Below are 72,089 nucleotides of genomic sequence, written 5' to 3'. Positions count from 1 at the left end.
ACACTGCTCTGGAGTCTGACTGGTGACGAATTTGTGGGGATGGATCCTGATAACTGACTGGTGACCAGCTCATCATTACCACTGAGGACATCACGAGCTACCTTTCCTTCAGTCCTTTTCCACCATCCCCTCCTGTGGTCCCAATGAAAATGAAGCCAACAGATGGCTCTGGCCGCCTCCTGATCTGTGAGCATCACCTGCTGCTGTGTCCAGGTCACCCAACCCTGGAAACAATGGCCGCTGTCTTCTACTAACACCTCGTCTCTGCAGCACAGGCATCCAAGGGCAAGTGTGCCTAGAATAGCATGAAATGGTCTCCTGAGGCCCCCACCATTGGCAGATCCAGTACATCAGTTAGCAGGATGAGCTGAGGGCAGGATGGGCACAGGTAGATGGACAGCTCCAGCTAGGACCCAGGCTGGGCGCAAGCCCGCCCACCTCCCCAGCAGTGACAGGGGTAATGCAGAGCAGAACCTGAAAATGTCCCCTTTAATAGTCACTTGAGTATCTTGCTTATTCCAGTATGGTTGGTCTATGGCAGACCACAGGCATCTAATATTTCTTGAGACCTTTCATGGCAACAGAAAGAGCAAAGTAGTTCCCTGCTCCCTGGTGAAATAACGTCAGTGTTTGGGTGATGCAGACATTTTTTCCTTCATGTGCCTAGCAGTATGAGAGAGAGCGGGGCCAGAGAAGCTACAAGTGACCTGGCCAGTGAGAATAAAATGCCAAGGAAGAGAGACAAACCCAGGGCAGACAACCAGATCTGAGGAGAGAGTGCTTCCATTTAATGAGGTGCATCTCTGATTTGTATATCAGCAGCCATGGACTAAGCAAAGGAATTCACCTGCCAAGAGGTTCAGAGAGCAGTGTCTCCTCCTCAAGAACCTAAGATGAAAGGCAGGTCTTGCATGTAGAAGTGTTCCATCAGGCTGACTTGATTTCTGACGAGTCTGGAGAGGCAGCTTTTTGTTCTCTCTGATTTGTCCTCTGCGTTAACATTTGCTTTAGATCCTTGTCAAAACAAGAACAGCCTCTTGAAGTGCAGAACACACTCTGTCCTGTTTAGTTCTGTAATGTTTTGTTTGGCTGCTGGCAACTTGTTCATCAGAAGAAACAATATATCCTTGGTCCATGCCCTAAGAAATTCCCTCCTGTAACAGCAGAAACTTAACAAAGCCCACCCTGTCCATCAGACTTCAACAGAAATAAAATAGCCAACCACATCAGCCTTCTGACAAAATGTTATCAGAAATCCACTTGGGTTAAGCTGCACAGAAAGTTCCTGGGATCAGCTTATTGGGGAACAGAAAGTGACAGAAAGGGACTGCTGTATTAGGAAAAACTGTCCAATGCCAAAAATTACTGCTAACAGTAGTGGATGCTTGAAGGACAAGTGCAAAACCCTTCCTCATTCACCTAAATTCCATGCTAGTAGGGATATCTTACTCTGCCCCTTCCAGGGCTGATTATCTCACACCCCGATCCTGGGCACTGACAGTGCTTGTGATTTCATGCTGGTCAGCCTGGGCTTTGAAGGCACATGTATGGCTGGTGTACTGTAAGTGCAGATGCCATTATTCATGCTTTATTAGGACACGGTCCATCCCCTTTACCTAACAGCAAAGGTAAATTTAGTCCCACGTCTATTACATGTTCAATCTAAACTCTCTGTCTCAATAGCACCCTGCAGCATAGAGCCCTCTGGAAGTACTACATGCATTGCCAGAAAAAAGTATTTCCTTTTATCCTTTCAAGTCTATCTTCTTAAAGTAAAAGGAGATTCCTGGTCTTGTGTTATTGGAAAGTGAAGTAGCAGTGGTGGTTGGACTCATCTGCATTACTACGTACTCCTGCTTCCCCTCCTCGTGATCTCACCTGAGTTTAATTGCCCTGACAATATTTTCTCCTTATATCAAATCTCTTCTTCCCTTCACAGCTCCTGCATTTTTGTAGCTCTCTGGGTAGACATATTTTGTTACCACTGCTTAGTTCTCTCAGGAGCAAGGTGATTTGTGGCCCACACATACTCAAGCCTTTCACACTGGCAGTCATCCAGAGTCCCTGCACTGACTTATTTGCTGCCTCATATCCCATCATGAACTGCCTGTTTGTCTTTCCATCACCTGGTGCCTCTGGTTCTAACTTCGCTTGGGAGCTCTTTGAGGACAGAGCCTACACTTTAACAGGCATGTCTCCCACACTCAGCACCACAGAGCCCATCATGAATCCCACACCACAGGCTGAGTGGATTCCCTTGCCAATATAACATGGGCAAAGACAGCTCTTTAATAGGCAGCACATCCTCTTCACATAAGCAAGACCACTGGCAAATACAATAGGATCAGGAAGAAGCTTGCTGAATGAAGTTGTGTTTCAGTTAATATCAATGAGGTTGACACCAATGCAAATAACATTTTCTTCGGTAGCTTCTAAGCACTTCCAGTTGTGTCTCATCCTATTTTTCTGATCAGTTTTTTACAACCAACAGTAGCTCTGTTTCAAAAGAGGATTTGAAAATATTCCTTCACAGATATATGGAACTAATTCTGCAAGTGTCTGTTCACTAACAGACCTGAACAATTATTAGTTTTGCAGAGAATAATACATACTCTGTGAATGTGGTTTTAGTTGTCCTGAAACTGTTCACATATTATTACTACTGTGTTTCATGAATGATGCTAGCTGGGAAGGAAAAGAGAAAAAAATGGAATTAACTTCGCAAATAGGAAAGAGGAGGTAGTGCTCTTCGAACTGTACCTCTATGTCTAGTCTCAAGAGTGTGGAATAACCAAATTAAACTCCCACACAGCAAGGGAAGACGCAACCCTGCCTCTCAGCGTAGCTGTGGGCAGCAGGACACAGAGTGTCCTGTCCAGACCCCCCTAGGATGTGAGAGTAGCTCTCAGCCTCCAGTCTCCTGTTGGCGTTTCCTGACATAAAGCTCATAGTCCCTCCCAAAAGAAAGAGAATCTGTGCATCTCATCTTGTGGGACAGTACTCCTGTCTGGCAGGATGAAGAGGGCTGTCTTCTGGCCCAATCAGTATTTAAACAGGAATGTCTTCAACAGGAAAGGTGGAGAGGTAAAGATCAGCCAGCCCAGAATCCTTTAGAGACTGGGACTCTTGGGCAAGGAGGTGTCAGAGCCCCATGCTCAGGGCAGCTGCTTTACTCCAAGCAGGGACTTCAGCCTGAACTAGCCTTGCACCAGGCACCAGGGCCTTTGGAGATAGAGAATCTCTTACAGCCCCCTCTATAACAGATAAAAGGCTGCAATTGCAATAACTGCTCCTTCCTTATGCAGTTGCATAACCCACCCCCTCTTTGCCTTTGTTCGCATGTGTCCATTGCAAAGCATTTCATTTTGGATTACATGGAACATTTTGTGTCAACTGAAAACAATAAGACTGATCCCCTTCCTCTGCCTGTGAGTTAAACCCCCAAAAATTTACATTTGTTTTTTTTCTCTGAATCTAAATTATTTTCCAGTGAGGCTGCCAAGCTCAAAATCACTTCATCATGCAGCTCCAGAGATGAAATAAATGCATCCTCTCCCATACCTACCTGATTCCCAATGAGAAACAGGAAAAGAGACCCCAAAACAACACAGCCTGGCTTAGCAGGGAAAGTTGTTGCTGGTGTCCACACAATAGGCATGAAGAAGAATTTCAGGTATGTTGGAGCAAACAATGTGTGGTCTTTTGGAGCAAACAATGTGTGGTCTTTTGGAGCAAGATTTTGCTGCAGATCCGAGGATCCTGACTGAATTCGTAGTCAATACAGCTGGGAGGATGGAAATTATTTGGAACTAGATAGAAAAATGAGGATTTACACAAAGGGCAGCATCTCCTTCCCCTTGCTCCTCTCAGCTGAAATAGAAGATCCCAATGCCACCTCCACTTTCTTCTTCTGTCACAGCAAAATAAGACCCCCAAAGAGCCACTGTTGAGCGTAATTCCTCAAGCTCACTCCCCAGCTCTTTTGATCAGGAATGCAACAGAGGTTGCATGCCTCCACAAAGCTGCTGGACTGTGCTATCATGAGGTTTTTATTATAACTTTTGACAAGCAGATGCAATCTTTGCCATTTTTACTTTTCAGAGCACAGCTGTACTTAACAGAGGAGAAGGACTATGCAATCAACCCACTGAAGTGGCTGAAGAGACAAATAACACTAAACCAAAGGACAGATACAGTTACTTTCTGTGTTCTAATCAACGCCCCCGACATGGGACATCAAAGCAGGGCAAAGCAAGCCCAGAATTCAATATGTCCCTGAACTCAAGGCTGTGACAGGGACAGCATAGAAATGTCCGGATTATGTTTCACTAGCTCGCAAGTCTTAGACCCGCCCTCAGAGGAAGACTGGCCCTGAACGCAGGAAGATGCAGTGGGACAGGCTGTTCTGTGTGACTCCAAAGAGAATCTGTGATATCCCTGCTTTCATATGGCACACTCTCCTGTGAAATCTCCAGTGAAGATGATAAAAGCCTTTAGAGTGGGACACTCTCTTTTGGTGGGCTTTCCATGGGTGAGCCGAAAGCTGATGGCAGAAGGCACTGGAAAGTGAGGATGAGTGGGAATACTCTTCCTCGACAGCGTTGGTCGAGACCTGACCCCACCACTGAATGGGAGAGCTTGGAAATAAGCCTGTTCCATTGACATGGCTCAGAGGGATTATCTCCTCCTTGACCTTACAACCCTATGGCTGATGAGCTTACCAGGTGCTTTTATCTAGCCCCAGCTGACACTGCCAAGGGGTTTTGTCAGATCTGCTGCTGTTGAGCAGAATACCGTCGGATGGATTCTCCATGCCCATTCTGTTTTATAAATGACTTGGACAATGAGGCTTTCACACCAAGCAATGGGGCTTTCAGGCTGAGAGTCGGGGCAGGAGGACTGAATGAACCCACACTCACGGTCCAATCTGGTGTCCAACAGGAGCATGGATCTCAGCAGCTGAAAGGAGAGCTGAACCTCTGAACAAATGCCTGTAGTAGGCATGTATGCCTACTATATAACTCCATATGAGGGGTTTAAACACAAGCAAATGAACCAGCCGTTCAGGGTCAAATGCAGTGCTCACGAACAGAGATGTGGCTCTAGTCAATCTACCTCTCACCTACCCATCACCAGTGCTTCCAAAGTAAAGGATGGACTGTCAGAGTGGCTGAAAAACGAGCACTGGCCACTGAAGTTTCTCAGTGCACAGCACTGAAAGTGCATTTTCCTGCATCCATGTGGTCAGCAGACGCTATGTCTAGGCCAAAGAAAAGGTTGATGTGAAGACACATAAGCTAGTTTCTTGGACTCCTGTGTAGTTCAGGCAAACCATTGTCTTAACCTCACATACACATGAATAATAACAATAAATAAGTACGATATAACCATCCTTGCCAAACCCCAGGCAATCTGCTGCTTTATAATTCATCACAGCAGCAGGTCCATTCTCTTTCCTATGTAACACTCACAGTGGAGCCGAGAAACATATTCCCTGGTTGGAGTGGGTTTAGATCATAATTCAAGATACATGTAGAGCCTGTCTGGAAGTGACACATGCCTGTATGTATTGCATATGCATTGCTAGTGTTTCCCTTTGAATGCCACAGGCACAATTTAATCCTAATGAGCTAGTTCAGTCTTTTAAGGAACACTTCAGCCATAGAGACAACTCCTAAAATCAAGTCAATCCTCATGAAAGTGGATTTTTAACACAGACAGGGTTACAATGATTATTGCTTTCATTAGAGTAACTTTAGTGCTGGCAGCCCGTTGTGCTGAACAGGCAGCCCTGGAGCCTTAAGTCCTCTTCATCTCCCAGAGCACTACAACACGAGCATTTGCTTCCACTACAGCGACCTGTCAAGTTGCCTCAGCCTCGGCTCAGCAGGGTCACTTCCAGGAACAAGGAGATAATTCAGCCATTATGACCCTGTCCGGCTCTCCCGTTCTTTGATAAGCCTCCTAACAAAGGTACCAATTAGTGACAAGTGTGATGGGGAATTTTGCAAGGCAGGCACCTGGGAGCTGAGCTGAGACAAAGTGCTGGTGGCCATCGGCGCTGCACTGGGAGATGCTTCCCCTTGGCTCTCACAGGCACAGGGTTTAAGGGTGATTTCTGGGGAAAGCCCCACTGCTGCAGGAGATGCAGGGTGTGCTCCAGCTGCAGGCATTTGTACTCCAGGCTGGAACTGAGTCCCTGCTCTCTTGCTGTGTCTGAGACAGTTTGTTTCAGATAAAAATCAGGCTCAGAGCACTTTTCTGTCACAAAGGGTCCCATAGAATATTTACAGCCTATTTCAGGAAAGAATAAGATGGTAGCTCTTACATCCTCACCACATGTCCCTCTCATCTTTCTAAATCTCCTCTGCACTGTTTTATTTGGATAATGCAGCATTCACAACATGCTCTCCATTATTATATGCTGCTGTCCAGCTGTTCAGTGTCAGGCTTTGCTTCAGGCTTCTTTTCTCTCCAGTCGTGTGTCTTTCTTTGCACGTTTGATTCACTGATGTGCAGCGTATGCTCCAGGGCAGTTCTCTTTCATGGGCAAGCACCGGACTAATAGATGATCTCAGGAATGATCAGATCAATTCATTAACCTCCTGAATAAAGTTCTCTATTGATACAGCCCCTCTTATCAGGGAAGCCTTGGGTATTATTTATTCCACAAAATGGAAACGCTGCTCTCCCCCTCTCCCACCCTGCCAAGGTTACGGCCTTACGTCAGCCTGTGCTGCGGTGACCTTGAGGGTACTAACCCTTTGGAAGTGCTGGGCTTTTTCCCCGTCGGTGCGTGCATGGGCACGGCTCCCACACTGCGTGGTGATCTGCACGTCTCACTGCACTTTGCATACACAGGGCTCTTAGCATATATTTGCATGAGGGTTATTGGCCTTCTCTTGCTGTAGCACCTGCAAGATGTGTGGCGTCAGAGCAGCCTTGTTGCAGTGATTATTAGTACATGGCTTGCAAGCTAGGGGCTGAAAAGGCTTGGATTTGTCAATAAGGGAGAGCTGGAAACTGGCTGACCAAAGAGGTTATGGAGTTTCCATCCATCATGGTAGCTGTTTAAGAAACAACTGGGCATGGCCCTGAACAACCTGCTCCAGCTGACCCTGCTGTCAGCAGGTGGGTTGGACTAGGTTTCTCCAGGGGTGCCTGCCCAAGTCAACCACACTGTAGATGTGTGATTCAGTGACCTTGCTGAGTGTGTTTTCAAGTGAGGAGAATTAGAGGCAGCAGGACTAAGGAGATTTAGGGGGTTCGAAAATGCAAAGCAGCCTCAGTCCAGAAGTGAATCCACACTGTTCCCTCCTGAAAACAAATCCCTGGGAGAGAGGAGACTGCAGCACGAAGCCAAAAAGCTCAGGGCAATGTTCTTGTGAGGCCTAGAGACACGTACATTTGCAAGCCAGCCCTGTCTGACTACCTCTCCTCTTAAATCCATCAGTTTAATAGCTCACAAAAGGCTACAGATTTCTTGTTGCTCTTATTCTAGTTACTTGGATTAGCACTGAATCATCTTTTTCAGCTGTAACATGTGAGAGACACATGAGGTTTTGTTCTCTGCCTATTTGTTCTTCTATTTATTCAATACCTGCAGCCCATTAGCTAGATCATTGTTCACTATGCTCTTTCTTCTTATCCCAACACTCATAATCTCCAAACGTAATTTTTAACATTTTGGTTACAGTTACCAGTTGTCAGGCTCCTGGAAAGTTCTTGGCACTTCTCGACTAACAAAAGTAAGCACGTCCCAGCTTCCCCTGTATCCTTTTGAATAAATTAAAAAGTTTGTATCACAACAACTCAACTCTCTCTTCCTGGCACGTTTGCCTCCCCAGTCAGTGTGGTTGTTGGGGGAAGGGGAAAGGAAGCCTGTTCTCATTGCTGCCATTCTGGGGTATGAATGAGGAGGTTTTTTTCCTTTCCCATAATTTTAGCATGAAAGAGAAAGGCATTTTTATGGTGCAAAAGGTAACATTTCTGGTAACATTAGCCAGCTTTTACCTGCTACATTTTCGTGGAAATTTCCTCAGGAAATTAAATATCTTGTTTGCTTTGCTGTGGAAAGCTACTGGTAGCAGCTGTCAAAGAAAATTGCAAGTACCCACAAATATTGTCATTTTCAAAGGCAAATATTTGCAGAGCATGAAGTCAAGTCATGGAGTTAAGCCATCCCTTTGGAAGGGTTCCTCTTGGCTAAGGCACTTCTGCTAGTGCCACTACTCACACCTTTTCTCTCTATGACATACATATTTTTCCCTCCTTCACATTATGGTTACTGTAGTGACTGTAGTCCCAAAACAAGTGCAGGGCCCTACCTGTCCATTGTACAAGTATGGATAAACTCACCTTTTTTCAACTCTTATTCTTCTATTCACTCCCCTTTGGATTTTCACCTGGAGTATGTTTGGGGACATGTTTTATTTCCTCTTTGAGTGTTTTTTTTTCTTTGTAATAACAAGTTATAACCCACTCACCCTCAAACCAGAAGTAGTGTTTGCCTTCAGCTTTCAGCATTCATCAGTTGCAATTTGAGCTAGAGCAGCCTTCTCTGCTGCACACACCCCCACCCCACACACACCTTTAAATAAAACAAGCCATCCTTGAGCAAGAACCTGATTTCAGCACCTACAAATGGGAAATGCTGTGGAACGTTGACAGTATGCCCTTGCTAGCCAATGACCCAAACCCCAGGTGTAGGGTTTGCCAGTGTACTTCAGGTCAGCACACTGACGTACCAGAACTCATCTGAATCCCTGGTACCTCAGCCCCCCCCACATGAACACACCTCGGTAGTCCCATGTGAACACAGTCTCCAAGGCAAATCAGCAAAATTAGCAGGAATTTTCTCAGTTGCTTTAAGAGCTCTGCAGTCTATGCAGTGATGGATTCCAGCAGCTGATGGATATAGGCTCATCAAAGGTCCACCATAAGTTCACAAGTGTCCCTAACCTGTAATTTATGTTCATGGTGTGAGAAAACAAAGATCCATCACATATTGAGGCTTGTGTGAATGCTGGAGAGAGAGGGATTTGGGAAGGTGGGAGGAGAGAGCTTTCTGTGTCAGAGCCCTGTAGGATAGCTGTATAATGCCCCCTCTGAGAAGCTGCAAAAGTCCTTAATGAGCTTCTCTGCTTTCTCCTGGGCAGCCATCATCTCCTGGGCTGCCAAGACAGCAGAACACAGGCTGTGTGCCTTGGGTCTGAGGGGTGTTTTTTTTAAATCCAGCCACTCTAGTCGCACATGTTTTTACTGTGGTACTGTATAAGTACACAGTCTCCGGGCAGGAATGGGTCCAGGAACAAACAGGTGGAAAACCTCAGTGTTTCTAAGAAGATAGGGGTTATCATTATATGAGGGACATTCCCTTCGATGTTGTCATGGTAAGGATAACATGTGACTGTAAACACCATAGGCTAAACATCTCTGCATGAAATCAAAGGGCTGTGCATTATCTGGTGAAGAACAGCTGAGAAATTCAGCTGGGTTGGCAAAGAATGGCATTCAAATTATGAGCTCTAGCCTTAATCCTCCCTTTTGGATGGGCAGCTGAAGTCTTTCAGGATGGTACTGGAATCCAAAACCATAAGAAAGATAAAACTGTGCCTGAGGAGAGAGCAATTTCTGGCTGCCGCAGTGCTTGTGAGCTCCCATCCACAACACAGGTGGGGAGCACAAAACTGATGGAGCACCTGGAGGCGATGGAGTCAATGGCTTCAAGGACATCATTACCACACAAAGATGAAGATGCTTTTTGTAGGGGAAGGGTTGCCAGAAGCGGAGTTGGAGAAAGGTAGACTCCTGACAGCCTGAAGTGTATTTCAAATACAGTGTCACCAGCTGGCCTGAAATAACTATATCCCATGGCAGTCTCCATGGGAGGAGCACCAAGGGGCTACAAGGGTGGTCTCTGTTTATTACATAGCACTGATGGGAGGCCACACCATTGGGACAGTCCTGCAGAGGTCTGAGCTGAAGCTGGAACCTGTGGTGACTGCTAAACATTCCAGCTTACTACCCATACAGACACCAAAGGAGATGTTACCACCTTTAACCCTTTCACCAGCATCATGAGGAGCAATCCCGTCTTTCTGGAGCAGGAATGCTGGCAACTCTGGGAAAAACTGTTCAACTTCTCCATTAGAAATACATTTGCCTTTCCTCCTGCTAGTGTGGCAAAGGGACACTTTTGTTCTAGGACTTATGGGTAAAACCTAGTAAACAACAACATTTTAATAAGAGTAAGAGAAAACACTTTTGGCAGTCCTGGGGCATTTGCTGTAGGAGGATTTACTATTAGCTTACTAAGATTAAAAGGGATCAGACATGTTGTATGAGAAAAAAAGCAATATAAACTTTAAAGTTCTTTAATGCTTTAGCCCTCCTGCCTCAGGTATAAGCCTGCTGGAGTCTTCAAAGATGCCTTTCCATTACTCCTGTCACCCATCCTACAAATTGCAGTGGCATCCCAGTATGGGCAGGGAGGAACAGCACTAGTGATGCATCTGGGCTGGCAGCTGCCAGGCACATAGATGCCAGCCAACGGCTGTGTAGACTATGGGCTCCCTCCTGGCTAGTTACTCCTGTGATTTCCAAGAGGACCAGAGTTTCAGAGGATCCCAAGTGAGCCCATGCAGGGAGACATCATTTCTCCTCCCCCCCACGAGCTGGCTGCAGGCACGTCCGTCCTGCTGCGATATGCACATTTCAGATTATCTGACCTTCTGCAGTCTGGTTGTTTTGGCTGTGCAGCCTTGGTTTATATTTGGTCTGGGCTGGCTTTTGCTTTGCAGATCAGGTGGGAGGGTTTAACATTGTGTTTCTGGGGATTTGGGTATTTCTTCTTGCTCCCTCTCCCTCTCTCTTATTTCTCAATGATTTCTCTGGCTGGGTCAGGTTGATCTGTGTGGGATCCTGGCAGAGCACCAGAGTGTAGCATAAGCAGTGCTTGTAACATTGATTGCATTGTATACTCAGTCACTGGGCTGCTTGGGAGCCGGAAAACCTTTTACAAAACAGCAGATTTGTCCCCATTGAGCACACTTACAGCAAGTGAAATGAATAAAAAGCCAACCACAGGCAAACCTCCAGGTATCTCTTGGGCAGAAAATGTACCAGGATATATCCTGTCACACTGCAGCCTTCTCACACTCATGGGAGATCAATGCCAATTGTATTAGGCAGTACTGCTTCTTTCAACAAGTTATTTTGCTTTAGCTGAATTTTGTAGACATCAATTCATCCTGTCATACACAGAGATCAAAGTGATCTTTGCAAAGTCTGCTCAGTCCTGATTCCCCTTCCACTTTCTAACAACTCTGTTTTGCTACATTATGGCCTCTTCTAGACCTCTAGACCACTGCTCCTACCAGCAGTGCCGGGTGATCTAGCAGAGCAGTGGTGGCAGCTGGGCAATCCCACGAAGGATGATCCAGCAGAGCAGTGGGGGCAGCTGGCAAATCCCATGATGACTGCTTGCTTCCTCTTGAACACATCCCAAAGTTCTCCCCAGGAGCAGGCCTCATGGGGAAGCCTTTGAGCTGAGAAATTATTTTCCTTATGATGCTTCTGTGAATTGCTGTGTGCCATTGCCTGCTCCCTTCCTCACTGGGAAGGCCAGCGTGAGCACTCTGCACTTGCAGGTCCTCTGGGAGCTTCTCCAAAGCATCCATGAGGTATCCAAGGCAGCACTATAGTGTCTGCAGAGAGGTGGAGGCCAAGGTCAGAGGAAAAGTGGGTCTGTGCCTAGCAGAAAAAAGTTACCCAGGTTAACCTGGTGCTGGTGCCCAAAGAGAGTCAGAGAGCAATGGGGGGGGGGGGGGGGGTAGCATGCCGAGGCTGCCTTTCCCAAAGGTTAGACAAATGCAGGACAGAGCTTGCCAGGCACTGCACACACCCAAAAGTCAGTTTCTAATTTGAGAAATTTTCTAATGCTCACTGTACTCTGGGGAACGCAGCCTGGCAGAAGTCCTGAGCTGAATGTGGAGTCCTCCTGCCACGCAGCTCCATACCTCTGTCCCCAGCAGAGAAAAGGGACATTGTGATGGCCGGGAGCACCATGCCAGGGAGGAAGCAGCCTGGCCAGTGCACAGCAGGCAGCCTGCAGCCAATGCCATGAACTGTCTGGGACACCTATGGATGTGGTCAGAAGGGAATAGCACAGTAGGGAGCTCCTCGCACACCTCTGTGACAGCTTCCACATTGCATCTCAGCCTTTCTCCCTACCTCCTGAAAGTGACAGAAGATGGTGTGCAGGGAATGGGGTCCCAGCAGCCCCTGGGGGCAGGTGGTCTGACATCAGGCTGGATGCAGCTTCGCTGTTGGACAGGCAGCAGCCTCATGAGGATTTTGCGGTCCCGTGGGCTTAGAGCTTTTCCGGTTTTGAAGCAAATGCTCTAAGCTGGGCTACACTTCCTTGCTGCTCTGACACCCGAAACCCAGCACTAGATTTATGAAGCTCGCAAGGCAGCCTCGTGAGATGTTTGCCAGGACATGAGGCTCATAATTTAATCAGGTGAATTCAGATGGGGTCCCGCGGCGGCTCAGGTTGCGTTATATAACAGCATCCACAGGAGACTTTGCTGGGTGATAAACTGGATGCTGCACAGCCTGCTCCAGGATGGCCATTAAAGAGAAAGTCTGCCTCTGTTTTGTACCCTGTCCAATGACATGAATTTTCACGAGGAGAGAAATGCATCTTCCTTTCCATAAAACTGCAGCAGGGCTTTGAAAATTAAAATGGTTTGGTTTTATAAGAGCAAATATTGTGTTGTGGCTGCCCGCTTCCAAAGCAAGAGCCAGAAATGGTGCAATTCAGTCTAAGAGACTGCACACAGGTTTCCATCTGGCTTTTGAGCGGGTTTAGCATCCAGCCAGCTGGCCCTACTGAGGCGCTTCACCCCACAGATCTGCAAAGTCTATCGGCACATGCTATCAGGGGCCTGGGGCAGGTGGCTGGGTGAGAACTGCTGTTCTCATCAGGTACGTGAGGTCTCCTGGTGCTGTGTCACATGCTCACTGTCCTGTCCTTCCTTGGTGGGTTTGATTAGTACCTGGCCAACACTCAGCGTGTTCCCACCCTGCCACTGCATGGCACTGACTGTGTGACTGAGGGCACTGCTGCTGTGTGTGACAACACAACACACAGGACATGAGAGCAGGAAAGATTTAAGAACTGCAGGGAAGATTGTGCCTGCAGAGGCAACACAGAGATTTGCTTTGCAATAGACGGAGCATCAGGTGGGAAGGGACCATGGGAATCTCAGCTTTTTGGACCATTTGGACCCCACTCATCCTTTCCTTCCTTTCAGGTGCCCCACTAATTCCCCACTGGTCATATTGAAGTGCAGACCCAGCAGCCCTCGGAGAGGAGTCAATCTCTAGGTGGGAATCCAGGGCTTACACTTAGGTTCATGATGTTATTTTAGTTTGTGGTGTTTGCTTCTCATTACGGTAAGCTCCTAGGAATGTCAGTACCAAAATAGCACAGAATCACAAGGTTACCTGACAAAGAATGAAGTAAACAAGAGGGATATTCTTTCTCTCTGCTTCTCTTTTATTATTTTTCATTTTCTTTTTATTTTCTTTCCTAAAAAGATACATCTTGAGTACTGACACTGAACTCCAGGGTGGAGATTTCAGGTTTGGAGATTAGGTGTATCCAGACACAGGAGGTGTTTTGGACAGGCTTGGCCTAGCCCCCTCTGGGGAGATGTGCAGCCAAGCTGCCATGGGTCTGCAGCAGCTGCAGAGATGCCATTACTGCTTGCCCACCCTTGCCACACACAAAGGTGGGGCTCTGGCAGTTCTGGCGAGCACCAGTGCCCTGGTTGGTATCTGCCTACCTATCTCTGGTAACTGCAGCTGACATGCAGGATGGTCCAACAAAGTAAAAGAGCCCTTTGGAAGAAGCTGAACATTAGGGATGTTTGAGTGGCAGCACTGCCTCTGATCCCCATTTCCCAGGGCTTATCCCAGAGGAATTATGAGCCCATGTAGTTCTGCGTTCAGGAGCTTCACCTGCAGCAGACAGCCCCTGGCCCTCTCTCAGAGGCACAAACAAGCACACAGCCTCTTTCCAGAACCACATTGAGGTCTCCCAGGATACCAGTGCACAGTCCAGAAGGGACTCAGAGCTGAGCTTCTCTGTTTAGACTCCATGAGAAATGAGAGCAGGCAAAAAACAATATCAGCATCTGGCAGACAGAGAAGGAGTGACTTCCCTGTTTCTTGGAAGGCAGTGCAGATGGTGGGAAATACTCCAGCCATGCAGTGGCAGCAGTGGTAACCTGGCACTAGGGCAGCCAGGGTCCAGTTCCCTCCTCTCCTGGGCTCTTTGTGTGACCTTGAACACTGGGCTTGTAGAGAGCCTGCATTGGTATCCCCACTGCAAAGAGCCTCCACTGGCACAAGGACAAGTGCATTCAGGACAGGAGGGGTGCTTGGTGACCTGAGGACCCCATTAGTACGTGGAGGGAACAGTCCCCTCCTTAGAGCCACAGCAGGAGACTGGGGTGGAGTCACCACCTCTGCTGCTGCTTCTCTGTGTGCCTTGGAAAGGACATTGCTTGGTCTAAGTTTCTGAAAGGGCACCTGGGAGGGAGGGTCACACAGAAACCTGGGCTCTCCATCTGCAAATTAACAGCTCAGACTGCCAGCCTAGGGATTGTGTTATGCTCCTACTCTGCCTGGAGGATGCCTGGGGCAGCAGCAGGGACAAACAGCGGGGGTCCCCTCAGAACAGAAACCCCTTCATGGCTGAAGGGGACTGCTGAGGCAAACAACACTTTCCAGCAATAGCTGCTCTCTTCATTTCCCCTTCCACTTTTTCAGAAAGAAATCTACTATACACAAAACTGGTTAAAAAAAAAAAAAAAAAAAAAGAGCAACAAAACATCCTTCTTACAAAACCAAAATAACCATCATATAGCAAAAGTTAAAATGGCAGCTTCAGCTCCTGTACCTGGCTGGGAGCAGTGGTTCTGTGGGATCACCCATATGCCAGATAGTTAAAATAAGCCAGCAGCTGCGGCCTTTATCCCTGTCTGGTATATTAACAAAATGATAAAAAAGCCACCGAGGTTTCACTGGCCACACTGCACACATGGCTTGGGGCTCCATGATAGAATATTATGACAAAACTGTGGAGTCTCTGGGCATAAGAACATGCAATGGCAGCTCCTTCTGTATCAGCAAGGAGGGACAAGCATGTGGGGCACTGCTGTAGGAAGATGTGCTATAGAAATTGCCTAACTGTTGCGAGGGCAGGGATGAAAGTTGGAATGTGGAGAAAGTTAGAGTAGAAAATAAGGTCCAGAAATGCTTCTTTGGCCTTTCCTCTTCCTAGCCTTCAGCAGAGGAACCTGTGGGGACCACAGGAACAACTCCTTCAGACATGTTTGCACTGTGCATCACACTAAAAACTCTGTTGGAGTTGCAAATAAACCTGCAGCTGGATTGGGCAGGCAGAGGGCCACTAGTGCCTGATTTGGGGCTGCCTGGCCCTGTCTTCTTTCCCTTCACCCCTTGCCACGCTCAGACCTGAACATACTTTGGAAAGAAGGTGTCTGCTTCAAAACAGTGACAATCGGTGTATTTGGCCAGAGGCAGCCAAAAAGTGGAGGCAGGCAACAGCTGGGTGGAACACAAAGGAGCTGCGAAACAGTCAAGGTTAGCAAAAGGAGCAGCAGCCCCAGTAGACACCACCTGCATGAGAAACTTCCAGGCGTGGGCAGGCTTAAGTTTTTCTACTAAATGTTGCAGGGGCTTCCCAAGGGAGAGAGGTGACTCATACCCCTGTGATGCTCATGGGCGCAAACCAGCCACTTCACAAGCCAGCAAATTCAGGTTTTGTGCCTGCAGTTAGGTAGCAGGATGAAGATGACTCATGAGATACTGCAGGACACAACATGACAGATGTCCTGGCCGAGAGTGCTGCAGGGAGATGCAGATACCAGGAAAAGCTGAGCAAGAGATTTCGGTGTGAAGTGGCTTTGAATGGAGGAAGGTGCAGTTTCAGCTGCAGGGGCTGGGGACCTCACAGCTAAGCAGGGGAGGAAAGGTAAAACTCGGTGTGGGCTTCAGGATGTATGTAAGAAACATATCCTATCAGGCCAGCTGAGTCCTGGACTGCTACAACTGTGTGGTCATTGACATCTGGTTGAACTTGAGCATGGGAACATGCACTGACCATGGCAAGGGGCTCTATCACTTCAGTATGGATAAATCTGATGTTAAAATGCTGGAGAAGTCAGTGGGTGGAAATGCTAGCTGTCATGTTACAGTTATAACCTATTTACAGGTAGTAGTGGGGCCCTTTGAAAGATAGAGCATGGTGCTAATAATGTCAAGGTCATGGGTTTGATCCCTGTATGGGCCATTCATATAAGAGTTGGACTTGATGAACCTTCTGGGTCCCTTCCAGGTTTGACAATTCTGTAACTCTGTAATATGATGAGTTTACACTTTGCACAAAGAAAGGGTCCCAAAAAAAAAAACCAAAACAAAACCAAACAAACAAACAAACAAACAAAACTAAAAAAAAAAAGGATATCTTTAAATTGAGAACTGAACTCCATGGAAAAACCGCATTAAAATGTTGTGGGTGATCCTGAATTGCTCTAGAGAGAAGCAGAAAACCAGAGCAGATGGGTAAGCATGGAGAGGTCATGTGCATAGGGAAGATGGAGAGGAAACCCCTCATAATGGCGGGAATGGTGCAGACTCTCCTGTTAGAGTTTGTTTTACACAGAGCCTACCACTCTTTCAAGTGATTCCATTGCAGCACTGGGATGAAAGCAGAACAGAGATCTCACATCCATTTTAACCACTTCGTCTCCCTTTTGGTTGAATAGCTGAGCTCACAAGATCCCACAAAGGTCTCTCTGCAACAGGATACCCATTCAAGCAACATGGTGAGATCTTGCTCCTCTTCTTTAATAGTCCATTCTCCTTCCATGGTGTTTTCCTCCTTTGGTGGCAGGGAGGGGAAGGATTTCACAAGGCCACAGAAGGAGTGAGTGGCAGCTAGTACACACCACCATGGAGGGCTTCCATGGTCCTCTGCCACAAAAAGGTCTGAACCCTATTTCCAATTTTCCTCTATGAGGAAGAAACACTGCACCAAATCCTTTTCAGTGGCTCTCCTCAGCAAGTCCATAGCCTTCAGGATGCCTGGGAACATGGGCTGCTGTCTGCCTGCAGCTTCCTAGCTGGGAGGCAGCTTTGGTGGCTTCAGACATTATCCGGTAGCATCTGTTTCCACGCTCTCATTCACAGATGGTGCTGCTGCAGGAACCCCAGAGTTCAAACTTACACCCAGCTGCTGGATGTGCCTGTGCAAGGCCAGGGCAGCCACAGCCAGGCAAAGCAGAGTGTAACTTCCTTTATTACAGTATTTTAAACCAAGGGATGTGTTTATGGAGGTCAGAAAAGGCTGGCTCAGAATTTGAGATATTCTTCAAAAGGACAAGAGCCAGCTGCTACAGAAAGCAACCTCCATCTTGGTCCTCAGTTGCATGTCAAATGTAACAGCAACCATGAAACAAGAGTTGATAATGCTCACAGCAATAACAACCTCGAGACATTGTGCAAATGGTCACTCAGTTAAGTATTTGCAGTAAAATCTGCCTGGGAAGCATTTTTTTTTCTCCAAGTAGATGATATTTGGTCCATGTCGAATTTTTTCTTTCCTGTTTCAGTGTCTAGTTCCTCCCTATTCGGCAAGCCATCACTTTACTTCCAGGTGGGCAGAAGATGGACACTTAATAGAGATATTCATTTTTAGGTCTAAATTGGTTCTTATCATTGCCAAATACCTGAAACTCCCCATAGTTTCCATTTTTATCCAAGTCTTGGACAACCCTAGCACAGCTTCAATCTTTTGCCTGGAATCAGGGTTTAAAGGTCGAAGACAACATCTGCAATAGTCTTGAGAGAGAGCCTGTGCAACACTGGATTTCACATTAAAATCTCCCTCATTTGCTTCATACACAAATCAGCTTTATATACCTTGTAAGAGTGCTCAGAAAATGCTTCAAGTTCCAGAGAACAAAGTGGAGGTATTATTAGCAGAGAGCAAAGAGCAGAGCTCTGTAAGCAGACATCATGCTGAGCAGGAGGTTTTAAATAGTTTCCTCTGAGACAACTTTGGCTCCTTCTGTTACACAGTTTTACTCAAGTGTTCAACAAATTATCTCATGAAGGAAGCAAATATCACAAGAACAATGTCCCTCATATGTCTTGCAGGGGTTGAAAACCACAGCATGGAAAGAGCAGCCTCAGCTCCCTAAACAAATTAAACAGAAAGGAAAGGCACAGAGAGGGAAATCCTCTCTGACTTTGTTATGGAAATGTGATACAGTTTGACATTTTAATTGCGATTCTCCCCTTATTATCTGGCACACGTTCATAGTGCCCAAGATGTTGTTTAGTGAATCCAGCTGCCTCCTCCACTCCGTTTGAAGTCCGGTGACTCCGCGTGATAGGGGAGTGTGAGAGTCAATGTGATTTGTGTATGAGGAAACATAAATATGTCACAAGAGTTTAGTCTTATAGGTCTGCAGAGTTTATACTCACAAAATCTGTTGTACCCTTGTTTACACACCCAGATCCAAAGGCCTGACACACCCTCGCTCTAGCTCAACGCTTTCATCATTTCTGCCTCCTTTCTAACAAGGCCATTGCAAAGCATGTGGATGATGTTTGACCACAGTTTAATATAGCCAGGAAAATGTGCTCTCAAATGTTAAGAAGAGCTTTAATCAAAGTGATTCTTTGTCATTAGCTGAGATGAGCACACGCAAGGTTCTGCTGCCACATGTACAAACTCCACGGGCCTCCTCACATGCCAAAAACTTCTCCACACCAAAAAAAAAGTGGAAGGCTTGCAGATATGTGAACATTAGCACACCCCTGAGCATAGACACCTGAGTACAGAGATGCAGCTGTTCTTGAGTGCTGAACAATGCCCATGCTCCTCCTGCAGCTTACTTTTGCCAGCCAGAATTGTTGAGATAAACCCATCCTTTTGGCACTGCTTTTCACCTGACCTTCACTACTGCTGCCAGCCACAGGGGAAGGCTTGGCTTAAAATGGGCCCATGATTCTATGTAGCAGAGGAATGGAAAGATTTTCCAATGGGTGAATTTAAGAACAAACCATAGGAAGCCCAGGGGTCTAACTTAAGGGAAGAGGCTTTCAAGAACATCCTGTTAGAAGCAGATGTCCGAGTCACTGAGGGTGTCCTTCAAACCCCAGGTTGTAAAACCAGTGTTTCTGAAAATGAGAGACAGTAATAGCCTCCCTTTGGATAGGAGGTTCTTTGAGAGAAGAAACCATGTGAATACAAAGACTCAGCCTATTTCACCTTAGGACTACAACTGTCTCTGTGAAGGCAGTAAGAACTCTGCCCTCCTTTGAGCGAGAGAAAACTGTTCGATAATTAGTATTGCTGGAATAAATGTCCAAGTAAAGGCTACCTCAAAAAGGCTTGGTGACCTTCCTAACCCCAAGTCCAGTTGTTTCTCCAGAAATGGGAGAGCAGGGAAGAGTATTGGCAGGACACACTTGAAGAATCTGGCTAGAGATAAGACCTATGGAGCCTTATGTAAAGGTGTCATCTGGGGAACATCCAGTTCTGTGCCATCTCACTCTAAATTGAGGTCTGAGCTTTTAAATGTCTCTGGCTTCTAACCTTTACTTCTACAACCCTGATGAGTGAGTTGGTGTGATAAGAACCCATAAGTGAGTCACAGTTTGAGGAACAGGATTCAAAGTAACATTCTGTTCTGGATGCTCAGGCAGAAGCTTTAATGAGTAGTAAGACAATCACCACATGGAAAATGTCAGCTGATTGCAGGACTATATCTCTGGAGCTTTGCCTTCGTGGACACACAAAAGATAGCTCCAGTTTTTAAAGAGCAGGTTTAGAAAAAGCACAAAAAGGGGGCTTAGATGCAAAGGTCATAATTTTCAGGGGATCTGAACACATGGTTTCATGTGTTGGCATTTTCTACTCAATTTCACAAAAAAGTTGGGTTCTCAAGATGGAACAGAGGAGTATGGCTTAGGCATAGCATCTAGTGATACTGTGATGATGTGGTTAGCATGGGAGTTGAGTAGAAGGTCACGTTGCTCTTGTTACTTCTTTAACATCCATTCATCAATTAACTGCAAAGTGATGTGACCCCCAGATACATGGCTACAGGCTACTGGTTACTCCAGAAGTGCAGTTAACACTGCAGAAATGACGTTCTTTCCGCCAGCAGCCACCACGTCCTAGTCACCAGCACATGGCACTGCACTTCACATAGTAACCAGCTGAGCTGGGGAGATGGCTGTGAGGAGAGGTGGAGAAAAAGCAGGTGTGGGTAAAGTAGCCCTTAGGGAGCATTTCAGAGGGGCTCACAACTTTTTATCCCACCTGTGGCATCTTAGTAATCTCATTGTCCAGCTCTCACACATTATTTCTTACTTATGTCCAGAGTCTTGGCAAAGGGAGCCATTCAGTGGCCAATGCCAGGCTGAAGCCAGGGGTTTGGTGATAAGGGAACGTGGAAATGAAGCCAATACTTATTTTTGTCTCTAAAGCATGCGCCTGATACTGTAGCATGAGCTTTGTCAGGCCTTACTTGTCCTCATGCCAAATGCCCAAATCATGTGAGAGTGGGGGACCATTCAGGAACATTTTGCAGAGTGGAAGCTCCTCAGGAGAACTTCCCTCTCCCCTGCCCTCACCCTTTTGTTTGAGGAAAGCTGGTCCCTGACCTGCCCAGAGCATGAACTCAGTTAACACTTGAGCCAGCTAGAGGCCAAGCAACTTACGACCCTCTCATCTCCCTGCAGATACTGCTGGGAAATTGCTCTTGTCCCAGGAGCAGACTCAGGGAACTAAATGCACAGCTGTGAATTTGCAGCTGACCTGGGTGAGAAGAGCCCTCACGCTTTAGATGACCTCATATCTATTTCTACCAGCAGAAATATTGCCACCCTAGCCACTGAATCAGTGAGTTTGGGATTAAAAAGGGAGCAGAGTCCACCTGATAAAGATGATTTGCTCTTTTGCTTTAATTGTGGTGCTCAGAAGATCAACTGATTGTAAAAGCTTCATGAGTTCCAAGATATCAACTGAGTCACAGTACCTAGCCATGCCCAGGCTCCTCACCCATAGCAAAGGAGGACTTAAATGCATTTTGTGGCAGCGGGGAAACCTGCACCCCCTACCTCATACTTGTGAAGTGCTCACACACAGAATCCGTTCCTCTGTCCAGCTGACACAAGGCAATCTCCAATGCCAGACCGTATGTCTGGGCCTTCAGAAGTAATTTAGGCTGTTTGAGTGACTGTTTTGTCCAGGGTAGAGAAAAACATCCTTTTGGGGTCCTAAAGAGAGCCAGAAAAGATGTCACCCAGCCCAACTGCCAGTCACTCCCTGTTGGCTGATGGGAGCTCTCCCTCATCTGTTTTAGTGCAAAGGTTTTAGTGCAAACCAGTTTTAGCAGTAGGTTAAGCTAAACAAGGTGACTCTGTCCTTCTTCAACCGAGGAACACCACCCTAGCAGAGCTGTGGGATGTCATACAAACTCCAGCAGAAGCATCATTGAAAGTAGGTATTGAGTGCAAACATCCCAAAACTTTTCCTGGTCACTTGCAAAGGGACTGTGCAACTTTGTGCTCAGTGGCAGAGATCATTTTGTGCACTGCATTGCCTGGGTCATTTACCTAAACCACAGGATCCTTCCTGGTTATTCTATATGAGAGGCAGACATCCCCTGCATGCAATGGGAGCTGCCTCACAAAGCTTTGTTGGGTGCACTGCAGGAGAAGTAAGTTTCTGCAGCCAACTACTGACACTGAATAGCCCTGCTCCTTTTAGGAACCCACTAGTGAAACCTTTTAACTACCCATTCCCTTTTATCCCTGCCTAACATTGCTAGTTTCACTGACTGTCTTTATCTCCTCCTACCCCCATCTCTCCTTATGTGATCACCTAACCTCTCCAAAATTAGTAGTGCTATGTTTAGCCTGTTCTGGCACTCTGGGCACTCCTGTGGATTCTGACATGGTCTCACAGGGACCCTACAAATTTCCACTGCTATTGGAAAGAGGAGTGTTTTCAAAACTGCTGACACCAGATCCCAGTGAGTGAACTAAACCAAGAGGCTGGAGCCTGTGAAATGTTCTTAATATAACCGGGGCAAATGGCTCCCATCTTGTGTTACCGAAGCCCCACAGTCATGTGCCCCAGCAGCCCCGTGTCCCTGTCAAGCAGGAGGGCGAAAGCGTGAGGTCATTTCCAACAACTCTGTTTCTGTGACATCATCACAGGAAAGCCAAGCATCTGTTCGTTTTAGGCGTGGGAAGTCAGAGGAACAGGCAGGCGCAGGACTTAAGCTTTCCTTTCTGCTTCCATGTGAGCCAAACATAGTTTTGAAGGGTAGAGTGGGGTCATTTTCCTCCCCTTTCCTCCTTCTTGGAGGACACTGTAGCCGTATCGCTGGCAGCTGTTTAGGAGCGCTGGGCTGAGGCAGCTTTGCTCCAGCCCTACCGGAGTATGCAAGAGCCATCTACAGGTGATGGGAGATAAGGCGGCACAGCCCTACTTTCCCTTGCCAGCGGGAGGGCAAGATGCTAACCCCAGCTTGTCCTGCTCCCCTGCATTACAGCCAATCTCCAGGGTCACCGCCATCCCTCTCACAGGGCATCCGTGCCTTCTGTGAGTGGCCACAACCTCTTCCAGCTCGCAGCTGCTGACTTCAAGACAGGGAACGACCAACTGAGCTTGCTGGGAAGGCTGGCAGTCCCTGGGGTGGTGAACCCTGTCTGGAGGGCCACAGAGAATGTGCCACGTGTAAGCCACCACGGGTGTGAGAGCCCCTTGGACACAACTCTGAAGCAGCCCTTCACATACCTCTAGTGAGGCAGTGCGAGGCCAGACCTGCATGAGGCCAAGAACCTGGAATCACAGAACAAGAAAGGGACCTTCACCTCTCAATCACCATCCTTGAGATCCAGCTAGACTTGGGCCATGTTCCAGAGAGATTTGCTGGCTGCTGCACGGTGCTTGCCTGTGGCAACCTGCATGACCACTGTGCCAACACACAAGAGGAGGCAGAGCCCAGCTGGCTGCTGGACAAAACACAGTGGTCATGCACAGGCTACTAAGGAGGTCCAGTCTTGCATTGAAAAGAGAGGGCTCCAGAAGGAGAGCAGTGATTGCAAAACGTTTAGAAAACTATGGGAACTTCTCCTATTCAGAAAGGCTGGTGTGAATTGCTGTAGCAGGCAGGAGAAGGTCTAGACTGGAAGACCACTTTCATTCAGTAGTCCTTGAGAGATTTCATGTAAATCTATAAACTTTTATATATTTGCTTTTTTCATCCAGTGTTAACCATAATAGTTCCTTCTTCCTCCCCCTTGCATTTCTACATGAACCAATGCTCACAAGAGACAGGAGGAGAGCTCTGGTCATACTCTGTGCCTAAAATTATACTGATCCCAAGAAAGGCATCTGGTGTTTCTCTACCACAGACATTTGCCTACCCCATTTTGTTTGCTTTCTTTTTACCCTCTTGCCTCCAATATCTCATCATTCTCTTTGTTTCCATTCAGGGTCTTCCCTCACTACCCCCATCATCCGTCTGTCCTCTTCCATTTGTTTCCTACATATTACTCTCATTGAACCCAGCTCTGGCTTCTGAGGGCTGTAGCCCCCAAGGGCTCTGTCTGACTGACACATGACATATTTTAAAGAGTGGGGACTTAGCCCGAGTGAGGTGAAAGAGCAGTAGTCAGCATGTATGAGCTGTGCAGCACAATAGAAAATAGAGTTTTTAATTAAAACTGGTATTTCGAGACCTCTGCTGGTGGTAGCTCTGCTGAAATACAACATTGCTGAAGCCCCATGGGTTGTAGTGTGACCCCATCTCCAGGAGCTGCTGCTCCCACCATCAGGGACAGTTCTTGGACTGATGGGAAGTGCTCTGTATAGAGGCTAAATACCCAGCTTGGGCTCAGAGCACTCCCATAACAGGATGGCAACAGCTTGGTAGCCTGGACTAATGGACCTGCGTGGCAAAGTGCAGGTCACAGCCATGGCACTGCTTTGCATATTGTTTCCAAAAATACCCATTTAAAATTACATGATATTGAAATGTTGTGGGATTGTGTCCCTGTTGTCACATACATAAGTGGGACTAGATCCCAGGAGACTGGGAGCAAGGTCTTCCAGCACCAACCCTGTTTATTTGACACAGGACAGCACCCGCTCTTACACCTTGTTCTGCCAATATCTCATTTCATTTATTCCTTTTATTTTTGGCACCCACTGCAGATGACTCTCCAAAGCACTCTCTGCAAGGACAGCCCCACGGCTCTCCCAGCAGGATGAAGCACCCCAGCTCCCTGTTTGCTCCTCAGCCTCTCTAAGGTATCACCACAGCTGCAGGGAGGCACAACTGGGAATTAGAGCCAGTGCTCCAGGCACAGACAAGCCTTGGTTTGCTCCTTGTGATGCTACTGCCTCCCCGTGATACCTGGGGCAAGTCACTTGGACCTGGATCTGCAAAGACAAGCACGACTTCCTCTCGGTGTCTGTAAACCCAATTAACAGCACCACCTTATTTCACAAGGTACCGCAGTGGAAGCGGATGTGCCCTACGGACAACTCGCAGGACCAGGATGGCATCTCAGAGAGAGAAAGCAGCAGCAGGCTGAGCTTGTTATGCATAATTCTCTTAAAATGGAAGCAGTGCTGCCCACATGTCCCCGAATACCTTATCCCCCTGGCACAAGTGGAAAGGGCACTGGGAACCTCAGCTTGCCCAATTTGGTTCCTGTGCACACGGTGCCCTTGTACAACGAACCCACCGAGATCTCAGAAAGCTGCAGCAGCTTCACACAGCCCTTCTCATTTCCCTCTATGCCCTTTCAAGCAGTCCATGACCTGTGCCTGAGGAATGTCTCAGAGCTGGGCATCTCACAACTCAAAGTCACAAGGTTACCTTCTCCTGAATTTTCAGGCAAAAAAATACCTGCTCCATGGCTGGGCTGGAAGATCAATGTTTCCCATCAAAGTTGAAGTGAATTAGTGCTCTGTCCTTCAGGGTGCATCTGCCAGAGGCCGATCACTGAATAGCACTTCACAGAAAATCAGAGGGAGAAGAGAAACTAGGTTTTTAGCACAGAAGAAAATACAGGTTTTGGGGCACACCAGGTGCCCAGAGCCATAGTTAATTTGATAAATAGAACTTGGTTGTTTGAGGTTTTTGGAATTTATATATTAGGGTGGATCATGGGGAACAGCTCCATAATTTGAACCCAGCAATACCTCTACCTATCAGCAAAGGAAACAAACAGCAAAGAAGAGCTGCCAGCAATGCTTTGTCACCAGCACTGCACTCAGTGAAGCCCTGGGGATCCTTGGTTTCAGATCCCAGTGTGGGAGCGTGGTCCTCCAGGCGGGAAGAGGAGTCAGCAAGATCAGTCAGGGTGGGAAGGTAGCCATTCTCCCTCCACAGAGTGCCTCAGAGTCTGGCAAGAAAAAAGAAAGGACCACCAACCAGTTTGTGCTGGCTGCTGTCTCAACATGGGAATGAGGTTTCAGGGTAGGAGCTGAAGGTCTGGTGTGGATTTGCTGGGGAGTGTTTTCTACAGCTCTGGAAGTGGGGCCTTGATGACTGCAGCAGCCATGTAACGGAGGGAAGATCGGGGTTCTGCCATTTAGCCCCAGACTTCCTGAGCAGAGACCCTTGAGAGCTTCCTCAGGCTGCGCAGGGACTGCAGAGCACAAGGTACCAATCGACTTCCCACTCTTGCCCTTGCTGAGGCCTCTTTGAGGAGAACCATCCCCAGAGGAGGAAAAGGAACTGTGCCTGATATTGTCCCTCAGCACCTGTCCTTCAGGACATGTGCAGGGGTACTTTGGCTGTCAGCAGAGCTCAGCAAGAAAGTTGTGAGAAACCCACCCCAAGGGACTCCTGTCCTTTTTATCCACAGGCTTAGGTCTTTCACACACCAGCAAGCATGGAGTTAAGACTGCAGTTCAGATGAAATCCAAACATTTGCAAGTGTGGGAATTCCCAATGAAAGCAACAAAACTACCTTCGCCCTGCCCTCCCAGCAGTGCTTTTACACAGCCTGCAGCTGAGTCTGCCTCGGCCAGCTGCAACAAAGACTTTAATCTTATCAGTGACCATAAAAACTCAAATTCCTCTTAGCAGAATTGCTGATGGGGATGGTAGTGCTAAGCCTGGCTTCATTGCAGGCTTGTGCAGTCAACAGCAGGGAAAAATGCTATATCACAAATTCCTGAATCACAAATTCCTATATCATCCCCCACTCCACAGGATCCAAAATGGCTTTTCCCTCCATCACTAGGGGTTGAATTTTCACATTACTGAAGTTAAACAGGTACAATGCTTCCTGCAGGCTCATCTAAAGTGCTGCAGAAGTGCTCTGCCCTGACAGCAGGTGTGCTTGGCTGCAGGTGGGACCAACAGCTCCCCTGCATGGCTCTGCCAAAAAGGCGAGGGAGGACTGTGTGCCTGTGGGCAGAAGTTCCTGGCAAAGACACACTTCTCCCCTGCAAGGTGCAGTATGTTCAGCACGGTGTGTGTCCATGGGAATGGCTTGGCATTTTGATGGTGAGAAAGCAAAGCTTTAAGTGCTCATCTCCCACCTGGGCTCTCTTTCATGTATGTGGGCAGGTGCTAGAGCTGGGGAGCAATAGGTGGGGTCAGGTCTCAGACATGGAGCTGAGACCTGAGTTACACCTCAATTTTGGTGTTACTGTCAAACCAAAAGGTGCTGATAAGGTTGTCTCCCACAGTGTGTAACTTGGAAGTGTGAGCTCCGTCCCACAGATATTTGGACCTCGGGCAGGAGGTGGTGAGGAAGACCTCCCACATGCATGGGCCTTTCCTGGGCTACACTCATCTGTCTCTCCCTTGCACATCTGCCGCTGCCAGCATCCTTCCTGCTGTCTCAGGTTCATCCCTATTTGTCCTCTCTTGAGGTATTTATCTATCACCTGCTATGACCCCACCAGCTATGCCCAGCCTCCCCACACTTTCAGAAGAATTAACCATTTCTGTGCTTCCCTTGCCTCTCCCTTATGGTGCATGTGTTCTTTCCTCTCAGCCCATTTACCTGCATGCATTTCCCTCCCCATGCACATGAGTGGTCTTTACATGTACACTTCTCATGCAGGGCTGTGAGATGGTCTGGGCACTGCTCCAGCTCAGTCTGGTCTCTAGTGGAGATTCCTCACCCATGGAAGGAGGTTCCCCCTCTGCTTTGCAGCAGATGGCTCCTCTTGCCTGCTGGGAAGACCCCCAGGATACCCAAGGACAAACCACCCTTGTGCCAAAGACCTGGAATGACCGTGCAATGCAGACACACTTGAACGCCCTCTGAGAACAAGTCTGTAAGTACTGCTCGTGGCTTTCCAAGGTCTCACTCCTGATGCTGATAGGAAGTCACCCTGCTTACACAGGAGAGGCTGGTGGAAATACTTGGCATGCACTTCAGCTGCTGATAAGGCTGGACTATCTGCCAATATACACTGTGCCTCTCCCTCTGTCTGACTTGGAGTGGTCTACAGTTCTCATCTCCATCATATGTCAACAGCTGTGCCTTCTGGCTCCTTCCCCTTGCCTCACCCTTGGTACATCTTGGACTAGAGTTGCTCAGCACAGGGGTTGGCCAAGACCCCAACGCCCAGGTCCTGTGATATCTGACTGCTTTGGGAATCGAACCATGGAGGATATCGCAGAGGCACACAAGAGTGCTTGCAACTGCATTCAGACACGTGGCTTCGCTTGCAGAAGTGTGCATCTAACCCTGGTGTTGGGCAGAGGGAGATAATGGGCCTCCTTCCTCCCACTATCGCAGGCTGGGAGGTGACAAAGAGCCATCCTAATTAGGGGCTACAGAGATGACGCTTCCACGGAGAACAAGTTTTGTTTATGAGCCAGATTAGGAGGCATTAATTGCTTTCTCTCCTGGTTTCTGCTCAGAAAGGTACAGTAATCACAGGAACATTTTTGACATTGTTGACATAGCTTCCCAGCCCTCCTGCTGAGAAACAGGGACTCTTGCATACTTCAAAAGGGCTTAAAGGCTCGGGTTGTGCCACCACAGTAGTAGTGCCGATCTAGGACTGGGGTGGGGGGAATTTGCATTAGAAGGATTAAATACCAGGGCTATTGTGGAATTTTAAACTGATGTTTTCCGGCTGACCACAGGCCCAGAGCTTGTGTGTGGCATGTTTGAGCCTCAAAAGTGCTCTTGATCCTCTGATCTTTTATTTCATAACATTTCTCCCCACTCCCTCCCTTCAAATGTATTTTGCTTTTCTTTTGGCTGCTGAGCAGACGTGCACTAGTGAAAGCAACACGTTGGGTTGACAATACTGAGAGCAGTGTGAAGCTCAGGAAAGCTTTCTTTGCATATATTTGAAACACTGAGTGTCTGGATTACTCTTGTACTGCTGCAGTAACAACAAAGTTAAGACAAGATCCATTCTGATCATTCTGATCCAAGTGCCCTGTGAAGCTTTGCCACAGTCCTGCACAAACACTGAGGGGTGTTCTTACATCTGATTATTTTATGAGATGTGTGTCTGGCTTGTGGTTCATACAAAGCCCTCCTGACTTTCATAGCATGATGCAAAATAAGAGGTTTCTTGCAACTTCATCAACATAATGGCATCTCTGCTGAGACAACCCATTACCAAAACATCAGTCCATTATATCCCTGGCACTTCTCAAGTACCTTGCTCTGCAGGAAGAGATTGATCCTGTGAGGATGCTCAGCCTCTGACACCACTGCGACCATCATGTTTCTGTGCCAACCTGCCATCCAGCTGTCATTAAACACAGGCTCAGGCTGCACACATATTTCCTGCTGTGGTAGGAAACGGCTTCTTATTGGGTCCTGCAGCTGTTCCTGGGTTATCTCTCAGAGCAGTCACCCTCCTGCACAGCATTGTGTAAGAAAAATATGGTTCTGGCTGGGAAAGATGTCTGGGGCTGGGGGTTTGGGTTGCTTTTTGTTTGGGTTTTTTTATGCTCTGCACAGAGGTGGACACCCAGCCTTCCAATATTAGCCTTGCCCCATGCAGCATCCCAAAGTTGAACAAAGTCTTGCCTTGGCTTGTCTTTGAGACAGACATTAGAAGCTGGAAAGGGCCACTCTTGGCCCTTAGAATGCATCATTGTGGTTTGGTGTCTGAGCAGGGCCTGAAAGGGAGGCACACGCCTCTCCCTGAAGACAGGGAGCACTGGGGGAGTCCCATTGCTGCTCCCCCACATCACCACATCACAGCCAGCAAGCATCCCTCCACAGGATCATCATGACAGCTCCATGACAGCAGGGACCCATAGCCTGCTCCCAGATCTTGCTTAAATCTGGTTGCCTCCCCAGAGCACATCCTTGTGGTTCTCTGTAAGCAGAACCAGTCTCTTTCCACTGCCATATGGCCCTTTGTGGCTGAAGGCCCCTGTCAGTGTCAGCTAAAATTGCTGGAGACCCAATACGCAAATATATATCTGCTCCTGTCCTTTCAAAAATCACTCTTTCCGGTGTTTCTAGTAGTTATTATAATTCAGCAAGGACTTGGCAACTCATCAAAGCTAGCATTTTCCCTTAGTCTGATGCAGCAAAGTAATAAAAGAGCAACCACTAAAGACCTTGGACCAGTTACACAGAGAGGCAGCAAGAGGAGTTCAACTTTCTCCCTGCAGCCATGACTCAGCTTTACAGTCCATCCCCAACATGGTAGTTTCCCCAAAGTGATGGTTGTACCACAGCCAGCTATCCCTCTACCACATTTCCTCACACATCCCGGGATAAATCCTCCATGGGAAGCCGAATGTGCTGTCATGGAAGCAGCAGCATTTAGAGATTTCAAGAGCAGGTGTGCTCTCATCTGCATTTGACAGACATGCATTAATTATTTATAATGCACAAGAGGTGTACTTGGTGCTAGACCAACAGCAAGCAAGACCAGCCTCTTTCCCCAGTGAGTTTTCCATGTAGATTATGCAGATATCAAGCAGTGAGGCAGGATCGGGCATGAAAGGGGGAGCCAACCATATCATGGAGGAGGATGGTGATGAAAGGAGAGGCAAAAGGTATGGGACATTTAGAGGAAGGGGGGTGGTTTAAGGAAGGGAAGAGAAATGGTTTTCTACTCATGAGAACAAAGCATAAAGAGGCAGCAGAAATTTGTCACAACTACCAGGGAGTACTGAGAAGACATACCAGCTTGAGGCTTAAAACCGGCACAGCTCCTGCCCTGGCCACCATATCTTACTTGTGCAATAAGGCTGTTGGAACCTGGGAATGAATAGTCCTAGAAATGCAGCAGAAGGGGCTGCCACGAGTTGGTGTTTTGCAATACGCACCGATGTGCACGGTTCTGGATGTGTAGCATGAAAGGATAAGCAGGAGCTGGGGAAATACAGGCAAAACAAGATCTATGCTGGGCTGCCTGTACAGGCCTCTGTGGTCCTGCATACTTGGGAACCATTTGTCTCACATCAGTGTTGTTCAGACAACTCTCTTTTCTCTGTTTAGGAAGGGGTGGGCAGGAAAGCACCAATGATACTACAAGAGGGGCATAAAGTCACCACTACTTCCCCACAGGAGACACAGCCCACAGTCCACCCTGCATCACTCTTGTGGCTGCAAACTGTAAGGAGAAAAGCCGCTGACAAAAGGGAGTCCTTTAAATCAATAGACAACCCAATGGCTTTTTGATTCACAGTGGCCTGATTCAATATCCTGCTGGAACAAGGATGAGTCTCTATTTGATGGTCTACTCAGTAAGACGCCTTTTTGGAATCCTGTGCTGACCACATCAGACCATGCAATTTCTCTCCTCCTTGCCAGGATGCACTTACATGTTGCCTGCTTTAATAGTTGAGGTGGCCCTTTCATTTCAATCACTTCTTTTCATTGGCTTCTGCAGCCTTCTGAAACCATTTCAAGTTGATATTTTTTTCCCCTGGGCTGAAATTTCTCACGCTCATGCTCAGCCCTGGGTGATGAAAGTTTGACGATAATCTGCTGTTGCTGGTGTCTTGACTCCACAAAGTGGTGATTTTGGGCTGGAACAACTGGAACTCACTGATACACTGATTGGAGGAGGCAAAGAACAAATTGTGCCTCCTCAGTAACTCCACACACTCTAATTTTCAGGTCCTGGGGTGCTTCTTCACTGCTGCTTCAGCACCCAGGCAGCGTCCAGATTCCAGAACACCCTCCTTGCTTCAGTCCGTGCTGCCTGCTGATCCAGCATGCATGGTTCTCCTATGGCTGACCCATGCAGATCAATTCAGAGACATTAGCAAAGTGGTTGATATTATTAAAGAGAAACATAATCAAACAGAGCCTGCAGGCTTAGCAAGCCAAGTTGCTGAAGGGTCACAGTGCTTTTCATTAATTTGTTTTTCCTTTGGCACAAACCTTGCTAACGTGTGGCCCCTGATTTTGCAGAGTGCCCATCCTTTTCTTTGTTTGCCTTCCCTGACTTCAAATACACAGTACACAGAGTTTTTCTTTGAAATCCCATGGGACAAGTGGGCTTATTCACAGGATTAATTGCTTCCCAGTATGGTTTCTAGAGCTAGCTTGACTGCAGCACAAGACCTGGGGCTCTTGATTTCAGCTGACTTCCTCTGGGTGCGGGGAAGTGAGCTGCCTCTGTGTAGGTTCTTATGGCTCTCTTGCACTTCCCTACACATACTAGTGCCAGCAGACCCCTCCAACACCACCTTCCCCTCCCAGCAACTGAGCCTTTAGCAACATGATCTCAGCTGGGTACTTCATCTCTGTACCCCACTGATGGCTCAAGATCAGTCAAGGGTGACATCTGAGCCCACATTCTTCTTTACATGGTCCCTGTGTGCTCTGCAACTGTTGGAAAGAGCCCTGCTGGAGAGTTCCATGAAAGGCAACACCAGGCAGTGGCAGAGGACTTTTCATCTTGTTTCACCCTGTGAAGAGTCCAGCTGAGCAGATACCTCAACCTAAACATCTGTGAAAGGAGGGTGGAAGAGATTAAAAGCCTTGAACCCCTTTAAAGTCATGAAATAGTCTGAGAGTGAAGGCATCTGGCATTGGCCAAAAGCTAACGGGACACGGCAGGAAAAATTATCCAAAGCCAGGCTAAATTCAAAAGAAGGCCAGAGCTCCCCTGTGCTCTCTCTTGGCACCCTCCACCACCTGGAGCACCCACTGCAGAGCCCACTGGAAAGCAAGGCACTTTCCCAAAGGGCAGAATCAAAAAGACTTTCAGGCAGCTGGCAGGTTTGGTGGGAGGGAGGGCTGGGGGGAGCACAGCACCCCATCCTGCCCAGCTCTTGGAACCCAGCCAGATCAGCTGGGGCAGAGGCAAATAAAATGTCTCCAGTGTCAGCCAGTGATGCCTGCCTTCCCGTTTTAGCAGCCCTGATGGCTGAGTGAGAGACACTGCAAGGAGAGCTGAGCTTCAGGGGTGAGGGGGGCCAAATGCTGGCCTGCAAAGTCAATAGTAATTTAATACCCCACTGACTTTTTCGGTTGGCAACAGGATAGATATTTAAATCATAACCTTCGCCCTCCTATGCCCCTCCTCCCCACCAAAAATAAATAAATAAACCCAGCAGACCCTGTTTTGGCCTGCCAAGAACTTGGAGCATTTGCTGTGCACTCCCTGAGCCTCACGCTGGGCACCATCAGCTGAGTCTTTCCTTGAATCAGGGATGCTCACTCCCATCCAGCCTTTGGAGGGGTGCTGAGGACCAGGTGTTGGCAGGGCTGGCCCCAGCAGCTGGCTGGGACCCAGGCCTGTGTCCCTGGGTTGCTGTGCAACCGGAGGCACAAGGCTCAGCATGGCAGTGCATACGTGCTCTTTCATCCATGTGACAGCCAGCTTACATCAGCCTCTCTGACCCCTGGCACGGCACTCACGGGCCCCAGCTGGGCTCATTGCCTGCCAGGGGGAGCAGCAGGAGAGGCCTGGAGTCTGTGAAGAAAGCAAGGAATATGGGGAGGGAGGGGAAAACCAGTATTTTTTAGTCCTAAGTAGTGCCCTTAGAGAGCCACCAGGATCTGAGACCAAATTCTTTTCCACTTGAAACGGATGACTGAAAACAGGTCCTACAAACTCCCTGCTCTCTGCAGGTTACAGGGCCATTGCCCCTCAGCCCCTCAAGGCTGCAATCTTCTTTTTATGAATTTGTTCCGGCCCTGGGAGAAATGGAGCTCATTGCAGAGCCATCTCCTGCTCGGTGGGAATTGTCCCAAAACCCATGTTTTGTCCTCCCACCCCACAGTGTAGGACAAAGAATCAGCTCCAGCATCTCCCTTACCCCCTTTCCCTTGAAGGAGTGTCTTTTCCTTGCACATGGTACTGCAAAACAGCTCTTTCCCTAAGGGAGCCCTCTGTCATTCTTTGCGGTTCTGGTTTCTGTTTGCACCCTCTGTCCATGGGTCCTAATCCACAAGGCAATGAATTCAGTGGAAAAACATCCATCAGCTGCAAGACCCATTGAATATGCCTGATATCAATTAGGATCTAATTTGTCTAGTCTTATTATTCACATATGAGTCCCGTGACTGAGACTCCCAGCAGTAACTGGGAAATTTTCTCCCTCTCTGCACCTGGGTTTCAGTGGTTTTGATCAAACTAAATAGCTTGGCTTGAACTTCTATGGCTGCAGCCCCTGCCTACCACCACTGGGCTGGATGTAGCAGAGAAAAGTGCTGACTTTGAGAAGGGGGAAGTAAGAAGAGTAGCTAGCTTGGAAGAACACATGTGAGTAATGAATGTGCAGTGGAATGTCCAGTTATCCCCAGAGTCTTTCTAAGAGGATGACCTTCAGGTGAGCAGCAGGAAAAGGAGCTTTTGTTAACATGTGTGGAGAGGTCTGTGTGCTTTCACAGGGTTGGCAGGGACTGAGGTGCTCCCCAACAGCCTGCTTTCCATTGGACTGTTCATGCCAGCTGTCTGAAAAGCTGAGAAGTCAAAAAAGGAGGCTGCAAACAAAGAGCTAACTGATGCTCAATATAACTATGGGATCAGCTCTCTCCAGTCTCCTTTGCACATCGACACAGCTCTAGGCAGAACTGCGAGTCCAAGCACCTATAAATTAAGGCTATAGTCCAAAAAATGTCTGAAGAATACCCTGCTGCCAAATGCAGGTGCTGACTGTGAATATTAGGGCTAAAGCTGCTGCTTTAGAATATGTGAGAGCTGGATTCTGTCCTATTCCCTCTCTTATAGTGGTGCAGCAGGAGAGTTTCTTAGTGCAGCCCAGCCTTTCAAATGCTGGTGCCTGAAAGTAGGTTCTGAAATATGTGTGGAGCAGCCCTTTTCAGAAGCTCAGTGAATCTGCATGAATGATGTCAGATGTCCTCAGAGCTATTGAAAATGCATTCCAGTTGCCTAACTCTGGTGCTTGGAGCCAAACTTGAGGTGAATAGGATGGAAAAGTTTGGTTTCACTTGTTAGCAAGTTCTTCAGCTCATACCCAGTGGAGAAAAGGGACTAGCAAAATTTAGGACATCTACAGTAGAAGACAATAGAGACAGAAAATTGGTCTGTTAGCAGATTTCCACCCTTTTTTTTTTTTGTAAGCCCATGAGTAAATACCTCTCTGATGCCACTGTTTTTATTCTTCCTGAAAATGGTCCTCCTATTATTTTTACCTCATCCCTTGGCAGTCTTTGTAATCCCTCTAGTACATACTTTTCATAAAGAAATCTAGTCTGAACAGAAGAAAGGTCATGCTCTTGGCCACACCTCTGTTAGGGCCTAGACAGCAGTGGTCTGTGGCATGAGGTTATGGGCTGTGCCACTGACTGAATGGAAACAGGAATGGCTGTGGGACTGTGCTTCCTTTTGTCCTTCAGATATGTCTTACTTTCAGGAATGGTGCACAATAGGTTCTAGGGGATGCATTTTTTTTCTCAGTGACTGTTTAAAACTGAGCAACTTTTTCTTCCTGGGTCAGTTTTGTACAACTCTTAGTTTATATGCACCTCCTTTGAAGCTGAAGCGGATATTTGGGAACGCTGAGCTTCATAGACCACTGGGTTTGCCTTATGACCTGAACAGACCCCAGGCACTGCTGAGTGGACACACCTGGATGATGGAAGCAGTGGTTCTGAGAAGAGGCAGATTATGAGTGTGCAGGGGTGTACTCAGAGGAGTTCCACTCGCAGCTCTTCCCATCAGAGGGAGCCTCTCCCTCCCTGTGTCTTCAGGAGCTAGCTTTATCAACTAAAATCAGCTCAGGAACTTTGACTGCAGATTGCTAAATAGTCCCATCCTTACCTCCCTCCTTCCAGCTCCCTCTCTTTAACCAATACCTCCTCAGAGCTAGGGGGATGGCAGAGATCCCAAGGGAGTGGTGGTGGCCGGGAAATCCCAGACATCTGGAGATGACCTGCTATAGGGGAGGAATTTAAATGCCAGCCTTCCCATGAGAACTCAGGAGACATGGGGAGAGGGACCAGACTACTTCTTTCAAGTCCCTTTGACATTCAAGAAAATGTTGCCCAAAGACCCCAGTGGGCTGGCTCTTGCAAGATGCATCTTCATTATGTTCTCCAGGCACAACTGCTCAACAGAAACACATTTGGCCTAAGCAGGAATAAATGAGCTTGTGTGTCCCAGGCTTTAACCCTCTCAGTCCTGACCGGTTCAATGTACCAAGAGACACTGGTATTTGAACTGTGTCTTTACAGAGTTCCACCAGTAGGGAGGATATGTTCTCATGGCAGAGAACTCTTGTGGGGGGCCACAGTGGCATTGTGAGCTTGGTATTTTCTGAGTTAGTCTCATGTGAACACAGTCCCAGAGGAGAAAATGACACAAAATCAATTGCACAGATCAATACCTGTTCTGATGTATTTCCTGGTGACAGGCCAGATGGCCAGTTGAAGGTAAACATAGTCTGAACAAAGTCTGGGCACAGCAAAATGTTCCAGATGGGAACCAGAAGTTCAGAGCTCATCAGAGCCATCTCCACACACACATTACAGGCACCAACCAAACACTAATAAATGATTAACAGGGCTGCTGTGCATTAGCCTCAGTTTTCAGTCCCCTCCCACTACTTCTGGATAATTTCACAAAAAAGGCAGATGATAGGGAATTGTGCATTTGGAGAAATTAATTAGATATTTTGCTCCCTGTGGACCTCATACAATCCTGAGAATCCTGATTCCCCCTTCCTAAATGCCTCAGACCACAGACCAGTCCTTTCACATGGAGGTTGCTCAAAGGCAACCTTTAGAGTCCATCCAAAGTCTTAAGCATCCAACTCTTTCCTGAAGTCCTACAGAGAAATTCAGCAACCCTCTTCTTCCTTCTGTGAATTGATTTTTATCTTCAGAATCCTCAGTTCCTCACATGATGGTAAAGAGAGACAAGACCTAGGGATGGAAGTTTCTGCTTATGATGACAAGAAAATCACTTGGGCTTATTGCCTCCTTCAGACTTTCCTCCCACATTTCCACTTCCCCTTCACTTCCTCTATCCTTCAGCTGCGGGTAGTCTGAACATCCATCTGCCACTTCTGCCTCTCGGCCCATTTTCCTTGCCTGTAACGCTATAGCACTGTAATATCAGAAATATTCTTTCTTTCTTGGGTGCTGCCCACTCTTTTGCACTCCATAGTACAGTCACACTGTCAGATTTGTTACAGGCTGAAGGGAAGGAAGCCTTCGTTTATTTTGTCAGGCTCCAGCCCTAGTTTTCAATGTGGCCTGAAACTGGTGGGAGGGACTCTGATATCCAGCTATGATCAGATATAGCCCAAGTGTGAAGAAGAATCTGGAGCTGAAATTGGTCTTGTTCTTTCTATTCCAAATGGGGACTTCACAGCCTTTCCCTTGAGCATTGGCATCTCGAGCTAGAGAAGATCACTGGTCAGGTCTCCAGGAGCAAGAGAGGATGGCACCAGAGGGGACTGTGCCCTTTCATCTCTGCAGAGCACAGCAGCTCTGCACCAGACAGTTTCATTCTTGTTCTCTGACCTTCAGTTCCCCCTCTCAATAATTTTATTCATTATACAACACCAGGATTAGACAGTGCCTGCTGGTTGGCATGCTCTGATGGGCATTAATACCTGCTGGCACAGAAGCAGGAACATGCCAATACTCCTGTGTGCTAATGAAAAGGCACCATTTCCACTCCCATTTCAGCACACACAAGGTTCCCTGAGAGCCAGCATTGATCTTTCTGTTCAGGAGCACATGTGCTGCCATCAGTCCTGCCTTGCAGCTCCAGGAGTCCTGCAGCTTAGGGCAATGACAGAGAGCGGGATGAGGGCAAACTGAATCCCTACAGAATTATTGTGGGGCCAGAGCTTGTCAGCACCGTGTCACACAAAAGAACTCACAGTTCTAAGGCCCAAGAGCAAGACAACACCCCCAAGAACACTGCACGTGACCTTGCTGTCATCTTATCAGATTAGCAGGAACTCACTGTCTCATAGTGCTATGGGGCACATGAGCTAAGCAAGGTATTTTTCTAAGAAGTAGGTAGTATTTATAATGGTCTCCAAATGTTGTGTTGGAATAGTAACTATTTAAAGCATGTTAGACTTCCAAAAGAAAAATGTCCCTTGTTGCTTCTGATAAACTGATTTCAAGGCCACGGGGCTGAGAAGGAATTTGCCCTCAAGCTTGCTTAGTCCAGAACCAACCACTGCAGAGTATCTTGAAGTATATCTCTGGAGGAACTGATAACAATCACATTTCGACCCAGAATGGACAATGGAGCTATGGAGCCATTAGGCTGATTCAGATGTCTGCTATGACCAGAATGGACAACATCTGTCCACCTGATCCGTAAATGTTTATGTTTCTGATCTAGATGTGATGTATGGAAATATAACACCTTTGAAAAAGTGGACTGCTAAGTGCAGAAATGGGCATGACCAGTACTAGCATTGGAGGGGCTCATATCCTGCAGGTGACAGACCTGGTGTTGCATGGCAAACCAATTTAAAACAATGCTCTAAGACTATTAACAGTAGCCTGGCACTGCTGCAGTTCATGTGTCAGACAGTGGGTCGTCTGAAGCCTCTGTGAACAGGACCATATACACACACATGCTTGGTGACAACCGCTCACCCCTAGCAAGTTGAGGATATGAGGATTTGCTACTCAGCTCTTGGGGTGTGGGAATTTTGATTCAGTTCCACGCATGCAGCTCTGCAATTCAGGCTCTGCAAACAATAGTTTGGTCACTCCAAGAGCAGTGAGCATGAAAGGGGTGTGACTGGAGCAGCTCTGTTCCCAGAAGTCAGGCCAATTCTCTAATGGGAGCTCAACCAGCATCTCTGCTGAGTGTTCAGGAAAGCGGTTTTGGCAGCCTCTCTGGAGATAGTTCCAGTTCAGGAGAAACTGCTGCTAGATTTGGGACAGACAGCGTGCAGATCACGTCTGTGTGCAGCCAACAGCACAAGCAGACATCTTTGCCAGAGACACTTCTACAGCATGCTTGATCTTGACTTTTTATTCATTATATTGCATTGTTTTTGCACGTCAGTCCCTTCCACTCCCCTCTGCCTCACCAGCCTTTCATTGCCAAACCATGCCACATCTCCTCTCTCCAAACTTTCTTTGTTTCTCTGCTCCTTCCCCCACAAAAAGATTTCTCTTTCTCCTCTGTTTCAGACTCACATGTTCCCTAGAAAATACCCTGATCTGAGTGTTTCCTATTAGAAGCACAGGAAATACAGGAAAATTTTTGCTTAAACAAAAAGCCCTGCTACTAACCTGCATGAGAAAAACATCCTCTCCTGTAAATTCTTTGGGCTAGGCACCGTTTCATCCTATCTCTCAGAGAAATCCTCCAGCACAAAGCCTCTGTGCAGCTCAGTTGCAGTTAGCAAACAAGAACTATGAACTGAGCTTGCAAGGGATGAAACGGTAAAACTGACCTTACTGGAATAAGTTCATTCCCGTTCGCAATTATCTGGTGACAGACTTCACCTCAGGCTGAATAAATATAGTAATTCAGTTTCCAGAGCTCCAGTTACTGTTTCATAAATGGTGCTCAACTGTGACTTGGCCTGGCTTCAAACAGGGATGGGTAGCTTAGCTCCAATTGATTTGTTCTTTAAGTAAAAATTAGAGCAAGTACAATGCCAGGATTGCAGTCCCCATGTGGAGCATGATATCTCTGAGAGAGAGAATATGCCTTTGGATCTTGAGCTGATAGCTGGGTTCTGAAACCAATCCAGCAGGTGATCTTCAGAAAATCACCATTCTTCAGGTTTCAGTTTCCTGAAGGAAAAGGGAGCATCATAATGCAGTACCCCAGGAACCACTAGAGTGTATTTCTCTTTCTTGAAACCAGTATTGAGTCTTATATAATTACATTTACATCCAACTTCATGTGGTATTTCTTTCAGTGGAGCACTTCCATCCTAAAAGCACTGTCCTCAAATGCTCATGAGCGCTGCTTTGAAGAAGGGCACCATAGGCATCTAGGAGGCCTCTGACAGAACAAAGATTTCCCTGCACAGTGCTATCTGGTCCAGACAGGTCAGAAAGTACAAAATGTATCAGCAGAGGCCTAGGGCTGATAGATGTTATGCTTGAAATAAGTCAGAAATGAGCCTTCACAATTCGGCAGATATCTGTTCCTAAAACATGAGTCAACACCAATACAAACATGGAGGTTTTAACTATTTCCACTGAGATTCTGAAAGACAGTGGCTAGCAACACCTCCGACCAGCAGTATAAATCAAGAGCCAGGGGATACTGAGGACAGCTGAAACATGTACTGGTGGAACCAGGGTTGGAAAAGCTCTGGACTAGCTGAAAGGTCGACTGCATCTCAGGCAGGAGGACAGACAACAGAGCTGTGAGAGGCAAGGGATTGGAAGAATGGTGGAGATGTTCTAGATCTGGACAGCATGGCAGCAGCAGAGGCAACATGGACTGACAGGGGAAGGCATGTTGTCAGGAGGGGTGGTGGCCACATGGCTGCACGCAGTGGCCTGCAGTCAGGCAGTGCTGCAATAGGCCTCTCACTGCTGTCAGCAGCTGGTGAGGCCACAAACTGAAAGACAAGGCTGCACAGACAAGATTATGAAACCCACCACAGCTGCATGAGTAGGAGCAACCTTAAGTTGTTCAGAGAATGAGATACTAAGGTGAGGTTTCACACACCCAGGCTTCATGCAGTAGAACCACCACCTCACAGCAGTCCTCAGCACATACAAAACTGGCCCTGCTGAGGGTAATGCAAGGGTGCAGTAGAGTATTTCTGCAGGGCTTGGAGCTATTTGCAGTTCAGCAGCAGCTCTGGTGACAGCAGCAGCTCTGCATCCCTCCGTGAGACCCTGCTTTGCATAGGGCTGGCTGCTGGAAACCCAGGATATAGCACAGGGGAACAGGGCTGGTGTTTAGTCCCCTTGATGGAAAACGGTATCCTCTGCCTGAAGGGTGGCCAGTCTTCCACTTCAGCAGAGGGGAGAAATGAAATTGATTGTTTGAAGGAGAAGATACAAATGTTAAAAATATTCCCTGTAACACTGCCAGGAGATGGTTACTGTGAATACCTCCATGAGGGCACCACACCACTTCTGGCATAGCTGGCTGGTTTTTTATTTTTTTAAAATCACTCCTACTGTTGATAAAAATCCAGAGACACTGACACAATCCCAAAGTTATCCAGAGAGATTCAAAATATCCCATGGCTGGCAAACTTAAATAAAAGCTTTGATGTACCATGGATGCCTCAACAGCAACAGAGCTGCAATTCCCTGGGTTAAAGCGTCTCACAGGACAACCTGCCCTTGACTGCCTTGACACAGTTCCAGCAAGTGGGATGGATGGTAGCCCTGCAGGGGACAGCCTCAGCATGTAGACAACCACTACTCACCCATGGCCACAGACACTGGCAATGCCACTGTCCCCATGGGCCCCAGAGTCCCCTTGGCTGGCAGGACTTAAAAGAGGACTCTGCTGAGCACCAGGACACATGGTTGCAGGACTGGCACCACGAGCCACCGCTGAGAATTCCTGGAGGCCAACCTCAGAAATCCTCAGGACTGCATTTGGCTCTCGAGATGCCACCTATCTGCCCCCTCCCCTGCCAGCTGCCTCACAGCTTCTTCTGCAGTTTCAGTTGCTACACAAGGCTCTTCACATTATCTTGCGTGCAGACACTGGCCAGAGCTTGTATGGAGGGGACGACAGGTAGGAAGACCCTGCCAGAGAGCAGGAAAGCCAAAACAAATTTAAAATAAACCCATGCTGGTAAGTAGTAAGAGCCCAAGGTTCGTATTCTCCAGTTCACCATGCTCAGCTCTTGTATTGCTGATGCGTGGGGTCTCAAGGTGGCAGAGGGTGCCAGCTCCCAAGGAGCTGACCCATGTGTCTTTCTGCAGATATTTTTGGCCATCTGGCTTGAAATGCCAATGTAAGAAACTTTAAACAAGTCTTAATTGTTGTTTTTTTTCAACCAGTATTGAAAGCCCAGTCCCTAGGTGAGTGGGCACTGAAAATCCCAAGTAAATTTTGAAAATCTGACCCAAATAAATAACCAATTAATACTTACGATATCAAAATACTGAAATGAAGGGGGAGAACCCTGATGGCTACTATAAACTTCTGTTCATTGCAACCCCATTGGGAATGAGATCTGAGAAATGCCATTTCCAAGTAGGGCAGGATCTCCCCCACTTGCACATGGGCACGCAGTGCTGGCAGTCATGTCCACCCTTGCAGCAACTCCCCAGCTTTGTCCTGGTGTCCTGCACAGAGGCGAGCTCCACTCATGGCAAACATCTCTCACAGACTGTCAAACCCAAACACAAGTTATTGCCTTGTTGCTGGAGGTCAAGGGAGGTAAAGACTTCACATGAATATGCTGGAAACAGAAAACAAACACACAAAAATCCCCAGCAAGAAAGGACAAGCCAACCTTAACAAGCAAGGCCGTTACCCGTAAATAAAAAGAAGGCAATCACAACATGTGTTAAGCTTGGGGGAGCCAAAAGTCATCTCTTGTCTGTGGGTGACTGATGGCTCGCAGGTTTCTAGCACAGACTTGCCTGGTGTCGTTTGTCACCTGCGAGGGGTAAGCTGCTCCTGAAGGCTCCTCTGTGCTGGTGTGTGTGCGTGCGTGCATGTAACTCACGGAATTTCAGCAAAGTCGCATAAGAGGATTGTAGTCCTGGTTCAGCTAAAGACTTAAGATTCTGCATAATGTGTTAAGAGGAGCTTAATGCAATCCTACTACTCTGCCACAGAAACCCTGAACAGCAGCTCGTCTGTTCTCACCTTTCCCCATCTGCTAGCCAGCTGTGGAAGAGCCGGCTGGCCCTAGGAGTACTTAAAGGAGCAGGTGCATAGGCAGAGTTTGGGATTCTACATCTGTCTTCTCATGAGAGCAGATTTTTGTGCTCACTACAATAAAAAGACACTATGCAGGACAACTGATGCAAAATTCTTACAGTGTGGAGAATTCGCATTTTTGCATAATTTGAAGGCCTGGTCGATGGCTCATAAGAAAGGAGGTTTCACAGCTCTGAAAGAGGAATAGAGAGCCAGAAAAGAGCAGTATCATGTCTCAGTGGCAGGAAATATTCTGAAAGTGAGGAATGGATCTCTTGGCCAAACTTACATCATCTAGGAGGACATGTGCTATTGTGGAATAAGTTATCGTGACTAAGGCAACACAGGTAAGTGTGCACTTGAGATGAGACCAGCTGTCTGAGAATTAGAGCAGGGATGGCAAAGGGTAAGGAAAAAGGAACAGAAAGGCAAGATGCTAGCAAATCAGACCTGAATGTCAGGCAATAGTGAGGTCAAAAGTTTGGGTGAGGGTGTTTCCTGCTACTCAGTTGCTGGGAAAGTTTGGGTTTTAACAGCCAAGCCAGAATCACATACATCCTTATTCTGAACTTCTCCATGTCACTGTGCCCCATCTGCAAAAAAAATCTGTTGTGAAATCCTTTCTCCTAGAGTCTGCATATCTTCTTCCTAGATTCTCATATTACGATGGTGCAGTGTTACGAACAGTCTTGCTACATGCTTAGGCACAAGCTGCTCTGGAGTCTGTAGTCACTGCCTCATATAAATAAAGAAATAATAGTGCAGATTATGAAATAATGATGCAGATTTCCCAAAGCTGTCACACTGACCAGAATACTAGAGACTGGGGAAAAAAATAAAGGAAGAAAATTTATTAAAACCTGGTTGGCACAAACATAGCAAAAAAATAACAGTTTCAGGTGATTGTGAGTGAGGCAGGGAAAGGAAGTGGACTGGAATATGAGTTACTCCCTATTCTGGAAGACAGCAGAATGCTAGGACAGCATTTCAATGCTCCCCATGCTGGGGACTTTCTGAGTAGAAAATTGGAAAAGCAAAGAAGCAGAAAGAGCAGATCAGTGATACAAAGTGATTCCTGCTGTTCATAATCAGTCAGCAGTCAGGTGATGTGTGTCATAACTTCTGTCCTAGATGAATATTGCAGGGAGTAGTCCATATAGACAAGCTTTATGTGTTTATGAGGTTGCATTCTGGAAAGCAGTGACTTTGAGGAGCTCTGGAGGGTAACGCAGATAATTCACTGGAAGCTGGCTCTTGACAGAGCAAGAAAGCCTAACTTATTCCTCCTGGAAGATAATTGAGGAGATATGGAGTAGCAGAAAGAACATTTCCCACTGGCATGACATTGACAAAACATTTACCCACATTACAAAAGGGAAGCAGAATGACTTGGAAAGGTTTAGAAATGAGCTGCAGAAATTACATACAATCTCTAAGATACTATCTTAAGACAATAAACTCTTCAGGATCCCATATAATTTATCAGAAGAAACTAAGGGACACTATGATATTTTAATGTTCTACTAAAGAAAAATGCACCCAAGAGCAGGAAGGTTTATTACCCCACAGACAAAACCCTAATAGAATCCAATCCAGAAAATGGAACTCATAAAATTCAAGCCGAAAGTAAGATGCAGGGGTGGGGGTTTTTTTAAGATTTCAGGAAAGAAATAACTGAAATCATTTCCTGAGAAAAACGGTGAATTTGTCATCACTTGGACTCTTTACATCTAGTGTGGGATAATTGCTAAAGTACGTGGTCTAGTTTACCAGAATGTGCTGGGTTTGATAAGTACTGGGGAAGAACAAAACATCTGGACTGCCAGCTGGCCAGGCATAGCTCTGTGTGTTGGGTTTTGCAAGTGATGTGACGAGATCAGCCACTGTGGTCCTTGTGGCTGTAACAGTCAGATCTTGTAATGCATTTTCCATCTGTAATTCTGACAGTGGCTTTCATAAGTAGCCAGTGAGGTGGGCTGACCCACTGTGGCTGTGACCAGAGAAAGTCTCCTTCCTCAGTGCCTGATCAAGGCTAAAACCTTCGTTGGCATTGCCTAATGACCACTCTCCTGAGGAGACAGATAATGAGAAATGGCCTTGGTGCAATTTCTCCACAATGTCCAAGCTACTTAAAGTTTGGCATGTGGGCAATCCTGGAGCAAGAACCGGAGTCTCAATGGAGTTTTCCTTACATCTGCTGGCACTGATTTTATCATCTGTGTGCTGTGTTCTCTAGAAATCTATGCACAGGGTGAGATGTGAGCACCAAACTTTTATATCTGTCGAGGTGATGTCTCAGAATTTATACTGCTTTTCACTAGGGCCAGAATTAGATGTAGAAAATTAAGTCTCTAAACAATAACTACCACCACCTTTGGGGTGTGCCTACAGAAGAGTTAGGTTCTATAGGAAACTTCAAAGAAGCAAGAAGAACTTATGGTATAAGCAACAGTAATGGAGAGTACCATACTTGACTCCAGCTCTGAGCTTTGCCATTAATGGTCTTTATTTGCATGCATGTTCTCCTCCATGCCTGGACTTCTGCAGCAATAGAAGAATTGCACTTCCTGTCTCCCACCTGTTTATTTACAGATTCCCAAATCCAGGGGCTTCCTCTCTTCACATATGCTTGTGCCCAGCAAAGAAAAGCACTTTGGATCTTCTCGACTTGGTTGCTAAAAAAATGTCTAATAATAACTCCAGTGTCTGCTGAGTATGGTCACAATTTAGGAAGCAAAGTGTGTGGCCCTAGGTGAAATTTTGATGGAACCAAGAAGACTGTCTTGATGATGGCTAAATTGTTTATATTTCATTCTATCATCACATTCCAGTAAGTCAAAAGATAGATAGTTCCCCCAGTCTGGCTTGCGGTCTGTGGGCTCATATGGTTTTAAATGACCCCAACTCTCAGAATATTGTCCACTAAAGACAACTTCTTTCTCCCCTCTTTGACCACTTCTCTCTCCCAGTATACTGTTCTTCTCTGCTTGTATTATTTCAATATAAGTACTTGAGTCCCTCCTGCTACAGAGTGATTTTTGATTTTGTTCTGTATCCAAGTAGAAGCTTGCTACCCTGCTATGGAAATAATTGGAAGTTTTTTCGTTCTTTTCCATGAGCTCTTGGAGTAGGTTCACTCAAATTTTCAGTTTACTTGTCTTATCTTTAGCGCTGAGAGCTGGATTACTACTGCTGGCAGGTATGGAGACCAGACTCCTTCTGTAACACATTTGTCTAGGAAATACACATTTTAAAGTGCTTGCTTAGAAGCCAATGAAAAGGAAAAATAGAAGTGGGGTGAGACTGGTAAAGGAGAGTAATAGTGGTGTTCAAAACCCTGTTTGTCTAATGCTAATGAAAATAATGGTTCACTAGAACATTTACAGGAGCAAGAAACACCACATCTCACATGCTGGGAAGAGAATGAAATGAACTTCTGGAGAAAAGACTGAGATTCAGTGAAAGATTTTGGGTAGTGAGTCATCATTTGTTAGTGAATTCTCTCATGTATCATAGAGGATGCAAATATTCCACCCTAATTAGTAGAAAGCCATCAAAATATCTACCAAATGCTTAAAAAAACATGAAGAAACCTACTACTTGTCACTTCCCAAAGTTGTGCACTCCTGCATCATGACATGAAGAAAGAAAATGCTCCTGCCCCTAAAGCAGAGGCAGATTATAAGTACCACAGCAACGCCCTTGGGATGCTGATGGATAAAGACAATTCAGGAGCGCAGAGGTGAAGCTTCAGGATCACAAGGGAAGTCCTAGTCAAGCTGAGCATGTGCTTAGTTACAGAGGGTGGAATGAGAAATGTTACTTATCAGGAGAAAGTTCTTCCCTTATCTCTGTGCTGAAGCTCTTTGCTAGGGGTGGGGAGCAGTTGCACATCCAGAACAAGGCAGACTGTTGAGAGCTTGTCTCTTGACACCCTTGCTCATAGGGTCTTGAGAAGTCAGGCTCTGCAGAGCACAGGTTTCCCTCTGGGTATTACCTCTGTATTCCAATGCAACCAGCTGATTCTGATTCAGCAGCAGTGGCTTCCAGAAACAGAGGGAGTGCCCATCCATCTCTAGACAGGTGCTGAATAGAAAAATGAAAGTAACTGAATAAAAATCCCTGGAAACAGAGATGGTGACAGCGGAAAAAGGGGAAAGTAACTTTGTTACTCATCAGGCTATTACCTTTGGGAAGGAAACCGTGTAATTGAATATTCCTCTGGACCATTCATCTTCATTCTCCTAACTTGATATCAATAGCTGCCAGGTGGTGCCTGCAGAGGTCATTCAAATCAGATTATGTTATCATAGTTCTCCAGTCATCTCCAAGAGCAGGATCATGATCATGAGGAGGAAATCTAGTTATTCAGGTACATGTTACCTTATTAAAAGTTTGAGCAAAGTACATTGAGCCGTTATAATGGGATTAGGGTTTGAGTTGTGTTCTCAGGGTTGCCATGACTATGTGATTTTGGTACTGTGCTCTGGGGCTTGGATAGCACAGCTCCACTCTGGCCAACCACAAATAATCCAGGTCATCATCACAGAGGAGAGGACACCAGCATGGACTGTGGCCAAGAGCCTGAAGCTTGTAGAGATTAGATTTATCTAGGTACAAATGCCTGAGGCAGGAGAGGCGGGGAAGGATACCAATGCCTACTAACACTAAGCAAAGCAGCAATCAGGAAGAGCGAGAAGAATCAGCTTTGATAAACCTTCTAGGGTGTCTCTCAAAACCCATTTCCAGCCTTTTGCTTCAGTATTAGCAGATGTCGCTCCAGAAATCCAGTCTTTACTCGTTAATGCCACATATTGTAATAGGGTATGAAGAGTTTTGAAGGGTTATTTTCTCCATCTGACAGGAGTTCATAGGGTTTGGTGTCTTCCTCCTCATTCTCAGTGAATAGGAACCCACATAAAAATAGGCACTAAAAGGTGTCTGTCTCTCAGATATGGACAGTGAAGGACAAAAGCCTAGGCAAGCAGGAGGGGGAGCCGACTGTGACAAACATCAGCTTTCCAAACTGCTTTTACAAAGAAGTGTCTTGCTCCAGAGCCAACAACACAGCATTTTTTAACAGTACTACTATTTGAATAGAACTACTACAGAGGTGAGATTCTTTGTCTAGGATCTACTCTTATAGTTCAGTAACACACCAGCTGACCCAGGAAATGTTATTAGTAATGACCTGTGGACAAAATGGCCAGAATCTCAAAAACCCTTGTCTCAGGGTAGGGTGCAGGTCTCTCAGTGAGTCCTGAGCATGTTTGAAGCCATATGCCTTTTATTTTACACTTCGCCTTTTAATTTTTTCCTGGTCCCACCAGCCTTAAAATGGTCACTCCTCACCTTTTAGTCCTGTGACTGGTGCATGGCTAGCACAGGAGACATTTCTAACAACAGAGAAAACAACATTTCTTTTCCAACTACTCCTGTGCCTGGAATAACACTGACGTTTTGGGACCACTTAGTAGGTTCCTATTCTTAATCTCCTGACAAGGAGTCAAAAGTACCTTGTCAAAACTGACAAGGGGTAGTTGTGGCTCCCTCAGAGAATGGCCAAAGCTAACACGTCTCCACACACACTTTCCCAGGAGGGTTTATGGCACGAGGTTCAGCCCTTTCCTGTCATTACTGCAATCCTAAACTCACATGGCCAGCACCAGCCCAGATGTGTGCCTTCTGGCCATTCCCAGCTTTTGATGGTATGCATATACATCACTGAATCACACAGAATCACAGAATGACAGGATATGCTGCGCTGGAAGGTACCCAAGGATCATTGAAGTCCAGCTCCTGGCCTTACACAGGACATCCCAAGAGTCACACCAAGTGCCTGAGAGCATTGTCCAAACTCTTCTTGATCTCTGTCAGGCTGGTGCTGTGACCACTTCCCTAGGGAGCCTGTTCAGTGTCCCACCACGGATAAGAAAAAAGAAGTTTTTAACACCTGCCAAACCCCCCGCATTTATATATGCAACTGCTGGGTAAGGAAATGCTGGCAGAGAACAGAACACACCGCTACCCCTTCCCCAATTCACTAAATATGCAGGACATTTTCTCCTGACCTATCACTCCACAGCAAAAAGAAGTGTGACATGCACTGTGGCAGGAGACTTCTCCCCTTCTGCATAGAGACCTGAATGAAGTCAAACTCCTAATGTGCATCTGAAAAGTGCTCCTGGACCTGGGATTAACTCCTGGAAAACAGTTACACACTTAAAACCTTCAGCTGTCATAAAGCCTTTTTCACACACTCCCTCCCTGGATTGTGCTCCAAACCTGTCATGTGCTCAGGCATAAATCCCTTGATGAAGAGATTTACTTCTTTTTTCTTCTTTAAATTATTTTAATATATTTTATAATCATTTTAGTCAGCATTTTTTCTTTGGAAGTGCAGATTTTAGATCTTGGAGTACTGAGAACCCCCAGGCATTCATGACATACAGTAATTCCTGTTATGGGTTTAATGGGTACAAACATGCAGTGCAGATTTGCCTAGGACAGGATTCCCCTCTCCTGGGGACCCAATGACTCAGGCAACAAAAAAAGAGGCAAGGAGCTGCCCTGTCTAGGGTCCTGGCATCAGTCCAGGCTCTTCCCTTCTTCTCCCAAGGGATCCATTCCCCAGCTGTGCGCGGTGGAAAGAGCAGGGCAGCGGTGGAGTCCTATGGAGATGGCTGGAGGGTGAAAATCATCCCCAGTGGGGAAAGCTGGTCCCATTAGGTCTGAAGTGACATGCTGGCTCTCTGCACAGGGCGCCAGCCGCAGCGAGCTGCTTTGTATGAAATCCTGGCCCTGCTCACAGACTACCATGTGTCCAAGAAAATCCTCTTTTTTCTCATCCTCTCTCTCTCCACAAAGGAATTCTTCCACAGAATTTCTTAGAATCCCAGAATGTTGGCCATTTAGCTGAAGTTTCTGGCCGCAGCACAATGATAATTGGTCTCTCATGGACAGGCTCAGCACGGAGGCCAAAAAACTGCAAGGGTTATTAATGACTGAGTTCCCTTCTACTTCCTAACAACCAGACAGGCAGGAAAGCTAGAGGGGAACACTTGGGGCTGAGCCACTACTCTCCTCTCATACGCACTGTCCTGGTGCTCCAGCGCCTTCTTGCAGACACAAAGCCATCCACAGTGCAGACACCAGACAGCACTGAGAGTTGTGAAAAGCAGATCAGGCATTCAGAAGCCACTCTGGTGCTCAGAGAACATTTTGGGGGCCTTTTCTCTGCAGCTACAGGGCGCATCAGGGTGAAGCTGGCTGCAACCTTTACAAAGGCACCTGGTTTGCCACAGGCAAGGTTGGAAGGATAAAGAGACACAGCTGGAATGGCAGACTGAGAAGCACAGTCAGACATAGATCCTTCTCTCTCCACCCCTCAAATAAAAAGACTGTCTCAGGAGAAGTTCAAACTGAGCTAGAATCATATTATTACGATTATTACATTCCCATTTTACAACAATCAGATGGCACAGTGCCAGCTGGCACTGGGAAGCCATTGCTGCTTCTCCTTCCTTGCCCGACAAACACCGTGACAAGAATACAGTCCTTGTTAGGTTGAGAACTGAAGAATGGGAGAGGAGAGGCCAAAAACACCTCCTTGAACAATCACTGACAAGTAAACAGAGCTGCACTTGGGAAACATATTTTAAACATATCTTCCCTGAGGTTTTTGGGGAGGGGAGCTTGATGCACGGGTTGGGAAGGTGAGTGTGTTCACACTTGGGCATATTTCTGTGGTGTCAAGCAGGCTAGTGGCAGCTAAGAGGAGAGTCCATGATGCCTTCATTTCACAGGGGAAGATAAAAGTCCATGAAGCTGAGAATTTAGGGACTCATGCCAACATAGCAGCTTGGGTAAATTTGGACTGGCACTCCATGCTGGTCACGGCTGTGCTCAGCCTTTGATAAGGGTTTGTCTCACAAGAGCTCCTAGCAATCTATGATCATTCCAGCAAGCCATTCTCTTATCAAAGGTCATGTCAAAAATTTGGAGGGAAACAGGCCCAATAAATGCAGATGACACAGGGCATTGTTTGATCATGTTAATGTTCCTAAAATCATACCTCCCACTGACAAAACAACTGTACGGAAGCACTGGGAAAAACTGCTGTTTGTCTCTGCCTGGTTTGATAAATAAGACAATAGCTGTGTTCTTGTCCTGCCCTAACTTCTCAGAGCTAGCCAAAAGACTCCGTAAGGGGATGTCCTTACATTCTCTGTAAGGACATCCTTACAAGGGACATTTGTGCATCAATGTTTGGCATCTCCTCCCTAGAAACAGCTGCCCAACTATTGTCTCTCCCTGCAGTGAAGGTCCTACATTTGGTCCTGTTTCTGTTGCACTTTTTCTATGACCTTTAGCAAATTTCCTAATTTCTCCTACATATGAGACAAATTCAGCTTCACCATCTTACACAGACTGGGGCTCATGATGAAGCTTCATGATTCTTCCTGGACAAAGTCCACCAACTGCTGTCTCTTGAGCAGCCCTCCCTGAGATGGCAGCAAACCAAATCAGTGTGCTGAAAGTGCCATGGCCCTTGTGATTCACGTGAAATCAAAAAGGCAGAGACCAAGGGGTCCATACCTCATTTCTAGTCTGCAAGGTTCAGGAGGCTGGTACAGCCTCTTGTATAGCTCTGCCTCTCTTTCTATCCTTCCTTCCACATGCAACTGATTCAGGAGAGTAAAAAGGCTCTATGAAACAACAAGTAAATGAAAGAAAAAGAGACCTCTGGTGAATGCCCAAAGGGATCTGTCAACAAAGCCCTTTTAGTGGCTAGTTCTGCCTCCACCTTCCTCCCCAGGCCAAGCATCTTCGTAAAACAGGGCTGCAAGCAGACTACAAATATCAGGCCTAAGATCACAGCATGACTGCTCCACAAAGAATGAAAGTGAGAGAAAAAAGGGGAAGGGAGGGTAACAGCTAATATTCTTCAACAACCTGTCCTCTCATGCTTTAGTAAAACTGGCACTGTGATCTTGCAAGGTAATGAGGAAGACTGCATGATCTGCCACCACCTGCCCCACGCCCCTGCTATGTTAAGATTTAGATTGAGCTGTCAGTGACCAAACACAGCTGGTGAGAGAGATGTAGCTCTCTGCCTGGATCTGTTCTGGCTTTGCTTGCTCCCCCTCTCTTCCCTACTTGCATTTCCCATATGTCATTTTGAATTATTAAAAACCAAATTTCCTTGGTGATGGGTTTGCATTAATCTTGGGATATGTTTGCATTGATATTACTCTTAGTTTCTTCTCTTCCTCAGAGATAAGATGGTTTTGCACATGGTTGGGGAATCATTTTTTCAAGCATGACATTCAACCCAGGTCCAGCTGAATTAAACGTGATTTTTATCAGGATACATTTAATGGCTAGGTCCCGAGTAAAAGATGGCACAGGAGTTGTGGAAGGTTGTCCAATACCGGTGCATGCTGAAGCCCTTTCTCCAAGCAGCATAATACTCTGCAATGTGTACCACTCAGGTGGATTACGCAGAGAAAGGGAGTGGCTGGACAAAAAGCCAGCCTTCAAACATGCAATTGTGGCACTCTTCTTTTGGAGCAGGCATGGCTGCTATGAACAGCTGGTTATTGTAGGCAAGGTCTCAGCTTCCCCGTCTCCAGTCAAGAGTGCTACACGCCCTAGCGGATTGGCCTTGGTGGCCATGGGAGAGAAGTGCAGGCTTTCTGAATGACCAGGGCTTTCTGGGTACAGCACACATTCAAAGGGTGTGGCTAGAAGTCGAAAGTGAAGGACCTCACTTATCCAGCCCCCAGTTTATCACCTCTGTTGAGCCCACACCAAAGCAGCCCCTTCCTGTTCTACCTATGCCTGTAGCTCTTTTCCTGGTACCCAATAAATACTCATCAATAACAGCACTTAGTGCTTTGTCACATGATCTGCCTACTAACCCCAGACCAGAAAATATTTGACCCTGAGTGATGTTTTCTTTCTCCCCAGCCGTACTTTGTAGTATCAGACTTCAATCTACGTCCAACTCAAACTTCAGCTAAAGAATGTGTTGTTGCTAATGTATAACCAGGGAGTGTGAAGCTGCGTGTGAGAACAGCACACACTACCAGAGTGAGAACAACAGCAAGCACATTGTGCTGCTGCAGAGCATTGTTTGATGTACTTTTTGCAGGACTGTGTCTGGAGACCTCAAGTTGAAGTGAGCTGCAAATGCAACTGCCTGTCTGCTCCAGGGCCAACGCACATCATGGAAGAACTGAAGACTTTTCCCTTTTAGGTGTTTGGTTTTAGTCTGCACTGCTCAAAGACGCCTAAAATCTGCCTGATACCAAATCTGTCTCTTGCCCCATGCCTCACTGTATGGACTCTGTCTGGGAGGAGATTCAACAGCAAGCTCCCTAGGTCTGTGGACCTGGCATCAAACCTTGCCTCTCCAAAGATCAATTTGCTAAGCCTGCTGTTGGCCGCGTCCCGTTCCTCTCACATGCAAAACTTCTGCTGTGTGATGAGCTGAGAGACATTGGGGCAAGGGAGAAGCGGCTCCCAGGATGACTTCAATGGTGTGTTATGCACAAAAAAAGGCGCTTCTTACATTTAAGGATTGCAAAGGCATATGCAGTCATTTAGCAGGAAGCATTCCTGCAGACCCATGGAAAGCCTGCATGTGAATACACTGCATTCCCTGGTGCCAGCTAACATCACCAAAGCTTGACAAACTGGCACCTGCTTGCAGTGGGCAAAGTTGGTTCAATTAAAATTCCCTTGGATCAGCTGAGACATTCCAGTTTGGCAATTGGCGCGGTAGTTGCGGGGCCAGGGTGGGTGAGTGGGTGAATTGCAGCAGCGCTGCTGCAAGCAGCACAGAGGATCCCCCCAGGCAGGAGAGGCTGCATGAGCCAGGACAGAGCTGCCTCCTACAGCCACAGCAACCACCTCAGATGCGCTACGTGCTTCCACCCACCATGGAACATTTCCTAATCCCTCTGAATAAACCCAGCATGCTACCGAAGGAGAACAGAGTTTGCCTGCAGCTAGAGTGCCCAAATCCAAAATACGTGCCACAGCCAGCATGTGCAAGGCCAAGCTGAGGCAGGGAGATTTTGCATGGTGTATCCAGAACAACGAGATGGGACAGTTTTCGCTCAGAGCAATGAATGAAATGATGGCCAAGGTGGCTGATGGTGAGCTCAGCCCTCATGCAAGAGGAATGCAGCATGAGGAACTAGCCAGGAACACTGAGCAAGGGTCTCAGAGGAAATGAGAATTAATTTTGTGGCTCAAGTGGTCCTAGGAAGCATCTCAGGAAGCACTTACGCTGGGAGCAGTCTCTGTGTCCCATCGCCTATTGGTGAAGAGACATCTTGCTATAAACACAGGACCACGGTGCGCTGTGGGAGTCCTGCTGCCTCTGTCAGATTTGCTCTGGTTACAGACTGTGCAGGAACTCTCTGCAGAGACTGAGCCTGGAATGGGATCCAAACTCTGACAACCTACCCAGGACAGAAGGAGGCCAACCAGCCTCTCACTGCCCCATATTGCCAATTTTGGAGTTCTACTGCAGGTCAAGCCAAGAAGGGTCATACCCTGAGGTGTAAAAGGGCTCAGGCAGCAGCCCTGCTGATGACTGTGGTGTCTACACAGGAGAGAGGATTGCTTGGAAGAACTTGTATGTGCCATGAAACCAGCCATGGCATAGCAGAACAGTAACACTGGGACTCTTGAGGCCTGGCTTCTGTCCCCAGCTTTGCTGTGGCCTTCACAGGGTGATGCTGGGCAAGTCATACCCCTTATCTGTGCTTCCACCTGGGGAAATGTTGCTGCCTTGATTTAGAAGGAGGATAATGAGGACAAATATTTGGGCTCCAGGGCTGGATGCTCCCTGCAGGTTCAGGGTGAGAGCAAATGGCAATACCATCTTTGCCTGACACACCACCAGTGTGTGGTGTCAAAGATGACATCATGGCATGTGAACAAGCATTTACCCTCAGAAAGAGAAAATAGCAGAAGCATGTGTAATCATTTGCCTTTTGTGCCAACATATTTTCCTTGTGTAAAGAGAGGCTCTGGCGGCCCTAAGGACGTTGAGAGATGCCCGTGCTCCCCTGCGAAGGTGGAACTATCAGGCGAGGATGCCAGCGTACCTGCCTGGGTAAATTTGTGCATGCACTTCATGTGGTAATAGAGCTTAGTATCTGATAACAGAGACCTGCTGGAGTCTGGCATGAGGACAGATGGAATCAAAGGTCATGCCATGAATTCCAGTTATGCTGATAGGCATCTGCAGTCAGAGGAAGGAGCTCAAGAACAGGAACTGTAAACTGGTGGGGAGGGCTGGAAAACAGAAGATGGTTTCAGGGATGACAGGTGTGGGTCACTTTGGATCCCAACTGGACAATTGGATGCACATGTTTGCCAGGAACATAGGAAGGTGTTTTCCCTGATGGAGTGAACATGAACTCTGCCATTACTAGTTTAACAAACAGACTAAACACACTGCAATAAATGCATTAAATAGCTAGAACACGTCTCTCCAAAAGCCTCTCCCTCATGGAGGAGCTGATTCATGACACAGATGGGCTGATCACGAGATAGGTAGGAGGTGCAAATATGCAGTGTGTACCTTGCACCAGGGGAACTGTCTGCACACGGAAACAGCTGAGAACAGGTATGATACAGCACCAAGTTGCTCTGCTCACTGCCTGCTTTTGCCTCATGAGACTGACACTACCACTCCCCTTGTGCCTGACTCCTAGCAGATGTCCGGGTGGCACAGTGCTCTGGGATGCACACTGGGGGCTGAGAGAGTTCACACAAGGAGACTCTGCAGCTGTGCAGAGAGATAGTTCAGCAATCCCTGCACTGCACAGCTCTGTGCTGGGCTCTGGAGGCTGGAAGAGGAGTTTCAAGGTCCTGTGGTACCCAGAAGAAAAGGATGGGATGGGTTGGGATGGGACAGAAATTAAGTATGAAGAAGCAGAAGAAAAGATCCTAGAAAGTGACTGACACTTCTAGCTGTATTACAATAAATTATCTTATTTCTTTTTTCTTATTCTCCAATGAAATTATTCCACTGTTTTCACAGTTTCATAACATTATCCTCCAGCCTCAGACTAGATGTGCTCACTCTGCCTTTACTTTTCAAATCATGACTTCTGTTTGGGTTTGCCTGCTCTGTGGCTGTTGCTTTCTGCCTCATCACAGGTACAGACAAAGGCTTTGATGATGGTCTAAAGTCACTTTTGAGATGGAAAACATCTGGTAAACAAGCAGGAGGTTGAAACTGAGGTACTGCAGAGGCAGGGACAATACAAACTGTTAGCATGTGTTATCATCGGAGCATCTTTTTTCTTCACTCCTCTGATGTTAGTGGAGCATGTCAGGCAGTGACAGAAGCTACCCATGAGGAATTGCACGAGGGGCTGGTTTTTAGCAACTGAGTACTCACAGATCTGGACCACTGAAAGATGATCCCAAACTCCTGGAAAATTGATGGGGAAAATCTGATGGAGTTCAGGGACGCTTGGCTTCAACTTCCCAGAGAACAGCCTGAAATTGAAACATCAGGTGCATAAAACCCCACCCATGCAGTAACTACAAGGAAACTGGACTAAAACTGATAAATTTGAGCCTCAGTGAACAGATTAAATCACCCATTTAAATTAGTAAGCAGGAGACCTTATTTTAAATATTAAATAAAACCTTCTTTTCTATTTATCCTTTTAATTATTTTCCATAAAGAAAGGCTGAGACTCATCAGGCTGTAACCTGAAAGACTGTGATGACTTAAAACCACATACAGTCTACCTACTAAATTACTGTTACCAGCAGACAGTTTTATCTACACACATTCATTTACAGCTTTACATGTTTTTATTAGATCTTTATTATTACAATTTTCTATGCTGGGAAACAGTGAATTATGTATTTTTAATTTGCTATAGGATGACTGTTCATCTTTAGAATTGATTCATATCAGGCTGCAATTGGAATGAAATTTGAATCTGTTAAAAAATCTCTAAAAACACTTCTATTAAACTCTTTGTTTATTACTGATAAAAACCACCTTAATTGCAAAACAGAAAAGAAAAATTAATATTAAACAAAAGAAATTGTTTCAGTGGCTAGTGGGTTAAACAGGTTGTTCCAGGATACCATACACCCCAACACTGTATATCTGCTGCATCTTTTTTGCTCATCCTCATTTTCCTCATAGGTCAGAGTTAAAAAACAAGCTTGCCTTTTTTTTTCAAATTTCATTAAGTTTCTTAAGTTCGAATAAGCAAGTCACTGAATTTAAGTTGTTTAATAAACTGAAATGGAATAAATAGTCGTCTTCTACTCATGGAAGAGCAATTGCTCTCAAAAGTGGATTTATCACTTATCAAGCTTTGATTCCAGGTGCTTAGGCAGTGCTTTAGTTCAACTTTCTGAAATGTTTTCTGAAAAGCATGTGTAACTCGATATTTAAAAAAGTAATCAAGACAAAGAGATGCTTTTTATCAAATATACTAAGCATCCAAATACAGATGGCCATTGTTCCACATTTAAATAGCTCTATTCCAAAAGTGAGAAAATATGTTGAATTTGTAATTCTTAAAATTACTAGAAGTCTGCCATTGTCATCATAAGTCATCTGCAATGGATGTTAAGATTAGGATGGAACTTGCATTTCCTACACAGTGACCAGTCTACCTTAAGCTGCCACTAGGAGACTGTGGGTGGCTTCAGCACCACAAATCACTGCCCCAGAGACAAAGTTTCCACCTGGGAATTACAAATAACCCCCAGGATGGACAGGCTGTCAGAGCAGTCATGTCCATTTGGGTTTTTCATCCTCTTCCACCCACCCTGTTTTTCCTGTTACAATCACAAAGGAAGTCTTTCTATGCTGGTTGCAAGACTGGAGAACAACCCTAGAAAACATAAACAGAGCATAAAATCCATGCTGGTATGCCTGCTTGGATTGGAAAGGCACCTGAAACACCACCTCGAAGATCCTGCACCCTGGCCTCTCTGTCCACCCTAGGAAAGAAGTCTAATCATGTGGGAAAGGGGCAGCCCCTCCCTGCAGGACACTGTGAAAAAGGCTGACACATGCTGTCCTAAAAGGTTGTAATACTCTTCTGTTTTATTGGCAGTTGGCATTAATTAATTGGCTACTGTCTTATTTCAGAATTGTCTCAAACAAGCAGTATCTGTTTGTGATTTATATTTGGCACTTCCCTGATAAAAGTTTTTCCCACTCTAACTCAGCTTGAGCAAGACTTGTCTCTTCTTCTTCATGCCAACTTCACTGAAGTGTCTCATCTTCCTGCTTCTGCCTCTCTTTGTAGTAAATGCCATGGGAGAGGCAAAAGGAGAATATTTGTGCCAGTAGCCTGTCTGCTACTCTTCCATCACCAGCACTCAGTGTGTCATCTTGCCTGGTGGCAACAAACACGTCACCATTAAGAGGAATTGTTTTGGGGTCAGATGCTCCTAACCTCCAGCTTCAGTGGCTTCAGTGAGATGAATCTGTGTTATGCCAGCTGAGGATCTGTTCCTTCAGGAAAACAAGGCCTATCAGAAAGGCTGTACAGGGAGGAAAAACAGGGTTTCTTAAAAGGTTAGCTAACACTGCTTTAGCTAAAGCCCACCACAGCCCAGTTTCTGGAGGCTTATGGCACGTAAATCTTGGATTAACTTGATATTCAGTAGAGCTTTGCAATCCACTCGTAACATTTTCCAGTTCAGTGTGAAGAATTGGGCCTCTCACGAGCCTCTTTTCAGCATTTCTCCAAAGCTCTGGATATCCTTCTCCAGTGAGGGATTTGGAGGGGATGCATTAGGAGCAGGACACTAATCTGCTCCTCACTGTGGCGTGTGAGGAACGGAATCTCAGACGGCATCATACGGCATTTGATCCCTCTTTCGTCCCTAGGGTAACCTGGTGGAGACCAATGTGCAGCCCTTTCAGCCCAGACTCCAGTATTTAACTGCTAGAGATGTTCTGGTGTCAAGTTTTCACAGATGTTTTTAGGCGGAAGAATACATCTAGCTCCTAAATTGAGTAGAGAAGGGAGTTTGCTGTCACTTTGGGAACACTGCTGTCAGTCACTGCTGTTCAGAACTTTTACATACATCTCAGGAGCCATGACAGACCGAAAACCAGAAGTTCAGTCTGTTAAGGACTCATGGTGCTCACTGCTCACATTTTTAGTTTCCAGGTTCACTCTTTTTTTTTCTTTCTTTTTCTTTTTTTTTTTTTTTAATGCCTGAGAGGTCTTCTGTTTGCAATTCAGTGCAGGCTTCTGGCTGCAAGAAACAATTAACCATGCCTCCAATCAGGACGGAAACAGAAAGGTATGGAGAGATGATTAAGATCAAATCCCCAAACATAAAAGGAAATATAAAGCAAAAAAATTGAAAAGTGGAACGGCATGCTTCATCTCTATCATTGATAAAATATTTTGCAATCCTGGAAAACTTAATAGCTTCTTTGGCATAATCTTTATGACCTTAAAGGGGTGATAAGGAAGGTAATAAAAAACTGTTTCTGAAAGGTTATGCGCTTTCCTAGTCAACTCAGCTTTTCCTTCTCACCTCCAAGGCTAACATTCAAAAGGAAGTTTGACACATATGGGTTGTGTAAGAACTTGGAAGCTGTTTATTTAGCTTCTCCCAAGATACTACCTATGGAACCTTGCAGAGCAGGGCAAGAAAGGGAGCCCTGTGAAGTGGCAACAGCATCAGAAAAGTGAAGGGCCCATAGCTCAAACTGCTCAAGTTTATTAAAACAAAATAGGTCAGTGGAGTTGCCCAGGGGGTTACATAAGGCAGAAAGTAGCACTCCACAGAGAAGGAGAAGGGAGCCTGTTAAAAGGCAAAGCCACTCCAGTTTGTTTATGACCAGAGATAACTGTCTTGTGGTGTGTCTGTTCTCCATAGCTGACAGAGTAAATCACACTCTTTATCTCCACAGCAGATGAGAATTTCGACTGAGCTGTTGTTTTGTGAGCTACAGATTAAAGCAAATGGGGCTGTTATTTATTATTATGGCTAGCATTATTATTTTGTTCCTGCCATCTCTGCATTTCAGTCTCTACATAAGGAATTTCACCACAATGGTTTCTTGCAGGGAATGTTAGGCATCATAATAGCAGTAAAGATAAAAGCTTGATCCACCTGAAAAGGGTATATAAGAAACGTGGCTTGGCAGCTGCAGTACAGGCAAGGGAAATGATCAAATGTCCTTTGGGATCCTGACACTCTCACTCTGGGCAGGAGGTCAGCTCAAAGTCAGATATGACATCTAGGAACATGGAAGTGCATGTGGCCTGCTGAAGCATCCATCCCAGTACCAGTCTCCTTCTGTTCTGCCCTCTCCTCCTGTGCCAGAAATCCAGCTTCATACCTTAAACACTGTCCTCTGTGTCCCAGTTCCCTGGTGCTTGGTGTAGACAGGCATCTCTTGCAATGATGTTAGGTACCCTGCAGCTCTCACATCTTGGTAAGGGTGTTCTCAGTTTCAGGTACCCAAATCTCAAGTATTTATCCTTCAGAAGTGGAAGCCTGCTGTCCCTTTTCCTGCCTCCTCTTTCACTCCTGTGGTACATTGCTCCTTCCTTTCCACAACTTCAGCTCAGTGACAGGGCAGAGACACTTGTATTGAGAGCTCTTCCCAAAACCAGGCAGCACCCAGGTCCCATTGAACCTCATATGATCAGAGAACACCTGATGCCACGGAAAACACGAGTACTATTTTTCATGGTTTCAAGTCTGTAAAAACAAATGAGAGCTCTTTGCTAGTTTTCAGACTGTCTGATCCAATGACACCTACTGAGGGGGCCATGACCTAGGAAGCTTCTCAGCAGCTTCAGGAACAGGTTCCTGGGAGGAAACATGAACCACATGCCTTTGAGCCATTTGCTGGGAGCTGGTCAGAGGAACAAAGGACTTTTATCTTCCATGGGAAAATGCTGAATCATCAAAACCCACATTTTTCATAGGGGCACATCAGTTTTCATGACATTTTCAGGAAGAAGTTTTTCTAATGCAGGATAGAAAGCGGAAGGTTATTTTTATTTTCGTGGAGGACAGGGAGTTCAAAGAGAAAGACAGGGATAAGAGGCTATAACCATATTCAGTCCACTGGACAAACAGTGTGAGTGTCAGTTCAAGTTTCGCTCTGCCTGGTCCAGAAGCAGGGCTGGATCTGCTCTGAGCAAACACCTGCATGCTAGAGAATAGCTGGAGGGGACAGGGGTGTAAATGTCTCTCCGTGCATAATTTTTGCAAGACACAATTAAAAAGGCCTGGGCCCGTCCCATGTCAGAATTTCTGACACCCTGCAAATATCTGTACCTGAGGATTCAGCCGTCCCAGCCAGATGCATGGTTTGCATTCTCCTACATCTCCTCTGCATCCTTCCAACTCACCAAGCTGCAGCAGCATCTGTGCCATGCATCAGGATCACATCCCTGCAGGACAAAAGGGGATAAGACAGGAGTCCTCTCCTTCACTCACAGCACTGCTTCCTTTCTTTCTTGTGCAGAAACTTTTCTCTTTATCAGCCAACCTCTGCCACACCAGCATGGAATTGGTTCTTGTCTGCGAGAGCACTGGCTTCTTTCATGCTACACCTATTTACCCCAGAAGAGGATCTGGGCCCCTGGAGCACAGCAAGGATGCTCCTACCACAGCACTCAGCCCTTTCTGAAACAAGCTCACATGAGCACTGCACAATTCTGTCCTGATCTGTCAGAAATGCATCAACCTGCTGCTGCAATATCCACCTGGACAGGAATGCTGCTCTTTAGGGTCACTTTCTTCCCCCACCAGGTCTGGCCCTGTCTTGTAGGATCTTGCCGCTGGGTGAAATGCATTTTCTTTTGGCACACAGATGCCTTCATCTGGTTGGCTCTGCTCTTTTTAAGGGATCATCCACAGCACCTGCGGCTCTCACCCTGAGCTTTCTTCCTTTTTAGTGCCCCTGAAAATGTGACATTTTCTGATTAATTTACACCAAAGCTCAATTCAAAAGGGACCTGAGGTGTAGCTTTTTTAGTAGGCCAAGCTTTGGCAAAGCAGAAATCCTTCTCAGGTGTGGCAGCTCTGTTCTCCTAACAGGTAGCCATTTCCATGGCTAGTACAGGTATTCATTCCTACTCAGGTGTGGCTGGGAGCCTTAATTCCTGGGACCGAAGAGCACAGCGTGATTTGTATGGTCCATAGTGTTACAGGCCTTTGAAACTGCATTTTCTAGTCCTTCAGCTTCTCGCTGGAGAGGCCAAAATTTAAAGCAGGTCTGTGCTCTAGTGAGTAACTGATGTAATTACGCTCACTTGTTACAAGGAGAAGCTTTCACAAGAGGGGGAGGCGGTGGCCCCACGCCAGGAGGTGTGTCCCCGATGACAAGCCGCGGAGCCAATCACAGCCCTGAAAGATCATCACATTCATACCAAAAAGAAAAGAAACCGCCCCAGGGTATTTATATTGAGGACGGAGGGGGAAAAAAAAAAAAAAAAAAGTTGGCAAGAAAGAGAAAAAGAGACTGAGAACCTGCAACTTTGTTAACTAACTCTGCAGCTGAATTGAAAAAGGCCAGGCTGGTCCCCCTACAAATCTTGCTTCCTATCCCCTCCCCTCTCTCAAGCATCCCTGGAAATCTGTCTGTAGACTGGAGTGAAAAGTTCAGCTGCTTGGAGTGGTCCTCCTCTTCCCCTGGGAGGCAACCTCATGAGCCGCTGCTGCCTGTAGGGCTGCCCGCCCCGGCCTGAGCTCAGGAGGGCGAGCCCCAGCGGGCAGGTGGGCAGCGATCCCTTGATGCCAGCAGGCCAGGGAGCAGGGCCGGCCAGGAGCCCCCGGGATTAATCATTACCTTCAGAGCACCCAGCACGCTGGCATGGGCTCCCAGCTGCCCGTACCTCTGTTAAACAGCCAGGGAAAGAGAAGGCAGGTTTAGCTTTAACCAAGGGGTAAACGGTCAGCACTTACAAATGCTGAACCACCAAAAACCAGCCAGCCACAGGTTATTTATTCCACTTACACAAGGGGACTACGAAGTCCAAAGGATGACAGGGCCCGTGGCAGCCTACAAACCCCATTTTCTGCCCCTGGCCTGTTGGATGAACCAGGTTAAAAAAATGCTTCCCCTCCCTCAGTGGCGTTTCTTCCTGCCCGCCCTCTCTCCTGCCTTTCTCTGTTCTGACTGCCTGTTCCCGGGTACAGACTGTCTCTGACTGCCCTGTGCGGAGCCTCGCACAATGGGGCTGTAATATAAGCTCGGCGCGAACGAGCTGCCATTAATAATAATAATAAAAACGCCCATCACACCCTACGGCAGCTGCGGACAGGGCCGAGCAGCAGCCGCAGCCCCGCTCCCTCGTGGGAAACCGGTGTCCCCCGGGAGCCCGCAGCCCCCTCTCCGCCGCCGCTCTGGCTGCCGGGGGGCAGGCGCTGCGCTTTGCCGGGGTGGGGAACACAAAGGCCCTTTCCCCGCCCGGGAAGCTCCGCAGAGGGCTGGGCGGCCGGGCCGGGCCGGGGCGAGGCGCGGGGCTGCCCTGCCACCTGCCGGCTGCGGGGCCTCCGTGCGGGCCGCGGGCACGGCCCCCACCCCGGCCTGGAGCCGGGCCGCAGCCGGGGCTGGGCTCGGAGCTGCCCTCGGGAAGGGCACCCCGGCGCGGCCACCAGGCACCTCCCCGCCCTGGGTCAGAGCCGGGGGCCCCAGCGCTCGGTGTAAACCTGCCCGTGTCTGTCCAGCCTGCGGAGCCGCACAGCTGCCGAGAGCAGAGGCGCTGGGGCAAGCGGTGGCCTGGACTAGAAGGGACATGGCCCGCCCCGGGCTGCAGGGGCAGCGGTGGGAAGAGGGCTGTGTTACTCTGCGATGGCTGGTGGTGCCGCGCTGTCAGCCACGGCTCTTTGTTTCCTCTCCTCTCCACCTCCCGCACAATCGTCTGACTGTTTCAGGCACGCACAGCTCTGGCTACTCAGCCCCTCCCCTTGCAAAAAACAGGAGACCAGGGAAACTCCTCTCCCATCCGCATCGTATGAGAAATGGGGAGGAGACCTTTCCCATGCCGTAATGGGCTGTCACTGGCAGTTCTCTGTGGGGCTGGAGTACCTCTCTGGCTCCGAACCAGGCAGCGGGCCTGCGTTGCCAGCTGACCAGTCGCTTATGGCCACGCAATGTGGTCATCTTGGGCTGGGTAACAGGGCTTCTGCTGAAACACCAAAAGTCTTAGGGGTGGGGATGAGGGAGAGCAGAATGGGCACATCCAGGTGGAGGCTTTCATTCCAGCCGGAGGCCTCGGGCACTAATTGCAGTGCCTTCTCTTTTGACAGGGGCGATGACCTCAGTGGAAATATGTGGCTCAGTCTAGAGGTGCCCATCTTGTAGCAGCTCAACAGAGAGCCCACATTGTGGGGCAGCCATGCCAGATGTCAGGCTTGCTGTCACAGCCACTTTGCCAAAGGTGGTTCTCTGAACACCACCTCTTTCCCCTGCACTACAGTCCCTTCTCTCCCTTTCCACGAGACTTTTGGGCTGCCTCCCTCTAGTATTGCTCCCCCCTTCTCCCCACGCTAAGACTATAGCTCACTCCCCTTCCCAGTAAAGACCACCCATTGCCATGGTAACATTGCCTCTTACAAAGTTGCAAGCACACACAAAGATACGTTTCTCGTCTCCCTTACAGCCCACCATCCCTTCATCCCAGTTAATAGGCTACGACTTTGCTTGTAGGGAGGAGACAGAGGGCTCTTGCATTTCATTTTCGTTGAGGAGGGAGAAGTTATTTCAACCCCTTTGCTCCACAAGTGCTGAAGCCTCTGGTCACTGTAGGGAAAGCTGTCATTCACAGACCACCTGAAAGCCCTCGAAGGCAATGGTGCCCCAGGTGGATACTGGTAGTGCAGATACTGGCCCTGCACTGAGAAAGAGTATCTGCCAGTTAGATGGGACAGGGCCAGTGGAAGACAAAAGAGGGGAGCTAAGACCTGTATTTCATCCATTCTGAGCAGAAAAAATCTCTCCTGTGGTTGTGTTCTGCTGCTGCCTCCCTGAGCAGTTCTGGTTTTCTTCCCAAAATGATTTCCTCAGCTTATAAAGCTAATCGGCCTGTCTCCAGGACTGCTGGCACCCCTTGCTGCCACAGCCACACCATGAATAATGGTGTGGTACTGCTTACACAGCAGTACTAGCAATTTAATACTACCCTGGATGCACCCATGGTTCACTGCAGCCATAGCTATGACTGCACTGTGGACAACAGCTTATATTCATCAATCTCTTGTTCAATTTTCTTTTCCTTCCTGTCTTACTTATACACAATTCCCACTTCTCTTCCAGTGGATCTGCCCCAGGCCATTGCAACTCTGAACAAAATCTTTCTTTCATCCTCCTTTTTGTGTCTTTTCTTCTCTTTCACTTTGACCAAGACATTATTTTTCCTTGAAACCAGTGAAGGATCTCCCATATCTCCTGATCTGTTTGTCAGTCTGGTCCCTCCCAGTTTATCATTTTTGTTGTATAGTTTCCATACCAGGCTGTCACATATTCTCTTGCCTCCCTTTAAGTACTCCTTAAGTCTTCACCTCTTCCACAGTCTCCCCCCTCCCCTGAGTTAACCTTCCTACCATTACCACTGAACTTCTTTGCCCTGACCAGTGTCTGTTTCACCCCACCACGTTTTTCTAGAGGTGGCCTTGCAGTCATGGTGTAAAGCCTCAGGTCACTCTGCTGGTGTCAAGTGCTGTGACTTGCCACATGCTACTGTAGTGCATCTGTGCTGGGCTTTTGCACCACAGCTGTGCAGGAGAGCTCAGTGTGAGCTGCTTGCATATGTGCTGCTGAAACTGCTGATTGCCCCAAAGCAGGAGTGTGTTTACAGCACCTGAGAACTGGCTTTGAATGTTATTATTTAATGCAAAGGTGTTACAATAAAATAACATTTTTAAAAGGTAGCTGGACTAAGGAGAAGGATTGGTATCAGCAATGTTTATGCTCTGGCAACCTGAGAGAGAAAATGGCATGGAAAAGAAAGGAATTCTTTCCCCTAATATATTTTGCAGCAAATGGAAGAATCTGAGAGGAAAAAAGAACTGGTGCCATTAAAGTGAAGAAAAGCAAAATAAACCATTCCTGGTATACAATCTGGACTCATCCCAGCATATTCCGATAAAATAAAAATAAACATGTAGGCGATTCCAGGCTTTAATTATCTTTGACAAACTCCACTGTCAAAGTCCCTCTGATTGACTGCAAATTTTGCACCCTTCTGAGCATGAATGAGAATTAGGAGCAAAACTACAGTAAATGAGGCTGTAGCAACAATGGACTTTCCCAGAGGCTGAGAAAAGTCCAAAGAGAGGAAAATCTGCCAAGCCAGAAGTGCAAAGGCACCCCTGACCCCACTGCTCTCGTCCCTACATGTTCCTTCCTCAGTGAGGAAAACTGTAAACTCAGCAACACCCATGACAATCAGCAGGGTCAAATCCAAACATGAATTTTGTTTGCAAGTCAGAGCTTGGCCTAAATCCTTCTATAGTCCACCCATGTTCCAGCCATTGTTCTAGTCCAAACGTTTACCAGTGCTCTGCTCTAGTCTTCTGCTTATTCTCATGGTCCTTTTCTCTAACTTTTCTTTCCATTCTAATTTTTCCCTGAGATTTTGGCAACATTCCAACACACTATGCCAGGAGCATCCACTCCATGCTAATTTTACAGTCATGATCTTTTCATTACTGTCTGGTCTCCTTCACTCTGGCATGGAGGCTGGAGCTCTGGCCTTCCTGCAAAACTCAGGCATTGCCACGCCAGCTGACCTCTACTAGAGAGTGCTCCTCCCATGGGATTTTGTTGGAATACTATGCCTGGGGTACAGAGTTCTGGTAAGCACCTTCTGCCCTCCCTTTAGTCACAGGGACAAACACACGCCTCTACAAACAGCAAGATAGAATTTAGTTGACCCAAGTATTTCTCTGGATGTTCATCTCTCTTCATTGACTATAAAGCAAAGCCAAGGATTTATGAGCCCCTCATTTTGTGTAAAGTGAGCTGAACTCAAGGGGTTTTTCACGCATTATTATTTTCCCATAGTAGTTTTTCTTCCTCATAACAGATAGGCTCAATCCTGTGAGAAAAGCCTCCCAAGAAACAGGATACCTTTTCTACCCATCAAATGCTGTTGCTTGGCTCCCTAGCCTAGCTAGAGTTCAGATAGCTAATTCTCTCCCAGGGCAGTGAGCCTGGCAGCGTCCAGCTACAGCTACTGATTTTTAGGCAGGACATACAGGTCTCATGTTTAATTTAGGTGGGTTCTCCTGCTCCACTCACCAGCTAGAAATTCCTTAGCGTAATCCATATTGTCCCAGACTCCTAGGATACCTCTTGCACGTACAGAAGACAAACCTACATCATGTAGTCTGAGCCTGGATATCACGGGCCAGATCTTCCTCAGTTAGGATGAACCAGCACAGTTCCAGAGCCTCGAGAGAGGCTGTGCTGATTTAAACCAGTCAAGGAGTGAGCTCCCCCTCGATGCAATGCCGGCCCTTAACTACATAACACAGATCACCTGGGCTGCTTGGAAGGCCCACAGTCCCCCTTGGGCTGCCTTCTTCACTTCTGATTCCTTGTGAAACTGTTATGGCTGGAGGAAAGTCACCACTATGAAAAGGTACATATTACCACAACATTCTTTCTAGCTTTGACAAACTTGTCCCCCACTATGTTCAAACAAACTCCCAAGATATGGTAAGACACTTTGGCCCCCTCTCCCACCTTTTTCAGAGCTACCCTGGGGATCTGCAGAACTCCTGGGTAAACAGCAACATAAAATATTCAGTCATTGCTGGGCAAAAAGTCCATTGTGCCCTGCAGGAGTGAAACCATTTAGCTTGTGTATGGTGGCACCCCCAAAAGCATGGATAGGCTGCACATCCAGCACAGGCATAACTGCTCAGAAGAGTAGTGTTTAAAAGACACTGGTTTCTGACCCTTTTCTTTATCACTTCCTCCCATCCTGTATCGCTGCCTTCCCCAACTGCCTTTCCTCTCTACCTTGTTTTCTCTTATCCACAGATGAGGAAAAGGCAGTGGACTGTCCAAGAGTTAATTCTGTAACCCAGTCCTTCAGGATAGATCAGATCATACCTGTTTCCTGAGAATAATTTTACTGATTTGTAAAATAATCATTTGACTTGTTCTGATCTTAGTGGCAGGTGCATCTCTGAGCAGCATGAAAATATTTCAAGGTTGAATACTCTAATACTGCTTCTTCTGTGCTCCTCTTCACATTGAAAAAGGCTAAAAGTGCCTTTCTGTTCCCAGGCATTATCTCTTCAAATACCTAATTAGAAATTATATAGAGAATTGAGACTTTTCTGGAGGTATACAGCAGAAGAACAAGAAGCAACAGAACAAGTTGTAGCAAGAGAAAATATAATTAGATATTAGGAAACATTTTTGCACAATGAGGGTGGTCAAACACTGGAACACGCTGTCCAGAGATTGTGTAATGTCCAGCCCTGGAGATCTTCAACTGGACAAAGCCCTGAGCAGCTAGATCTAGCTCTGAAGGTGGATCTAACATAAAGATTTGCCATGCTTTGAGCAAAGGCTTGGACCAGATGAGCACTAGAAGTGCCTTGTAACCTAAATTATTATATGAGTCATGAATCTGTAATTGCAGGAGCAAGCTGTGCTTCCCTTTGTCACAGTACCCTATGCAGTACCCTGCAGCAAATTCAAAATCTTCTCTGCCAGTTCATGATGTCTCAGTCTTGGATCACTAGGAGACCCTCATTAAAGAAGCCCGGGTGACTCCCAGTAAAGCAGAAACTTAAGAGACTGCTTGGATGGTCCCCATTGCACACCCTCAAACTATCTGGGCAATCCAGAGCAGGGAATGATGGAGTCTGGATTGACAGCACATCTTGCACAGGGAAGAACCGTGTGGATCATGCTGCCCATTCACACATCTCTTCAAATGAGGAGACCAGTTGCCTCCATCCTTTCCTGGTGAACTCCTGTGACACTGTAGTGTTTTAGACATATCTAGAAGCTCCTCTTCACAGGAAAGAAATGTATAACACATGGGACACCAGGTCCCAGAGCCACCTCATTATCAGGATTATTTTGGAGGGATGCTGCCTGATAGTCAAAAAGGAGAGGAAAAAGACAAAGAGCTCCATAAATGGCCATGTAGAAAATCCCTCCAGGGTTGCTCTTTACTATTGCCTAAATCTACTCCCCTTTCATACTCCTCCTACTCTACAAAAAGGAGCCAGGTCACCCCAGAAGTTATGACATCCTACATCCCAATGTGCCTAGGTTTTGGAATCCCTTAGCACCACATTTTGCTTAGGGTGCCATGCTGTAGTAAAAAAATACTGCTGTCCTCTCCTCAGTGTCTCCAGAGTACCTGTCTCCAGGAGCAGCTGTAGAAAAGCCAGGAAAAGCTGGGAATGCTAGATGCTTGAAAGGTTCCTTGGGTATGGGAAGCAGCTACCGTTTGGGGTTTGGACATGGCTGCAGATGAAGACACATACGTGCATTTATGTGTACACCCCATTTCCCAGCCAGCAGCATGTATCCCCACTGCAACAAACATCCTCATGGAAACTGTGGGTGCTGCTGAGCAAGCAGTACAGCCCCAGGTAAATTATCAATGGCAACTGGTAGAGGGACAGAAGCACCTATCTGGCTTTCTCCACAGAAATTTCCTTTTAGCCACTGACTTCTCAACCTGACCCTCAGGGAGATTTATAAAATACCTTCAAAGAAGAAGTTGGGAGCTAGAATCCACAGTAGTTCTGGATGGCAAAGCTCATCAACTCCGTAAATGCACTATTTTATGACACAATATTTCTTATTTCTCACTACTTCTCATCCCTCACATTTTTACAGGTGCTAACCACCTTTTCTCAAACTGCCCAGTTGATTACCAAACCCACTAAACTCAAAACATTTGTTCTCAGCCAGTCCTTTCTAGGAGTTTGCTGTTTGTGGTTCAAAATTGAAAAGGAGGCTTTTGTGCCTGTAAGTTTTCCCAATTTTTTTCAAAACATGTAACTGGATTGAAAGAAATTGGTTCTCCCTACAAGCCTATCTGCTTCATAGCTGATAGAGGATGGTGGTTGCACCAGAGTTATTGCTAGTGCCATGGAGAGTCTGTGCTTGCCAGAGGAGACAGCATGACTCAGTTGCCAAGGCAGACAGATGAGTGAAGAAAACCTTAATTTCATGATCAGGCCCAAAACTGTAACTCAGGCAGAGATGAAGACACACAGTGAGGAGGGAACAGGCAACTAGGGCAAAGGAACTGCCAGCGTATCACACAACTTGGGGAAACGTATCCTGTGATGGGAATTGCATCAGAAACAAGGGCCCTTAGCCATTTTCATCCAGCCCTCCCCCAGTTAAACAGATTATGATGGAAAAAGAAGATGACACAAATGGCCAGAAAGAATTAAATGATCCCTGAGTGGGATAAATGAGCTGACTAAATTGTTGGTGCTGTGGGATGCAATCTGTTTAGATCTGACAGAGATCAGAGCAGGGATGCTACTTACCATTCAGGGCCTCTCTGCATGCTGTAGAATACCAGCAGATACTAACGGTAAGTTTAATGGCTAACATGAGATGAGCACACACATATATAATAAAGCAGGACAAAAATCAGAGCTGATGTCTGCCGTAAGCATGCACAACTCAGGCAAAAAATCAATACATTCCTGCCTAGTCACACAATGCTAATGGCAAGGTCCAAGTACATGGTAGTCATGGAGGATTTTAATTACCATTCCTGCATGTCTGCTGGGAAATGCACAATGCTAAACACCATCCAGCAGGAGCTTTCTCAAAGGGCTTGATTACCATTCTCTGATTCAAAGCGCTAGAAAGACATGCTAGGCTGATAGCTAAGTAAGCCAGTAATGGGATATGGAGCCTTTCACCTCGAGGTCACCTTCTAGTGACCCATGGTTATTACCATCTGATTGCTGTTGCCTGTGTGAAATGAGGTGAGGAGCTTCGACCAGTTCCTCATGGCCAAGTGCCTCTATCACACAAAACCTGATGCTGCGGTTGGTGCTAATTGGCCCTGCTGGTCGCCAGCCTCTCCGGGAAGGCTGGGGACCCTGTCTCCCTGCTCCCTGCTGGGGGGCATCCCTGTCAAAGACGTCAGCCCAGTGTCCCTAGGGCTGGAGCTCACGTGGTTGGGTAGGTTGGAGCTCTTTCAGGGCCCTTTCCTGTTGCGTAGGCTCCTTGTGAGGAGGGCAATTCCTTCTCTGCAAAGGGAGGGTTTAGGAAAGGCTTTCTCCTTTAAGACAGGGAGAAGCCCCCCTTTCAGCAGCTCTCCCAGCTGACACACAATGGCATGCCACCTCCTCGGCTGCACAGAAATGATAATCAGAGGTTCAGCTAACAGGAGAGAAAGGGAGCTGCTCCCTGCCCTCCCAACCCCCCCATCGCATGATTCGTGTCACACGAGATGAGGTGGCAGATGGGTCGTTAGGGCCGCATTGGCTTTTTTAACTCCTTCCTCCCCCTCCCAGCCCTCTCCCAGAGGGGTGCATAGGGGCACACGCAAAGCGAGGAAGCCCTGGTGCAAGGGCTGGTTTTGCTGTGGCGAGGAGACCAAGCTGTTTGCACGGAGGGCCACTCTGTATCGTATCAATATCACAGTGTTACATCAGTTGCTTGTTTAAAAGATGGTATCTGTGCTGAGTGAGGTGTTTGGTTCCATCCCATTTCAGTCGGCTCTTCCCAGCTCCCACATCCAGACGGGAGATGTATCTGAGAGGGATGTGGGGCGTCAGCACATCACAGAGGGATGGAAAAAAGAAGTGCCTTCCTGTCCAGTGGCTCCATCTGCTTTACTTCATGGCCATTATTCACACCGATTGGCAGGGACAAGCTCTCCCCCTCCACCTCAGCATGGACTGCCAGCGTTTGCTTAGCCAAGTAAACTTCACTGACCCAACCTCTATGAGGTAGTGCTACTCCTGGTGCAGGGCCAAATCATGTGAAACTCCTCAGGGTCTTTTGCCATCTCTTTACATCCAGGGTGCTCCGAACTTCAGCAGCTTGAGGAATAGCTGCAGGAGGAAGCACCTACCTGCTATGTGCCTACCTTTGGTGACTTCATTTTTTTCCATCAGTGGTATGTGCTGTCAAAAAGAGAGAGCCTGGCAATCCAAGCTGAGCTCTGCTACTGATTACATTGCTTCAGTCTGATCCCATCATCCCTGACCTACAGGGGCCTGGAGTTACGCCACTGTTGATTGCCAGGCATTATTAACATTAGAAACAATAGTTCCTGGCATAGAGGTTAAGGGGGAGTTGGGGCATCTTCAATGAATTCTGCGGCATTTCCAGCATTTTTTGGGAGTGCGGTATTGTTGCTCTTTTTTTATTGTTGTGTCACATTTATTATGTGTGTGCTAGTTGTACTCAATCTGTTTGGCACATTTTAAAGGGCCACACCATGCAAAGGGATGCTGCTCAGGAGAAGGCCATGTGTGCTCTGTTAACACAGCAAGTGCTTTGCTTCTGGAGATGTGTTTGGTGTATCACTGTGAGCCATGGTTTTGCAAGAACGGTGCCATCAAGAATCACACGGCTTTACTGCTGCCTTCGGACCTGCCTTGCAGCCTCCCCACTAGCCTAGTCCTGGCCCCACCGTTCTACGCTACTTGCTCCTGCCCCACAGTCCCTGCCATGCCCTTCCTCCAACTCTGCCAAATCCCTTTTCTCTCCATT

General features: G+C 47.0%; 1 long non-coding RNA gene across 5 annotated transcripts; it reads right to left on the bottom strand.

The window, feature by feature from the left end:
- Window positions 1-40,622: 40,622 nt before the first annotated feature.
- LOC138107961 (uncharacterized) lies at window positions 40,623-66,841 on the bottom strand. 5 transcript variants are annotated; one of them, XR_011149798.1, is made up of 6 exons: window positions 66,660-66,841; window positions 60,689-60,804; window positions 55,791-55,891; window positions 46,549-46,637; window positions 41,583-46,447; window positions 40,623-41,232 (listed from the first exon to the last, which is right to left on the bottom strand). It is a non-coding gene; the product is annotated as an uncharacterized lncRNA (long non-coding RNA). The 5 variants fall into 5 exon arrangements; XR_011149799.1 differs by having other exon boundaries at window positions 40,623-41,822; window positions 46,359-46,447; XR_011149797.1 differs by having other exon boundaries at window positions 40,623-46,447.
- Window positions 66,842-72,089: the final 5,248 nt, after the last annotated feature.

This window comes from Aphelocoma coerulescens, chromosome 3, assembly GCF_041296385.1.
Source record: "Aphelocoma coerulescens isolate FSJ_1873_10779 chromosome 3, UR_Acoe_1.0, whole genome shotgun sequence".
NCBI lineage: Eukaryota > Metazoa > Chordata > Aves > Passeriformes > Corvidae > Aphelocoma > Aphelocoma coerulescens.
This window is presented reverse-complemented; position numbering and strand designations above follow the sequence as displayed.